The sequence below is a fragment of the Ursus maritimus genome, unplaced genomic scaffold (assembly GCF_017311325.1).
Source record: "Ursus maritimus isolate PB19 unplaced genomic scaffold, ASM1731132v1 scaffold_3, whole genome shotgun sequence".
Lineage (NCBI taxonomy): Eukaryota > Metazoa > Chordata > Mammalia > Carnivora > Ursidae > Ursus > Ursus maritimus.
Genome location: NW_024425563.1, coordinates 32,039,970 through 32,112,058, shown reverse-complemented (window position 1 = coordinate 32,112,058; position 72,089 = coordinate 32,039,970). Strand labels below are relative to the sequence as shown.

Genomic DNA, 72,089 nt, shown 5'->3' with positions numbered 1-72,089 from the left:
CTCCACCCTTCACAGGATGCACAGTGTTTGCTCAAAATGGGCTCGGTGCATCCAAGCAGCCCGGGGTAGTGTGACTAGAAAAGTGGAGATTTGGAAAGGTGATTTTTGGCTAATTTGTGGAGGGGCAAGGGATTTGGGCCTTTTAGGCAATGGGAACCAGTGAAAATTTTGGAATACAGCAGTGAAATGGTGGAAACTTATTTTAGAGAGATTTATTTGGATTGAGCAAGATGATTTGAAGAGAGAGGAATCTGGGCCAGTGAGGCTCATGATGAATTACAGTAATTTAGAAAGGAGGTGATAGGGGCCTCGGTTTGGGTGGTGGCAATGAGAAAGAAAAGGCAGAACTATGTGGAAGGAAGAATGAACGGGAATGGAGAGACACAGATATTGCACAAAAAGTAGAACTCAAAGATAATTCTGAAGTTTTGGGGTGTAGATAACTAGCAGAATAATAATACTGCCTTTCGAAACAAATTCTGGGGATTCTGGAATGCCTTTCCTTTAAGAATGTGGCCTCTGCCTGGGCGCACTGCCCCATCCCCCAACAACCGTGACAGCATGGCGCCCCAGTGCTCTGCTGCCTCATCCTGGATTCTCATCAGCAAAGTCGATAATTTCGAATTGAGAGGTAACTACTTACTGCGTAGTCAGGGAAAATATTTGACTGGAGATGAGGAACTGGATTCTGTCAGCCTGTTATTGCTGTGGATTTTACTTTTTTTTTTTTGTATATGGAACGCTTCACGAATTTGCATGTGATCCTTGTGCAGGGACCGTGCTAATCTTCTCTGTCTGGTTCCAGCTTTAGTACATGTGCTGCCAAAGTGAGCACGCTGTGCATTTTACTTTGTCCAACTTGTGGCTAAGAGAGTTTATTAGGATAATGGATATCAGTGGTTCTCTAACTCTTACTCATCATAATCACCGGTGGAAATTTTAAATAATACAACACCTGGACCCATCTTCAGAGTATCTGATTTCAATTCATCTAGGACGGGACTTATTATTTTTTTATAGAGGGTGGGTCCCCTGTGGGGTGGGCCCAGCAAAAAGGGGGGGTCCTGGAAGAGGGGTGGGGCATGGTGGAAGGTGTGGTCAGGACCTAGTCTTTTTTTTTTTTTTAATTAGCATCTCTGATTATCTATTTGAATGCCTCTTCACATGCATTCTCTACGGACCTCAGGGTTTCACTAATGCAAGCCCCAGGCCCAAGGGTTGTCAGTGCAAGAGAACTCACCCAGAACAGTTGACCCCATTAAGGAAGGTGGTGAGCATTTTGCAAGATAAAGTGGCCAGAGAAGAAAATATCTCTGTTTACCAGAAAAGGCACAGCCTAGTAAGCATTTTAGATTTGCATGGCCTCAACCAATAAAAACTCATTTAATATTTTTAATCGAATGTGGGTACCGTGGGGATCTCTGAGAGGGATAGATTTTGCATATGACTGCAATTTTTAGATGAGCAGCACGTGATCCCCCAATTCACCAAAGGGTAGGTACTAAAGTCAGTACTTAAGGCAAAAGATAACCAACACTACCCTTGAAATTCCCATAAGGATATGAAGGTGGTAGAGCTCGTTCCCAGTTCAATACAGTTTTCCCTCTAGTGTTAAAACAGATTGCTTCTTCTCTGGACCCTTAAGAGATGGTTGGTTTGTGTTTAAAAAGGACTATTTGTACCTAAAAACAATATCTTTAATACAAACTTCACACCCAGAGGGCTGAGAAGCTTAAGTTGAGAGAGGCTCTGGCTTAGTAGCAAGGAGGGTATGTGAAGGAAATTTTCAAGTTGTCACAGTGGGAGGGTTGGCCTGCTCCAAGCTACTCTATCTTACCTGAGGGCAGAGGGCCCGGACAAGCTGTCTAGGCCGCTGTATCGGGGTACCATAACTAGTGGGTACAGGAATGAAGACACAAGTCCGTCTGGAGCAGACTCCTTCCGTTATGAGAGCAATCATTTGTGTGGCTAGTCTTAGTTATGTGAATGTAAAGGCACTAGACTCTCCTTGCCTAGGAAAAAGATGTAACAGAATTTTATAAAACGTTCTGTGGCTCATCAGTTTGCAAAAAGAGCCCTGGAGGCTTCTGTAAGGGAGTGGATGCAAGACCTCATGCTCTTCTTCCTGAGTTGAAATTAGAGAAACCAGCTTTTAAGAGTGTGGCCCTAACCATCTGCTGGCAAGGGAGGCTTCCAGATGCCCCAGAGGGGAATTCCTCATGACAGAATCTGCTGGTGATACAGGATGTACAAAGAAGAGTTCTCGAAAAACATATAGGTGAGACTGAGGAACCTCCAGACCTAGCCGCTAAGATGTGTTGTCACTCTTCGAGAGCAATGGCTGACTATGTGAGTGAACACGGAGAGCTTTAAACTTGGAGCCCAAGCATGAGCTTTGGGTTGGGCAGGGATCTGGCCCAGCAGGGTATCACCTGATACTTGAGCCAGAGTCCTTGTAACTCCACAGGATTCGTGTTCAGTGATGACACGATACTTTTAAAAGTCACAGAAGCAAGAATGCCCATAGGCCGAGGAGACTCTCCAGTTATGCCGTTTGGAAGTATCGCCCCACCTGGGCTCAGGGAGTCCCTGGGATTCTTGGGCAATTTGAAGTAGGAATCCCAAGAGAGCCCCTGGATTTCTGTAAATTAGGAATGATTAAGCAATAACCAGGGGAAATGTATAAAGCTGATAAAGATTTGGGGAAATACAATTCTTAGTAACATGTTGATATTTATGTGTTTCGAGACAACCAGCTATCAGGGACCATTCGGCATTTGAGATCTTTTTGATCATTTATAGGAAATTGATCAGAATGTGAATTTCTGATGCTTTCATGAGTGGGTCATTTTATATATATAAATTGAAGGTATTATATATATATATATAAATTGAAGATACTTCTTGAGCCACAAGAAGTATAGAGCTATAGGGAGCTATAGATTATTATAGGAAATCAGAGTTTTGTTGACTTTAAGAAGTATTTAGAAAGTAATGAGTAATGGTCTTCTACTCTTATATTTTAGTTAATATGGGTTATTTTCATTAGATTAACACTAAGAAGTCAATATTGTCATCTATTTGTGTCTCTCAGGAGCACTTCTAATTTTCCAATTGTAATCAACTCACAAAGTGTCCTTTGCAAAGGGTTGGCTCACATACTTATGCAGAGATTCAAAGCTAGGTATTATCTTGATATGTACTGTGTATCATGCTTGATGGGACTTTTTTTTTGAGGATGTAAATCAGAAATTGCTTGCAGAACAGTTGAATTATTCACTTATTCTTTTATTTTAAAAAAATCCTAATTTATTGAATATTTGCTACGTGCCTGGTGCTCTATAGTAGAATCAAAAGTGAGAAGTAAAAGGGGAATTGGTGCAGGGAAAGGGAGGGAAGGAGGGAAAGGAAACAATCATAATCATCCGTGGCTGGTTTTGTACTAGAATTGTAGCTTTATAGATTAATTTTAGTAAAAAGTTGACAGTTTACAGTATTAGGTCTTTCTATTGTAATCTCTCCATTCAAAGTATCTCTTATTTCCATTACTAAAGGTTTTAAGTTTTTTCTTATAATTCTGCACAATCATTGTTGTTTATATCCAGATATTTATATTGCTATTATGAGCAATAGAATCCTAAGCCGTTTCCCTACTTTTAATCTAAGTCCTCCTGCATCCACAACTACAAACCTATCCTCCTTTTAGATTGATTGAAGAGTTTTAAAATTATTTTTATTTCCTTAAAATAGGAAATTACACATTTTTGTCTTAATGGTTATCCTTAAAATTGAGACATGCTTACCTAACAATGCCTAAAGTTTATATTTCTTCCCTCCTCCCCAACAATATAAACAAGTTTAAAATGCTTAATTTTGGTCACTTCCTTTCCATCTTGATATTGTTACCAACACTTGATTTCACCTTTTTCTGTTACCAGAAATGAGTAATTCCTAGTTATTTTTATAAGTTCATTATTGTAAATTTCGCTGCATGTATACAAATTTATTTGCTCAGCTTTTCCTCTTGCATTTCTTTTGGAAAATATTTGTTCTGAAGTTCCTATAGATAGGATCTGTTCTTGGTAGATTTGTTTGTCTGAAATTTCTTTATTTTACTCTTGTTCTTTAATGATCGTTCAGCTGGATATAAAGTTATAGATTGATTTTTTTTCAGGGTTTTGAAAATATGATTCCAGCGCCTTCTTGTTTTCCCATCACAGTTCTGGAAAAGTCTACTTTTGGTCTGATTTTCTTTTCTAGGTAACTTGTCTTTTCTCTTTTGTAGCTTCTGAAATCTCTTTTTCTTCTACTCCCTGCACTTTTGCAACAATATATTTTTGTGTGGATTTATTTTGTTTTGGAACTACTTGGAACTTTGCTTCTTGACATTGAAGATTTATATCTTTCATCCATTCTGGAAATTGTTCATCTTTCTCACTTTCTCTCTTCTTCTTTTTTCAAAAGATTTTATTTATTTATTTATTTATTAAAAAGAGAGAGAGAGAGCATGCGCAAGCGGGGGGGGGGCAGAGGAAGAGGGAAAAGCAGACTCCCCACTGAGCAGGGAGCCCAACTCGGAGCTTGATCCCAGGAACCCAAGATCACGACCTGAGCCATAGGCAGATGCTTAACCAACTAAGCCGCCCAGGTGGTCCATCTCTCTTCTTTCTTTCCGGAATTCCTGTTATAAGACATATGATGGACCTATTAATTCTACTTTTCCTGTCCCTCAACTCCTTTCATATGTCCCATTTTTTTTAGTATCTTGGGCAGAATTCTAGGTAATTTCCTTAATTTCCTTAGATCTATCTTCCGCTTCACTAACTCTCTCTTTAGCTGTATCTACTTTTCTGTTTACCAGTGAATTTTTTTAAGGTACATTTAATCAGCATCATGATCAGCTATTACAGTTATCAATTAACAACATGTGAACAACAACAACAAAAAACTGCATTAAAACCTTCTGTTGGAATGCTTTTCACTTTTCAGAGAACAGAAACTAAATTATATGATTAGTCACAAATACCATCCTTATTTTTTTTTTCTTGTAGCAGTTAGGCTCTGCCACTGTGATTGACTGAGTTCACAAACCTATTGTAACCCATAGCTTTTCTGTCACTTCTCTGGCTCTCCTTTTCTGCAAACTTTTTTCTTGGCAGTAATTAAAATCTCTGCCACTGCTATAACTACTGGTGTTGCTTAGACACCCATAATGACCTTGGTTTTGTGGTTTGGCAAAGTACTGGCCTTCACCACCAAAAGAACCAGAAAAGTTTCCTTTCTTCATGGGTCCAGAATCTGAAGATTGATTGTTGTAATTGCCAAAGTTACTGTGGCTTCTACCACCTCCAAAACTTCTGTTATTACCAAATCAATTACTGCCATCATATCCACCACCACCAAAGCCATAACAACCCTGGAAGTTTCCTCCATGACCAAAGTTGTCATTCCCTCTAAAATAACCTCCACAACCCCTGCCAACATTTTAAGAACTACTTTGACCTACATGAGACACTGGCCATCTCTTGCTTAAGCAGGACTCTCATTACTTCACAGTTCTTGCTATTCATAGGATGGTATATCTGAATGACAGTCTTATCCATGGAGTTATGGTCGTAAAAGGTTATAAAAGCAAAACTTCTCTTCTTGTCACCATCCTCATCAGTAATGATTTCAATCACCTCAGTCTTCCCATGTTGCTCAAAATAATCTCTTACATGATGTTCTTCAGTGTCTTCTTTAATGCCACTAATGAAGGTCTTTTTCATAAGTAACTGTGCACCTGGTCTTGAAAAACCTTCTCTTGTGACACCTTCTTTGGTTCTATGACACTTCCTTCCATCTTGTGTGGCCTTGCATTCATGACTCCATATGCTTGCTCCACAATGGCTTATGTGACAAGCCCAAAGCTTCTAGAGTGCTTGGTGTTTAGATCTTTCATTGCTATGCAGTCTGTGAGTGTTACTCATATTTTTCAGTCTGCCACTGGTTATTTTGAAGTTCAAACCTTTAATGAAGAGCTTCTACAGTTCTTTGGGCTCTTTGAGAGATTCTGAATTATATATGGTAGTGGCCGTGGGAAAGAGTTTAACAGTGCTTCCTCAGTGGTGGCCGTAGGCAGAAAAAATCACTGTTTTAATAACAGTGGTTATATTTTTAATTACTGGATGTTCTTTTTAATTATTTTTCAAATATATTTTAGCTTTCTCTTTTTTCCTTTAAGTATTATGTACTATATTCATATGTATTATTCATTTTGCTTTTTAAAATCATTCCTAAACAGATTTGTTTTATAGTCTGTATATAGTAATTTTATTATCTGATATTCTTGGGAGTCTAAGTGTATGTTTTGTTTTTTATTTTCTGTGACTCTCAATCATGGTGGCTTATTTTGTAGTGTGTTTTGTAATTTTAAATTATCAACTCAGATTTGGTGAAGTATTACATGTGAGAATCCTCTGCGGCCTGGTTGAAAATGTCACCCTCAAAGAGGTTTGTTCTTGTCTCTGCTAGGCACCTCAATCTAGAACTATTTTGTTTTTTTTTTGTTTTGGGATGATACGTTGGCTAGACAATTTCTGAAGTGTGCAAGTTATGTTCGTTCTAATATCAACCTAAACAAAGAGAGGCTGGTAGCTGTAAATGGTCCAGGCTATATATTTATTTTAATTAATTTTTTCCTACCCTAATGCCATTTCAGAGCAAACTAGTTCCCAGTTGATTCCCTGTGCTGGTAGTCAGAGTTTTTCTAATTGAACTTATTGTCCTCTGAAGGTTCTGACTTCATGTGGGAAGAGATGGGATGCTGTATCCTAATTCCAACTCCTCACTTCAAGAAAGCCCAAAACCCTGTTTCCTGCCCTGCCCTGGTCTTTAATTTAAAACCCAATCTGCTAGGGGCACCTGAGTGGCTCAGTCAGTTAAGTGTCTGACTCTTGGTTTCAGTTCAGGTCATGACTTCCAGGTCATGAGATTGAGCCCCACTTTGGGCTCTGTGCTTATTATAGAGTCTGCTTGAGATTCTTCCTCTCCCTCTGCCCTTTCCCCACTGCTCACACACTTTCTTGCTCTCATCAGTCAATCAATAAATAAATACCCAATCTTCAAGAGAGGCAGATTAAGAAGCCTGCACTGGGGGCACTAAGGCTTGAGTTTTCAGCATCCTCTTCATATTTAACCTTTGGAGCTTTCCTATATTTGAAGGTGGGAATGGGGAGAGTTTACTTATGTATTTTAAAGGATGCTTATTTTACCTATGTCAAATTTCTGAGCATTTTGCGTCAGAAGGCTTCTTTTTAGGGTATTTAGTCTGCCATGTTACCAGAAATAGAAGTCTCATTTATATCATTTTCTTTATTCAGTGCTGTTTCCCCAACACTGGGGAAAATATTTGGTAGATGTAAATTGTGCCAGATATTTGTTGAATAAATAATTGTTAAATTAAGGAAGAGACTTGAATAACTTTTATACATTTTAAGAGAAAAATTTTGAAAGATAAGTTCTTAACCTCCAGGCAGCATTGGTAAGGGTGAGAATTTTAGGCCCAATTTAAGATCGATGAAAGGAAAATGGCATTTGGGGATGAGTTGATTCCCCTCATGGTTGTCAATATAATCTACACAGGGAACTGATTCTGCTATAGTTGTTATAAGGAAAATGCTTACATGTCCAAGAAATAGGGAAATTGCTTTTGGACATCATCTCACTCTATTTATTGGTCCAAAAGAATGAATCACATTCTAGGCGGGATTACACTCTCTGGATTTTATTTATTTATTTTAAGGACCACCTTCTCCATGATCTCACATTTCTTAGCAGCCTTCTCACAAATTAAAATGCATATCTGGGGACTTTTTTTTTCACCATGAATAAACATGTGTTTAAATCTATTCCAAACAGTTCTAGAATAATTGTGATAAATGCTCCACCCTTTCCCCTGACCCATCATTTAAGATTCCATTTAGACAAAGATTCTTTCTCACTCTCCTACACTCCTCAGATATTCATATAAGGTCTTGTCATTGGTTCCCTTACACTCTGAAGAGACTTACTTTTGCTAATTTGACCACCATCAGAAAAAATCCCCAACTACAAGATTGGATTAAGTGAAGTGTTGATTCAAGATCAATTAGAGGTCAGGGCCAGCAACATGTATTATTCCAGCCCTGCTGGATTGTTTTCACATTAGAAGGTAGAGGAAAGGTCACCTGTTGTTTCTAGGGACAATATCTAATAATCTAGGATTATACAAACCTCCCCAACTTGCTTTGTGGAGAGAAAGACCACCTATCCTTTATGTTAAATGAAGTGAAAATATTATTAACCCTAATAGATGCTAATATCATATTTATATGCACTTTGTACCTCTAAAACTATTTTAAAATACATTGTTACATTTGATTCAATTCTGAAAATTTTTTTCTTGGGCTTTGTTGCTAAGGAAATTTTAACTGTCTCTCTTCCTCAGTGTAAGTGGACAAGACTATTATGAAAACTATTTTTAAAAATTATTGACATGTTAATTCAACCTGAATAAAAGCATTAGGTAGGGGTTTGAGGAAAACTTAAATAAATCATGATTTATACCATGTTTGAGTTGGTTCATGATATTTTTAACCATCTTCAAATGTGGGTTGTATCTCCATCTGACAAGGAAAGTAGATTTCTTATGACCAGAAATCCCAGATTTTCTAGGAGGATTTAGAAGCCATTTTATTTTAAATAAAAGTGCTTTGTTAAATGAATAACTAAAAGTCACGTTCTGGTAGAACTTGGTTAAATGTGTATCTAACATGATTTTTTTTTCTCTGGATTGCATATAAATTTAATCAGAAATCATAGAAATATTTTGACAGTCTACACATTCTAATTTTTGTTTGGAAAATGTGGTCATTGAACCAACCAAGTCATTTTCAAGCTCATTGGACAGAATACTTCTGACTAAGTTTTAATCAGAGGATGCTCTGATATACTGGAAAGGACACTGGAGTGAGAGTTGGAAGACAAATATTTGAGTCCAGACCCTGCCTCTTATAAGTCTTTTTATCATCTTGGGCCAATTACCAAATCTCTCTGAAATTTGTCTCGTCTTAAAAAAAGAGGATAATCGTGTCTATATCTAAGGGTAGTTGTAAGGCCTAAATCCAAGCGTGCACGAGAAACTGCTTGTCAGGTAAGAAGCAAAGGACACGTGTTCTGTGTTAGCCCTCCCCGAAGGTTCTGAGCAAGGGCACGTTTGTCTTAGTCCCTGCTGCGTTTCCAGTACTGTATGTAGCACAGCAGCTGACTCACAGGAGATGCTCAATACAGACTGATGGAATGAATGATAACTGTTCTTCCCTGAAGGTGATTCAGCGTGTTGTTTATATCACCGTCTGAACCATGAAATTTCTTTTGTTTTCCCATGAACAAGATATGGAGGTTAGAATAAATTATGTGCATTGTTCCTTCCAAATGTGACGTTCTATGATTCTATGAATCCTCACTCTCAGACTCTTGGAAGTGTCATGTAACCTCATTGATCTGTTGAAGTCTCGTATCCATATGACAGAACAACACAATTCTCAGACACCATTTAATTGTATGTCTACAATATACAAACCAGAAGGATAATCCTGACCCAATCACTTAGTCAGTTCAGAAAAAGTGAAAGAAAATCACCAGTGAATGAATGGTTAATAGCTAGAAGCATTCAAATTCATTTGTCTGTATAGTATACTGAGTAATATTCTTACTCCAGTTCCTAAGCCCTGTAGAAGAGGGAAATTTCTCATCTGTGAATCATGATCCTAATAAAATCTCCAAGGGCTGGTGTAAATACCCACAAAACACTGGTGCTTGTTATTTCCTGAGAGTTGCTGAGAAGATAAGCCATTGTTTATAGTTACAGCAATATGTAAGAAAATTAAACCCGTACTCCCTTCTTCTCCTCGTCCTCTTAGGCTGGGAATATTTGTCTTGATTAAGCATGATTCCACAATGACAACTCAGAGTTCAAGGCCTTTCATGAAGTCTTCATTACTATTGGAGAATAATGATCAAGGGACAGATGTCAAAGTTTATTTGGGTGGGTAGACTTTTGGAGACTCCAATTCAGTTTTCGTTTTCTATGTTTCCTGCTATTTGTTCGGCTGGTGTGTCACCTCCACCTGTCACATGAAGCCCCGAAACATTCACAGATGGGTTTGCCATGCTCCCCAGCCTCTGCTGAAGTAACCAGGGTGAGCAATCTGGCTGACTGGACACTGGATGCATCTTCGTCATTTAATTATTTGAATTGGGTTTACGGGCAGTAATATGATTCCTCTCATCCGTGCAACTTAGGAAGGACTGCGGTGCTATTAAAATAGGATTGGGTGGACTGCCTGGGGAAATCCAGAGCCTATGATTCAATTACAGGGGCTTTCACAGGGTCAGTCACTACTCGGAAATTACAAAATCAAGTCAAGATCCAAAAATAGTCTAAATGGTAAACTGATCATGTTGATCAGATTTTAATCATGCTCTATTACCTAGAACTAGATCATAACATGAGGGAACAGATGAAGAGTTATTTGTTCATCGAAATGGTTTTGTCCAGTCTGTATCTCCATGGGCAGCCAAAAACATAAATTCGTTTGGGTCCATGAAAAATTGTCAGGTGGAAGAAGACTGGCTTTCCAATTCCTTCTTTTGGCCGGTTGTCATTGCCCCCAGTCTCTATCCAGTTTGGGTTATCCTTTGTTTAGTCTGCCATCCAGGCTTGTTTCTTTCTCCTCTCTGCCCGTGTTGCACCCAGCTTGTGCTCTCCCCTTCCCGCTCTTCGCTGACACACATTGGACAGCACTTGGGTTGCTTCGCTCTCCTAAAATTCCACCCGTACAAGGCTAGGGTTACCTGCAGTAGGGATAACTGGCAGTGGGGGGGGGGGTAGGGGGGTGTTCAAGGATCAACCTGCAAATGATACCCATCCTAGTCTTAAACTGGAGGTTCTATTTTTTTTTTTTTTTTTTGCCTGAAACTCAGTCTTTCTCCATGTTTTGGTGCCCTTTCTTTCTTATTGCCCTCCTCTCTGTCCTGAGAAACTCAAAATTACCCAACTATTTAATGCAGAGCTATAACAGTCTTACTCTTCCACCTTCCAGGCCTTATCTTGGGGCTTCTCTTTCCCAGTGAGCGTTGCGAAACTGAGGAGTTCCTAGGAAGACTTTTGCCTTCAGCTTCTGAAACCACACTAGTGTTTTTCCTTGCTAAGCTTCCATCCTTCCTTTGATTCCCTACAGTTAATGCCCATCCATGGAACCCAGGAGCCTGGTGCTTTCCCACCCTCCCAGGACACATTGTGAACTTCAAGTGTCAGCCTGTCTTGTTCTGGCCCACACTGCTGAGGGGTTCTATGATACACCCATTCCAAAAGATTCCTTCCCAGTTAGTCTTATGCATTAATACCAAGATTTAATCCCATTAAACTATCACTCCCAGTGAAGTGTACCTACCTGAAAATGGCAAAAATGTATATGGATTGCATTTCAATAGAGGACTTGACCCAAAGTGTTACGTCAGTGGTTCTCAACTGGGAACAGTTTTGTCTCACACCTTGCTTCCTCCTCCCCTCACCGGGAACATCTGGCAATGTCTGGGGACACTTTTGGTTATCACAGCTGGAAAGCAGGAGCGTACCTCTGGCATCTAGTGTGTAGAGACAGGATTGCTTTTGAAGATTGTACAACGTGTAAGACAGTCCTCTCACCCAAAGGGTTAGTGAATAGGGAATTTTCATTGATAATGTTTGGGCAAAAATATTTGGTGAAATGTTCTTTGAAAAACATATGTAGACACATGTATCAACACATCTTCTGCAAGTCATCCAAGCATGGGAGTTTCCGAAAGGGACAAAGGAATCCTAGAGGGACAGCAAGCAGCCTGACAGTCGGGCCACCTTGGAGTACTTGATGTGCAGAGTCAGCTCCTTGCTTAGGCAGGTCACCCCAAAACAGTTCCTCAGGGAAGGGCAAATGTTGGGTGGATTTCCTTTGCTGCGGGAGAGTTTCTTTCCATTTTCCGAGCTTTCCCTACTTGTGTGTAAACAGCACCCACAATCAGGATACACAGATCTCAGCAAAGGGGCAAGGGATCTTGTATGTTTCTAATCAAGCTGAAAAAATACCATTTCAGCCAAAAGCAAGCACTTACATGGAGTGTAATAATTCAGAGAGGTCAACGAGGGTGGGTCTAGCTGCTGTGGAGACACACTGAATTTAAAAACAGAGCCAAAGCGTGCTGGCACCTAGAGAGGGTAGGCACTTAAATGGCAACACAGGGTGAAAATGCAGAATGATTTCTCAATCAGGAATATAAGCCTTACCCGTGAGCTCACAAGAGTATTTATCAGTAAGGGAAGCCAACTGGCTTCCCTGAAAATCTTCACAAACTTGAAAGCCACCTCTTGATGAGGTTGTGTAGGAAGCATATTCCTGAGGAAGACAAGGGAATAATTCCCATAACCTGCAGGGATTTCTTTCCACCAGAAGTTTGGCAAGACTATCACAAGTTTAAAATAACAAAGTCAACACTGAAAATTCACTTTATTATGTTTTGATTTCGCGAAAGATGTAGACTTGTAAATAACAATAGTTCTTTGTAACAATCTGCGTGACACTTTTATTAGCTCGTGGAAGTGGGAGGTTTGGTTAAACAGGAATCATGTGAATATCAGGGGAAGAAAAACTACAGTTGGAACAACTATGATTTAGAAAAATAATAATCATGTTGGGCTTTGCAAACCACCTGTCACCTTGCTGATCCCCTGAAAAATGTAAAGAACATTCTCATGGATGAGTGAAAATTTTCTCTGCCTAGGTAAGGAGAAGGTCAAAATAAGCACGCCCTTGTGAGCTTATACCGGTGGATTGTTTTTCAGAAGGTCAGCACAGACCTAACAAGAGCAATTTACCAGCTTTGGAATTGGCGAGGTTTATTTGTTAAGAGTATGCTTCTTACTCTTAAGATAAGGAAACCCAGGTTGAAGTACAGTAAATAGACACAAAAGAATGGTTCTGGTCGATTGGACACCTCTCTGAGCCTTTATTTGGAGAGCAGGCAAGACGGGGAGATGAATGTTCTTCAGCTGAGCGAGACACCACCAGCCCCAGGCTAGCCTTTAATAAATGAGCAGTAATAACAATATCTTGGCCTGAAAACGCCAGCGAGGACAAGTGCATGTACGGTCGTGTTGGGTGCCTCCGAGGGAGCCCTGCTTTAGGTTTTGTAGAGCTGATGTGAGATCCCTTAATAGATTAATCAGGCTGAGAAATGTCAATGTGAAGCTAGATTTTCTGACTTTAAAGCTACTTTCTTTGAAAAAGAAATGTGATACCTAACGTTTTCGAGCTTCTTGATAACTCCAATGGAAAGGAATATGGTTATGACAATCGAGAACATCTCTTGACATCAACCTTGGAAGCCTCGTGCAGAGCTACATGACAGGTACGACAGGTTCGGGGAACGTGAGCGATGGCCTGAGGCCCTGCCCCTCTAGGTCTCCTGGTGTCTTGGGAAGTAGGTGCTGGGAAGGGACAGGGAAGCAACAGTGGAAGGCAGGGCAGAGGTTACCCGCGGGAGCTGAAAAAGCCGCTTTGCGCTGTCACCAAGCTCAGCCAGTCACATGGCAACAGCCACCTGGCTCTTCCCCTTCCCATCACCCGACCCCATACAGAATATATTGCCATTTGGTAGATCCTTCAGGGATGTTCCTTTCAGTCTGGCAATATCCAGATTATGTTGGGGCCTCCCACCCGGAGGGGCAAAGAGCCCTGGCTGAGTGTGGTCATGGCACTTAGGGCTTTTATGTGGGAGCCTGTGTGTGAGAGGCTGTCCGAGGTGTAACCGGGATGCACCCTGACCAAGCATGCTCACAGAGCACAAAGATCAGTCCAGTCCAGTCTTCCAAACTGCAGGCCAGTGTAGGGAGGCACGTTTATTTTGAAGAAGACAACTCATTTGTTAAGAGTCAGAGTCGGGTGCAGATGATATCTTTATTGTAGAAAACTCCGCTGAGATGGTCAAGCTCTATTGTGTTGGAACTTTTTCAGCGATTGCAGAACATTAATGGGCAACCCCTGGGGCCTAGAAATCTTTCTTTTATCATAAGATTTTCATTGAGAGGGAATTTGTAAGGGATCTGAACTAAATGGATTCTTTCATTTTGTTTTGGGTAATGGGTGCCGTACATTCCCTTAAGAGCCTCAGATAATCAAGAGCTCAGTATACCCTAGAATCAAGGCCTATTGATCCTCAACCAAACCCTAAAGAAAAGGAGTTGGAATTTATCTTCAGCTCTTTTTAAATTTGTTTTCCCCAAGAGTGGAGATTTCCTCTTTCAGAAGTAAAAGCAGATAAAAATACTTCATTCTCTTATCACGCCCTCCATGATGACCACACCCACTGCCACTTGCGATGGCTGCCGTAGTCTCCCTTACAGATCAGAAAAGTTAACTCAGGTTTCTATATGGATATGCCCTGTGCCCTTGCTCCTTATCAAGAACGATGTATCTCAGCATGAAATGAAAGTCAGATCAAAACATCCCAACAATTAAAAGAAATCATGACCATCCCCTTTGGATGCTAAAATGACTTAGAATCCACTTGGGTTAATTTTGAGACAAACTAGATAAAGTGCTTGGCTTTCCTGATTCCTCTGTTTGCAATGGAGATTGGGGGCAATTGCAGTAAGTGCACACAGGCTTTCACCCCTCTTGGTCTCAGCTGCCCCAGATACAAACTGGAGGGAGCTGAGATGTCCTCTTAGATCCTTTCCATTTCTAAATACACTCGTGGATTTATGATTTCATAGTTCATCCAGCAGGCTAATGGCTGTGGGACCACTGTGCAAGTCCCCTCACCACCACCCCCAGAAAGGCATTCACAGGCAGCTGCAGTGTAACTAAGACAGCCCACCTGCCCAGCCTTCCCACTCGCCCCCAAAGGCCCACACTGAGCTCAGAGCAACTGTCCCGCTCCACTCTTCCCACCTTCTGAATCCATAGGATAAAAAGAGGAAAGAGCTACTTTGGAAAAATCAGATGACAAATTTTGGGGTTTGGGAGTGAAAGAAAGGAGATGAATTCTGTCATTTTGATGAGGGCTAGGAGGCAAGCAATAATTCTGACAAAGTACTCCGGCAGGCTATTGTCCGTGAGCTTCAGTCTAGATGTCCTGCTGCAGAGCAAGGACGGAGAAACTGAAGACCAGGCTCTCAATGAGTGAGCGAGTATCAGTCACTGGACACCAGATGCATAGAATAGAACATCATCTTAGTAAATGTGAAGAGACCACATTGAGAACCAGAACCTAATTGTACCGACGGGATGAGACATAACTTCAGATATTTCGCCTTTCTTTCATTTAATATACGAAATGGGGCGGCAGCGTCTGTATTTTCCTTGGATGTCATCTTTTGGCTCATGGCCAAAGCCAGCCATAATTTGCATGTTGATGTTCCCATAATTACAGCTGGGTCCATAAAATATAATCTCCAAATGATGATTTGTTTGCAATATAATATACTAGGGTTGCCAACTTTATAAACAAGGCTCTGTGTCATTTGCTCTAAGCTATGGTGTCTTGTCATCTTGTCAGCCTCAGATGAACACAATTCAATATGACAGCTCTTTCAAACGTGCTTGAAGGGTGATGGGTACAGCTGATGCGCTTGGCACATGTGGCCAACTCGTTCTGGGCATCTGTTCATGGTGAAGGCTGTCCAGGCGTGACTTAGCTCTGGAAACCTCTCTGTCAGCATGCTGGTTCCCTGATCTTGTCATCCTCAAAGTTTTCTTTCTCAAAGCCATTTCAACTACAAAATTCCAGGGGTCACATGCATCATACCAGATAGGAATTTTATTCCCCCTTTTCTTCCTTATCTGTACAGACATGTTTTCTGATATTCCACTCACTAAGTTATTTTTCTCCATCTTCCCCCAATAGATACAGAATACTGCCAGATCATCAATCTTCTTTTAAATTCCTTTCAGATCCTAAGAAGGAAGTCTCCTTCCCTAAAGCTTCTTTATATCAAGCAGACAGTAATGCAAAGCAAGTCCTTTCTGAGGCTCTTGCTATTGTAAAGATTCCAAACTGTACCGAAGGACACCGGTCCTGTCTGGTCACACCAAACTTTAATATGGCAATAAATGCCTTGAAAAATATGCATTTAAACCAAAAGTTCATTGAAAGCCATCGTTCTCCAGGCAATTACCAATCAGCCCTGGAGGGGGTGGCTGTGAAAATCACTTGATCAGGCAAAAGCCTTGCTTGGTCTTTTCAAGATTTAAAGTTAATTCAATGGCAGTTGGTCCTGCTGTCTTTACCCTCCAGAGAGAAGTATAGAGTTTGGTAACTGTGAGCATTTATTGTGAGACACAGAAAAAGCTCCTTTGGGACACTCTTTTCCCCTCTGGCCAAGTGCTCCAGAAAGAGGAAACGTCTAGGTGGGTGGAGACGGGGATCGGCCCCCCGTCCCCCCCTTTCCCTCCGAGCTGTCTGTCCTGACAAGGAAGAGGTGTGCCCCCAGAATGCTGGCAGTCGGGGAGGATAAGGCATGCTTTATGTGCGGCATGTGGCCCCCGTCCTGTGGCCCCCGCGGCGGGAGAAGGAGCTTCTGTTGAGACAAAGGTCACATGCCTTAGGAAATAGCTCCCCGAGAAAACCCCGAGGCCCAGTGTCCTTGCAGACCGGCCAGAGTCCTTGCAGGAGGGCAGGTGGGCGGGGCCTTCCGCCGGCGTCATGTGGGAGCCGCCCAGTCAGCGCTCTTGGGGGCCTTGCACGTGTGCACGTCCAGGGCCTCCAGACAGTCCTGACAGCGCACGGCACAGCACCAGTGGAACTTACACTCGCACTTGGTCATCCGGGTGACGCGGGAGGTGTCATAGCCTCTCCCGCAGCACATGACTTCGCAGCTGTCCATGCCACGGGAAGTCAGGTTGCACACGCGGCCTGCTGTCCCCGGGGAGCCTGGAAGACAATTGGGGGAGGAGTCACTGAGAAAGCGTGGGCGGAATACAATACGCCTCAGGAGGGGGAGAATCCCTCCTCCAAGATGGCGCCCGGCGGCCCAGGCCGGGTCTGTGTTCCCTGGCACCGGCCGCAGCGAGTGTAGCCGTGCCCACGGGGCCAAGTCCGGGAAAGACGGATGCGGAACTTTGGACCTGCCTTGGGCAACTTAACTCTAGTGCTCCCACTTTTGAGCTGGATAAACGTTTCAGTTAACACCTACCCAGCCTTGGATTGGCGGACCGCTGAATGGGCAAGGCCAGATCAGAACGGAAGAAGGATCTATCCTAGCTCCCTCTCACCTGCCCTCAAACCACATCAAAGGAGCAGTGACCCAGCTTAGTGCTCTCAGAATTCATCAGGGTGTGGAACCCTCAAAGGGAGGGGATTCTGTCTCCGCAGACCTGACGACGCTGCCTTATTAGAAGGAGGCGAGAACTCTGGCACTGAAGGGGAGGTGTGTAAGACCCCGAGGAGGAGGCAACACCAGCTGCTTTACCTCGAGCGCGGCTGTCCAGTGGGCCATCTGGATGTGCGTGAGGCTCCTGGTCGAAGCCAGGATGCTAAGCCTTCAGTGAACGGAACTGGCATAAAAACCTGCTAGGAGCTACCAGCAGAACATTGTCTTAGTTATGTAAGGTAAGGTTTCCTAAATGGCAATTCATTTTTATGTATTTGTTTTTGAAAAAGCCTGTCAAAGGTACGATGCCTCTTCACATGTTCTATTCCCAGGGAAGCATCCAGAATTCTTGTACAAGAGCATTATCAGACAACAGAACAAAGTGTAGTGGGCCTTTGTGGAGCGTTAGCTCAGCCCACAGGATCCTTTCTGCTGCTTTCTCTGGCACAGAAACGGGCACTTGGCAGCCATGTTGAACAACATCAGCTGCTCTGCTGGTGGCAGGTGATTGGACAGGTGTGGGGACCTGGCTCGTGCTGGCCAATCAGGTAGATTTCCCTGGGGATTGGTGGTTTTGCTGGAGCTAGGCGTTCTCGCCAAATAGACATTGAGTAACCACTGGCAGCCATGCGGTGTGTAGGCAAGTGGTCTACAGAGAGAGAAGAATGAGGCAGATGTGCAGAGACAGCGAAGAGAGAACATGGAGAGAGGATGCTGCCCAGATCCTGGACTGTCTTCCTGAAGCTGCTTCCATATCTCCCCTAGGCCTGGCTGCGTTCCAAACTTTGGGTTCCTAGAGATTCTGTATCCTTACTATAAATTTCCCCTTTCAGCTTAAACCACTTCGGTTTCTATTACTTGCAATCAGCAATCCTAAATAATTGACAAACTGAGAGAAGCTAAGCTCTGTATTTAAAAAAAAAAAAAAATGTCAGGATGAAAAAGACAGTGACTTTATTCATTTTTAGTTCCTCTATCATTTAACAAGGAATTTCTCCTGCTTCATAACTCCTGTCCTGCCTCGTGACTCTCTGTTTATCACAATCCAAACTGTGTTCCAATTATCTACATAAATGTCATGTTGCCCTGCCTGTCAAGAATGACCCGGGAAGCAGCCAGGTTCCAGCAGGGCGTGGGGTGGAGAGGAGGAGAGGGGTGGGCAGAACTCATTCTGCGTGATCAGGCCCCTGACAGCAGGAAGACAGGCAGGGGATTTCATGATGACAGGAAGGATGACAAAGGGCTGGGGTCAGGGTGGAGGGGGGGGTCAGCCAGGGATGGCCGGGAGCCTCTATGGTGCTGAAGAAGCACACAGTTAGAAGAGGCAGCAGCTGGGGCTGGACTCGGGTCGATGGTCAGGACAGGGCTCAAAATTACTGACTGGACAAGAAGGACTGACCACCAAATACCGCCTTTTAACAGCATGCCCATTATTTCATTCAGCAAACATTTAATGAACACAAATTTGTAAGACACTGTGCCGGCTGTTTAGAGTTTTGGGTAGTGGTGGTGGAGAAATAAAATAATTAGAATTCACTTCCTAGTCTCTGAGAACTCATACTATGATGAAGAGATTAATATGTAAAGAGATACCTCCAGTACTTCAAGATAACCATTCCATTTGCTGAAGACCAGATTCTCTAACCTCCAGGAGAGTTTTGTGCAAAGCACCACTGCAGACAAAGCTCACGATCGTAGGATGAGGTCATTTAGAGCTTGGACACATCAGGGTTCAAGCCCTAGCTTTTGCCATCTAACAGCTACGTGACCTTGGGCAAGCTATTTAATGTCATTAGGTGTCAGTTTCTCCCCTTGCCAAACTGGGATGGAAATGGAGTTCCTTCCTCACAGGGCTGCGGTGAGGCGGGAATGAGATCCTGCATGAAAAGCACCTGGCAAATAAGGGCTCAATTAATGTCACCCTTCCATTCATTTAGCTGGTGTTTATTGAGTGACTACTATGTGCTATCACAGTTGTGGGAGCCTGGGATGTAGCAGAACAAAATAAAGATGCTGCCCTGAGGAGCTTGAGTTCTAGAGGGAGTGAGCCAAACCTATTATAATAATGATGAGTGCTATTAATATCGGTAGCAGCAAACAGGATCAGAAAAGGAGCTGTTAACAGCACAGTTTTACAGAGGCGGCATCAGAGATAGGATGGAGGGGAGAAGTAGAGGATCTGAGGGGAGAAGGGGGCGAAGGGCATCCCAGGTAGGAGAGAAGCTGTCAGCAGACCCCCCGGGGCGTGTCTTCGGGCCCGCAGAGTGGACGGTGGCACAGGCGCAGGGCAGGCAAAGGGCCCGGAAAGGGAGCCGGGCCCCGGTCTAGGGCCTTCCTGCCTTGCTACAGTTTGGGTTTTATTCCATGATGAGTGGCAAGCCTGTCCAGATTTGTAATCAGAGGAAACCGCGTCGGAATGACAAGTCTGAAACGGCTTCTTGGGACAGGGAGGTATCCTTGAGGCAGCTGGATTCGTCCAGGAGATAATGAGCGTAGGACAAATACGTGATGGGGGAAAGGGGGAGGATCACTAGGACTTGGGGACTCACTGAATTGGGGGGAGGGGGTCAAGTAGGAAAAGACTGAAAACCATTCACTTGGCTCAACACGAAGGAGGTAAGCGGTGCCCTCCGACGAGAGCGGCTCCAGCAGAAGCACACGATGCGGCAGCGATCGCGGAGTGGATGGGGGCGAGGGTAGGCGGACACGGAGTGTGGCCAGTTTCCAAGAAGCTTGGTGGCAAAGCGGATGAAAGAGCATGGCAGCAAGGCGTGATTAATGAGACCGAGGTGGGACTTGAAGGTTATTTTAGGCTGTGAAGTTTCTGGGTGGTTTGTTATGCAGTAGTACACATCTGACACAGTTCAGCAGGTTCTAATTAGATAAAGTACAAAGGTGGAGAAAACCAGTCCGTGCTATTAGAAGTCCGAGTAGTGATTTCCCTTGGGGAATAGTGAAAAGGGGCATGAAGGAGGCTTCTGGAATGCCAGTCCTCTTCAGGTCTTGGTCTGGGCATAGATTATATGGGTGTGTTCACTTGCGACCATTCCCTGAGCTATACATGTGGTGTGCACTTTTCTGTATGTGTTTTATGTTCCAGTAATGAGAAGAAGAGAGAGGAGTCCACATAGGCAAAACCAGGAAACCAGCAAAACTCTGATATGTGAGGAGCGGAAAGGTGTTTAACCTGGCTGGAAGGCAGCATTCAAAGGGGAGCGTGGCAAGAGGTGAGGCAGGAGAGGCGGGCAGACGCCAAGACATGGAAGGCCTTGTGGGACAGGTGAGGGCATTGACACTTTAACCCCAGGACAACGGAGTGCTACCGAGAGTTTTTACTCAAAGGGGGCTACGGTGGATTTACATTCAGAAGACTCGCTGTGGGTGCCGGGGTCGGATGGATCGAAGGGGGCCAGGGTAAACTCAAGGAGCCAACTTAGAGAGTGGTAAAGTGCCCTGGGCAGGGCACAGGGTGACCAGGACAAGGACAGTGGCAGTGGGGGGAGGGTAAAAGAGGTTAAAGGGCTTGGGGGATGTGGAGGAGGCAGGACGGGAAGGACACGGAGGGTGAGGGTCAGGAAGCACTCCCAGGCTTCTGGCGCGAGTGACTGGGTTTATGCTGGTGACCTTCCTTGGGGTGGGACACCGGGGAGAGGCAGGCTTTGAGCCGAGATACTGAGTTTTGTTTTCAGCACATTGGCTTTGTTGTTGACAGTGGGTCCTCCAGGTAGAAACCTTCACTGAAAATACTCTTTGGGACTCAGGAGAGAGGTCAGCACGGAGGTGCAGAGTGGGAAATCTTTACCTCAGAGGTGGCCACTGAAGCCAAGGTGCAAATTCGACCCCCAGCGGGTGTGAAAAGCACTGTCACCTGCCACCCCAGAGGCCACCCTGAATTTTCACCTTTTTGGGGTTTTTCCATAAACCCTGCACACCCATAAGCATTCTTCACTTCCACCAATATGCATTCATTAAAATATGAATACACGCAATTGGAATTTTCTCTCCCCCTTGGTGTTGGGGGTGGGGAATGAAGCTAGGACAGGGAGGTGAAGAGTATCATTACCAAATCACCCTGTGGGCTTTTTACCGACATCAAACTTGGTGACCTTTCCCCAGTGGCCTGAAGCCTAAGGAGGTCCCGAGCTGGTGGTCTGACTCAGCCGCAGCGATGGTTGGGGTGTTTTTTTCCGTCAGATGCAAAAAATTGAACCGGACTCTGTTTGAACAGCAGGAGGGCTCGGTGAAGTGACCTCAGCACCATCAAAACTCTGAGAGAAGTGGGCAAAGTGTGGCCATTGACAAGAGCTTAACTCAGAAGTGGTTTCAGTCAAGGAAACAAAGCCTCCGGCTTTGAGATCTCAGTGGCTCAGCGTTCTGTTACAGAATGCCGGAGAACACCACTCTTCTGAACATACCACTCTCCACTGGCCGCCCAAACGGGGAGTAATGAGGGCCCAGAAGAAGGAAGATGAGAGGGGTTTTTGAAGATTGAGAGCCAGTGATGTGAGAATAGTGGTGAGGTCACAGTTTGGAGGGGGAATGGCCCCCCTCTGAGGACCCCAGGCTCCCAGGAATGTGCCAGCCGAGAGGTTCAGGGCAGGCTCTGTCATCTGGGGAGAGGACAAGGCTACAGGACGTTGGACTACAAATTGGCCCTTCCTTTGGGGTTTGGATCTAATTAGATTTAATGACAGACTGTAGGGCAGGAGGGCAATTTTGACACCTGCTGTCATTTGAGCAGAATATAGACCCATTTCTTCAAAACCCTGAAAAGAACATTTCTAGTTCAAGGATGCAGAATCTATACAAAATTTGCTGGCATTGCTTTCCTTTACTGGAGTTATAATAAAGCCCCATTATTAATGACAGCAGAAGGGCTCTACTGTCTTAGGGACCTCCCACTATCCTTTCCAAAGCAGAAGGCATCACTATTATTCTTAAAGTAAGGAGATAAGAATCAAGACTATAAATGTGTGTGTGTGTGAGAGAGAGAGAGAGAGCACGTTGTGAAAGGGACCCTCTGAGTTTTATGATCTTCCTGCTTATTTAGTTCTAAATATTTGAGACATACACTTTTAGATCTTTTTTTTTTTTCCCCAAATACTATACCTGTTCATTAACTAATGAGTCACTCATTCCTGCCTGGGCCACAGCAGGAACGACCAGGTTAATAAAGCCAGCTCCACCTGTCAGCCCAAAGCCCATGCCTCCTTGCCTTTTTCCTCTCTTCCCCTGATTCTTCTTGCTTCCTTCCACTCTGCCTTCTTTTCCATCCTCTTTCTCTTCTTTTTGTTCATAATTGGAGATAATATTTATGGGGCACCGACATGTGCTAGGCCCCATGAGAAGCATTTTGCCTGTATTATCTCATTTAATTCTTGCAAGCTTAGAAAGTAGGTAGTGTTGTCCCCAGTTTGGAACTGAGGGAATGGAGGAGGGTAAGTAACTTGCTTGTGATCACACAGCTAGCAGCTGGCAGGTCAGGATTTGAAGCCAGGCTTTCGTGAGTCCAGAGCTGAAGCTCCTGACCACTGTGGCATGTGTCAGGGAGCTCCGTCCCGCAGCCCAGCCAGATGCCAGGAAACCGAGCCTTAGCACCCTTCCTGCTCTCTCCCGTCATTATTTTATCAAATGAAGAACTTGCAAAGGTCCTGACATGCGGTCTTTTTGGAAGCGACCTTTTCCTCCAGCATATGCTACACCATAGACAGTGAAGACCCCTGCAGTTACCTGAGAATGAGGAAGGCTAGTTAGCGTGGTGTTAGTGGCTTACACTGTATTGTCCCTGTACTGATATGCCCATCGAACTCCTGTCCCCTTTTTGAGGGACGAGACTAATTTCTTTGCAATACCAACATGCACACCTCCAAAACAGTTACGTGTCCTCAAGGCAGTTTTAATTTATGTCACTGGTGGGGCCATGGCTGAAAACGTTGGGAAGAACTCTTGCTAAGCAGCACTTTCTGGTTCAGGAAAGCCAACAGCACCAATTTGCATCTCACCGAAAATAGCATGTCTTAGCCTGATCACTCACTTAATTCTACCCTGGACTTGACTTTAAGATTTGCTGAGACATTTCCAAAACCCAATCTTTCTAGGTCAAATATTTGCAACATACAGTATCTACAAGAGCATGTGTAGGCTGGCTTTACAAATACTTCAAAGGAAATTTTAAAAATATTTAGAGTAATGGCCCTATCACTCTTTTCCCAAAGCAGTATGGTAAGAGGATAAACACATATTTAGATGCTTCACATTTATTTATTTTAAAAATCCTTCATGGTTATTTATAATGTTATCTCCTACTGTACTTTGATTTACTCAGTTTACTTAAGATAAGTTGCAAGTCAGAAGCTCTTTTCCCTGACTTCCCTTAGGTTTAGCTTTGTGAAATGTGCCCTGATGTGTGGCCTGTCTGGGTGCAGATCCCAGTTCCCAGAGTGTGGCAGACTCAGGCTCCGTGAACCCAACTTGCTTCTGTCACCGTCACACCGCACTCTTACGAGATTATCTGCGGAGACTCCGTGTCCGGAAGACCCAGGCAGTCTGTGATGTCTATGCCGTGGGAAGGTGTGAGTTCCAGCCAGATCCTCCTTTCTCCTCCCCACAAGTGTTGTCCTCACCCTTCACAGAGATCAAATTTGCATGGGGAAGAAGGAGGATGAAGAATTGGTGTTTCTAAGTCACATAAGTTGGGACCATTGAACACACTTTTGGTGGGGCAGTGCCACGGGAACTTTACAGAATCGAGCATCCCTTCCCTAGAGCTATAAAATTAATAATGGAGTCAGGGTTCCCAGTGCAAAAACATTTCTGTCTCCACCGACATGCATCTTCCTGACAGCAGAGGAGGACGGAGAGCTTTTGCTAATAGTTCCCAGACTCACACCTCTGGGACCTTGGAGGAAGGGCGCTCTCTCGAGCACTCTTTCTCTGTGGATGGGCCTGTGTCTTTGGAAATTCCTGCCACTCCAGGCTGACAGAAGCCCATATGTTGACCATTAGGACATAAAACAAGATTCACTTAAGCCCGTCATCCAATCGGCTGTTTCTCCTCTGGTTGACTTACATGTTGTCATTAACGACACAGATTTATCGAGGGAAGAAAAGAATGTTAGAGCAAATGTTAGAGACCGCACATTCATCTATCTACACACATGGCTTGCCCCTCGCGCAGTAAGGACTGCAAACCTAAAACTAGGAAAGACAGTATCTCCACTTCTCTCAGATAATCTTATTCAACGTTTTTATAATAACCAGGAAAAGCTTGACTGGCACCAGAAAGCATGTTCCATTAAATTAACAAATCCTATCGTGGAATTAAAGTTAAGGTCAGGCTCTTCAAGGCTTTCCATGTCTGGCACACCTAGTCCACCCAAGTTTATTTCCCACTGCCCCCTACTTGTGCCCCTTATGAGCAGGCCAACTCCTCACTGTCCCACTGAAGTGACTGGCTGTGTAGACTGTTTCCTCACAAGAGCTACTCTCATCTGCTGTCCTGGCCTGTCCTCACTCCATTAGATCAGAGGTCTTTTCATTCCTCGAATTTCGGGCCTACTTCAGCACCTGCCTTAGAGCCCTCCCTGTTTCTGCTCCTCACCCACCTGACCCCCTTCCAAAGTCCTATAATGCGTGTCACGCAATAGAGCTCATACACTGTTTCAAAATGTTTGATGATTTCTCATGCATCTTGTCTCCCCAAGGACAGAGGTTAGATCTTGTATTTCTTCTATACACTGCGTTGTGCTCAGCTGTCAACATATAAATTCCTGATTCATTAAATATTAAATTAAAAACAACTTAAAAATGAAGATCAGCTTTTCCTTGCCAAGGGAGGGCACGCTTCCCCAGGGAGTGGTCACTGAGTCCTCAGGCACTATGGTCATAGTAAATTGGCTAACAGCCTGGTTTCTACTCAAATGATCTCACTTGAAATATAGAGAACAGATGCAGAAATTTCAGCACATTTTAAAAAGATAAAGATTGAAAATAAAAACCTAAGGGAGTCTGTGGCATTAAGTTCATGTTCATGTTCTGTAATGGCAAACTTAGAGTGAAATTAATTAACAATTCACTCATTCATTTATGGAATCATAGAAACCTAGGGAATTTCTGGGTAAAACACATATCTTAAGAGACCCAGAGAAGCTAATTTGTCCACGGCTACCCAATCAGTAATCACTAAAAATAGTAATAGGTAGCAACAGGTAGCATCAAAGTCTCTGCTGATCCATAGGCCAGGAATTATTAGGAATACAGGATTTGCATAGGGTTAAGGAAGAGATTCACCACACCAACACAAAATAGGTTTCATGGGGAAAGCCTACATGAAGTAAGAAAATACATTATTTTAAAATACGTTAACATCATTCTTTTGTTTGTAACATATTAATTTTTTCTATTACAAAAAAGAAGGACATCAATTTGACAAATTTTTTGTTGGTGCAAATTATGTCAAAGACTTCAAAAATAGGAAAATGAAAATTTTGTTTCCTTTTTTTCTGAAAAAAGTGTCTTTTTTCAGTTTTCACAAATTCAATCTGATCGCCACTGTCAATTCAAATTAGGGCCCTTTTCAGTGTATCCTAAAAATTTAATAATTCTAGTACATGTACATTCTGAAAGGAAAGGCAGACTTACAGACCACGCCTATAACATAAAGTAGCATTAGAAGTATTTTGCTTGCATTAACAGCAAAACCAGATGAACTAACAAGTAGTCCCACTGATAGTCGTAAATGAAAAAGGTCCCACACAGAGTAAAAGAACTGAGTGTTTGGTGGCAACTAAAAGCCGTTGATATAGTCTACTGCTGTATATGAGACTTTTATCTCTTCCAGGGAAATGGGCAGCCAGCAACATCCTAAGCTCTCTAAATGGTCCACTAATGCATTTGAACATGAGGAAAAATTCCATTTAACATTTCAGTTTAAATGGGAATTTTCATAGGCCGTGTGTTATCATCAGTGATGAGCAAAGACGTGCTTAATAGTCACCTGTCAAAGCAACCAAGTTATCTTTAAGTTATGACGTTGCACCAGCATAACTAAGAATTCAGCTCCTATGATGAGCATATTTAATATGGTTGATAACTTGCCTTTCAACTCAATTCAGCACATTTATATGCTAAGTGAACATAGTTCCTGCCATCATGGAATCAGAGTCCAGTGGGACAGACCGAGACCAAACAAACATGTAAATAAACCAGTGCTGTGAGTCAGGGAACAAGGAAGGCTCTCTGAGCTAGACCCTGATGCATTTCCGGAGTACCTGGTGATGGGTCGATGCGCAAGCGAGAAAGAGGGCAGCACATGACCTGCGGGTTTATGGCTGCCAGTGGAGCGGATGGCTCTGCTGTTTTCTGAGAAGAGGAAGCTTGAGGAAAACAGGTTTCGGGAGTGGGACAAGTCAAGAGTTCCGTTTTAACAGAATCAGGCTGACAATGATGTGAGCAACTGAGAGGAGCTGTTAAGCAGGGGTAGGACCCAAATGAGGCCCCAGAAGCAGTTAAAGGCATTGTGAAGAAGGCCCCCAGGGCAGAAGGTCCAGAAACAGAAGGGAAGAGGGCCCAGCCGGGCCCTGAAGATCTTCAAGATTTACAAGGAGAAACTAGCAACTGGAACTGGGGAAGACCAGCTAGTAGGGCAGGAGGAAAGTCGGAAGACTGTGTTGCAGGAAGGTGGGGCTGGCTAATTGCATTAGCTGCCACTCAGAGTTTGAAGAGAGGGTCCTCTGGATAGTAACTAACCGTAATTATACAATGTAATCAACAATTGCCTATGAAAACAGCGACTTACAGGCCTCCCCAGTACATTTTTCATTTCATCCTCGTCTAGCTGTCTTGTCACTTTTCAGGTATCAATTCATGAATTTCTAAAATAAATCTCAATGCAGAAAGGGATGAATAACCTATTTTTTAATTTTCCAAATGACACATGTACGGTAAAACCCTATAATAGAGCGTCAGAGTGAGGACCGAAACCCAGAAAGCACCCCCTTCCTGTCCGGGCTTGAGGACCCCCAGCACCTGGCCTGAGTCCCACTGCCTGCTCGGCACCCAGCTCATCTACAGAGACAGGGAGGCCTTGTGAAGGCTCAGGGCAAGGACGGGTCTGGCTTCCTCATCTTTGCATTCCAGAGGCTTATCGTATGGTCTGACAAACAGAAGGGGCTCAATAAACATTTGACCCATGGAGCAATGAGGGACCTCGGAGGTACTGTGGGAATTGTGCATTAGTTATCAAAATAAGGTCCATCCATTCCTATTGGCTGACACGCCGTTCCCTTGCTTTCAGTTGGGTCGCAATCACAGAGCGTCAGCAAACCAGGCCACGCCATGGAGCGTGTCTAGATTGGTGAATCTCTGTAAACCGTGGTTGGAATCGCGTTCCCAAGGTTCCAAACTGTTTGCCAAGTACGATTTGTGTAGAGAAAACCTTGATACCTTAGTGCTTCCCCCACTCACAGCCCGCAGCCTTCGGCCACGTGGCGGGCGTACAGCAAACAACAGGTTAAGCAACTGTGGAACTCTGTTTTTTGAACTTGACTGGAGAAGACGTGCAGGGTCGCCTGTTTCCTACAGTTGGAGAGGAGACCTCAGGGTGACCTCTGGCCCAGGTCAGGGTTTTACATCATAACGGGGGAAAGTGGCCCGTGATGAGGTGCATTCGCATCTCTGGAGAGGACAGCGGCATTCCTTGGAGATGGACTATCTCTAACTGGAGGGCTTCTTTGATTTACAGACGCCTGGGGCAATAACCGGCGTAGATAACCACACGAGCGCGAGAATATCCGCCTCAGAGAGCCCGGCTTCCCAGATGCAGCCTTCAGAGTGGCCTGCATCATGTCACATGCACGGCGTCCCGCTGCCGCACGGACTTGCGGAATCTGAGGGGAGTCTTTATCGTTGAACATCAGAGTACTCACTTTCCTCAACTGAAGGCTGGTGGACAGTGTCTGTTGTTGTTGTTGTTGCCATAGAATAGCTTCCTTAATCATTTGAGCTTGTGATTTTTTTTTTAGGAACAGTTAAGGACATTTATACTCTCGAAAACTTGAAGGGCTTGTCCTTGGAAGGGGCCTCAAGGCAACGTGAGCCAAACAGGAGGGAAGCTTGGGTCTGACCACTTTCCACCTCCCTGTGGGCCCCTCCGCGCACTCTGTTCCCGTGTCCTCATGCTGCCTCTTTAGGACACAGGTTTCCCCTCCCCAAATTTCAGGAAGTTAAGTGATAGAGCGAGAAAAGTATGGACTTTTGATTTTTATTTATTGTTTTATTTACCACCTACAGGCCACACAGTCTCGGGCAAGTTAAGAAGCTTTTCTGAGCCTCAATTCCCTTCTCTATAAATGGGGGTAACTGCTGTGCAGATTCAGAGAAAATGCCCAGGAGGTGTATAGCAGGGGCCAGACTCTCAGGGGAACTCACCCAATGTTCCCACCACCCTTCTCCCCCCTGGGGTCTGGGTCTGTCCTCGCCTGGGCATACCCCAGGGTCTTGACTCAGCCTTCTGCATTTCTCATCGAAATTTGCTATGCCTGGTATTATTCTCTTAGGACTTCACTAAAGGCTGGCTTGATCATCTCTGTCAAGCTAATTCCAGTGAAAGCTTGGATGGCTGAGATCATTTTAATGCACTGACAGTGCAAGAGGGTTCCTGAAAATTCAGGGCCTCTACGTGGAAGAAGATCCTTTATACTGGGCAAGCCAGGGTGGGGAATATTTTTGGGTGCTACTTGTCTAGAACTCCTTAAGTAAAGATTTCTTTTTTCCTTTGTAAGGTATCAGGTATTCCAAAGAATATAATGTCTCCCGGGATTTCTTCTTACCTAATACTTATGAAAAAATACTTATGAAAACAGTGTTAGGCCAGGGACTGCCTAAAACATCGATTTTCCACTTTAATGCGCTGAAGTTTGAAATGCAGACAGAATCTCACCAACAATCCCCTGAGATTCTGATTTAAGAGTTTTCCGAAGAGGCCCTCACTTTGGAAAATAGTGGACTAGACCTGTAGCCTTCGTCCGTTCCACAGACCGGATTGACAAAACAAGCAGGCTCACTCCGGTCACATAATGAGTTTCTTGGAAAGGGAAACAAGTGTTGGCCAGCGAGAGTAAAGTCAGTCAGCTGCAGGTATCTCTTACTTGGCAAGACTCAAGCTGCTCACCACCATTGCTTTTCCAGTGCTGACAAGTAGAAGGTACCCAATCAGTTAAACAGGAAATGTGTAGGATATTTTAAGAAAGCGAAATAGAACAATATGGCCACAATTAAGCACACTGGGTGGTGTGAGATGTCATCTAGGGAAAGATTAGTGCCAATTTGAATAGAGAAAATGAAAGAAAAATTAATTTGCTTTAAATTTTACTGCCCCATTCGGACCTATTTTAGAGCCTGGATACCTGTGAAGGTAACCCATTCCAAACACGTGGGCGTTCCATTTAGCCCTTCCTAGAAAACAGGCCCTTCCTAAGGCAGTATGGTGCTACTGAAGGGAAGAGAGTCCCTCCGTGACATGCTCACTCAGTAACGCGCACATGCTGGGGGCTTCTTTAATACAGATTGACAGGACGCTAGCCTTGGAACCCCCAGCACCTTCCTTTCAGGACAAGGGTGCAGAGCTCAGAGAACGAATGTCGCTGTGAGTTATGAGCAAGAATCTCCCCCTTCCTGAAGGACTCAGATTTTGTCACATCTCCCTGCCTCCGCAGAGGTTAGGGGCTACTCCAGAATGATTGGGAACCACACCCTTCCATGACTGTTGTGACCAACTTTCTAGAGTGCATGCTACAGGATTTCTAGTAGAAAATGGCCAGGATAAGTCTTCATCTTTAGAAGGCCATCGGTTACACGGCAAGCGGAAGGCTCTAGGCTGCTGTGTGAGTTGACGCAGGCTTTCTCAGGGAAAATCCGCATCTCACACGTGTGGCTATGTATATGTGAATTCGAGTATGAACAATGAAAACTCTACTCTTTCAATAATTGGAACTTTTGCCTACATGATAGCAAACACCCTGAATCATATTTTCACTTAAGTAGTCACCTGATGGTCAATAGAATTAAAAAGAAAAGTTTATACGGAGGACTTTGGCATTTTGTTCGGCTCAGCTATAAAAAGACGTGAAGGATAGCTCAAACGGGTTATGAATAATCTAGGGGTCCTAATGGAAATCTGGTCCAATACACTGAAAATGGCTACTTAAAAAAAAAAAGAATAACAGGGTGGCTCCTGGTTAATCAACACCACCAACAACCAAGTTCACATCTTTTTAAGCTAAAAATGAGACAGGCTAAAATGAGCCTAAAATAGAACAGAATAAATTGAGAGTGACTAAATGATAAAACTTCCCTCCGAAAGTCAGCATCTGCCACAGGGTGCCTTGCGGCTGGTGCATCGAGAGACAGAGTGAAATGCTTAAAAGGACGGACGGTTCAAGTCTCTGCTCTGTGTCTTAACCAACCGGGAGTTTTTGAGCAAATTCCGTAACCTGTTTGTCAGAGCCTCATTCTCCCTCCCATAAAATGGGATGATAACATACCCCTTTACAGATTCTCTGTGGAGTCACTGACAGAATGCAGATCAAGTGCTCATGAACGAGAGGTACTGCAGATGTGTTCGCTATTTTAGGATCAAGGCACAGAACCGTGTTCTAATTCCGGGAGGAGCAAAAGCAAAGTGTGGAAGAACAACTTAGTATCCTGAAGACGAGTCAGGGGATAGATTCAGAATCTCCTCTGGGGGGAAGACAAGGTAAGGTCTTTATTTCATTGGACACCCATGAGGCAGTTCAGTGGTCATCACGCATCATAACCATTTGTTTCACTGTGTGAACTGCTTCAATTCAAAAAGCCAGAGAAGATGTCTTGGGGAAGCAGGTCCTCTGACATTTGAAATGAGGGTTTGGCTTCACGCTGTCTTTTCAGAGCTAGCTAGTGACAAGTTGCGTCAGGGTCAGGTGTGCGGGCCATGGGATCAGATAGCCAGACATCCATCCCCTCCAAGACCAGGGAGATCTTGAGCTAGTCATTCACTTTTCTCATCTTGGGATGATGATATCATCCAGGGCTGCTTATCTGATCTCAAAAGCTAAGATGGGAATTTGGTTCGTGCTTGGTGTTGATCAACCAGGAGCCACCCTCTCCCCACTCCCAACCCCCGAACTGGTTCCAATGTGCTGATGTCATTGGGTGGCTCTGAGGATTAAATAAGACCATGTGTGCAATGATCTGAGCCCATTACCTGGCACACAGGAGTCAATCCACTGTAATTCCTAAAGGGATCACAATGTCGTCATCCCCATGTCCTGTCGGAGGAGCCTAAGCTTAGATGGCTAGTTAATGGCAGAGGGGAGCCAGACCTCTGGGACAATCCTGGATCGAAGTATAGGTTTCATGGTGATTTGGCTGAAACTTTGGGCTGAGAGTAGGATGACTTGTTAGAGGTCCCAGAGCAGGTCAGGAATGCAGCAGGGCACAGATCTGCTCCTTGCGCTCGGCCCTTGTTAATCCGTAGGCTGCATGTACAAACCTGCCCAAAGGCTGTAAAGAACGTGCTCATCAAACAGGAAGGAAATTCGGCTGCTCACGGACAAAGGAGAGGCTCTGGACTTCTTGTGACATTCCCTGGTAATAGTCCCTTTTGGTCAATCTAGTGTTAGGAGCTGGCTGCTGTCTGCACTGTTTTACTGGTTTCTTTGCAATTACTTTAGAACCAAAAACAAATTTAGAATTTAAATTCAAGGATGTTTTTCCTGATAATGAATTCCCTTGCTTTCTACTAAGTCTGGGAAGTTGGCTCGAGCCAGAGTTTGCCTTGGGCTCTCCATCTCCTCCTATCCACTGAGACTTGGGCTCATTCTTATTTTGGATGAGGCTTTGCAAAGACTGTGCTAAGCCTGGAGCTCACTGCTGCCAGGGAGAGGTGAGAGGTAGAGAAGAGCAGGTGCCTTAAACCACACTGGTGGAAACAGCTACGTTGAGGCTGATGGAGCTGCTCTTTGAGTGAGTTCAAGACAGACGAAGTGCTGTCTGGAGGAAAGGGTGTGGCTTTAATAAACAAAATGCCTCTTACACAGCTCTCATCCACTGCCCACCAACGGCCAAGCCAGTGGGGATGAATTTTTGCTTTCTAGTATTTGGCAACTTCTCCGCATATTGGAAAGAACGAAGGAGTGAGAAGTATGGCAGATCTCAAAACTGGCTAACTTTAAAGCCCTGGGCCCCTCTTCCACAGTCACAGAGGTGGGATTTGTAAGGGAGAAGGTGCATGGCCTAGCTCTACTCTCTCGGCTTCGGGATCACAGCAGAGACACCGGTTGCTGTTCAGAGCGAGTGGGCATTAGAGTTTCGTCCAGGCTGAAGAATTTGGCTAATCTGCATATTCTGACTCTTTGCCATGTACCTTCTTGGGTTCACCTTTCTCCAGAACCTGCACATTATGAACCCATTTCTCCAGTTGCCTAGGAAAGCTCTCCACACGCTCACATGACTGAGCAGAACACGACGTTGAACGTGAAGGCAGCTGGCTGCACTTACGGAACTGTCAGGCTGCACACCCAGGACTGCACTGAAGTTGTGGAGTATGGATCGGTGACAGAATTAGGTACTGCGAGTAGAGGGTTTTGAACTTACCTGCATCTCGGTCCCTGATACAATAGTCTGGAGAATTCTCAAAATACACGAGGTCATTTTTTGTTGGCTTCTTAAACCTCTTGTTAGCCACAGTGAAACCAGTGCCGTCCTGGTTCATGACGACCTGGATGGCCCCGTTGTACTTCCTCCAGAGGTAATCGCCCGTTTTTCTGAAGTCGGCCATGGCCAGCCAGCACGTCCTCAGAGTACACGAGCCGCTCACGCCGTGACACTTGCATTCCTGTTTCAAGAACCGCTTTACCGCCTGCCGGGAGAGACGGGCAAGTTCAGTGCAGGTGGACGCGAGCCCCTGACGGGTGCTGCAACTCCCCTTCCCGCCGAGCGATCGAGAAGTGACCCTGATGACAGAGGATCCTGGGGCTTAGGACTGGGAGATGTTGGAGGGCACCTCTGCCACACCTCACTGACCACCGGAGGTGGGGTTCCCGGGGAGACTCGGGGTGGGGGCAGTGCCTGACCGTGAACACCATTTGGCTATTGGTATAACAAAAACCTCACTAATTTGAACTGAACAGGGCACAGGGCCAGTGTGAAGAGTGAGAGAATGAATTAGAGGGGTTTTTTGTATATAAATATGGCTTTATTATCTTAAAACTGTACAGTACTACTCAGGAATTGCTAAGCCTGCTTTCGATACGCCGATAGTGATTGTTACTATTTCCATGTTCCAGGCATTGTGCTGATGCTTCCTACACTCTATCTCAATGACCTTAATCTTCACAACGATCCTGTGCTACCATATTTATTTTGCAGATGATGGGGGAGCAAGTCTGAGGGAGGTTAAAGCACTTGTCCCAAGGGACACGGCTGGTACAGGACAGAGCCAGGGTACGCTGGAAGTCAGCTGATGACCTCAGAACGCCAGTCATTTGGGAGATTATCACTCGACTTTGGCCAAATTATTCAGCTTAGATGACAGGGCTGAGCTTGCTCTGTCTGTTTGCAGAGAGGAAACAAAGGGAAATGGGACCAGCCCATCTCAGCTGGCTCCCAGCACGGGCACCCCCTTTGTGTAGGCTGTGGGTCTGTGGACAGGGAAGGGCTCTGGTGGGCCCTGGAACTGTCCAGGGATATTTCTGCTTTGGTCTTGATTAGCCAGCAGACCTGGGCCAGCCCCAACACAATTTTGTGTGTTACACAGGCCTGGCCCATTCTCCCAGACTCAGCTAAGGGAAGAGAGTCTTCAGGACCCATGGTCCCCAGAGCCTTCCTGAGCTACTGTTCTTCCCACTTTCTAAGTGAGGAGACTAGGCATCAGGGAAGTAAGATGACGGGCCCAAACTCCTAGGCCAGGATGTGGGATGGCAGATGCAAACTCAGACTCTGGAGTCTTTCCAGCTCATAGGAGGGACAAATAAATGGATTTCCTCAAAGTATTTTCTAAGAGCATGTGTTCTGATTACAAACCTTCCTGTGCTCCCTTTTTCATATGATTCACTAATTTAACAATTGTCATCCCCCCCGAACAGTTAGAACTAATTTCTTGTTCAATCAATCAGTTTTCCAAATTATTATAATATTGAAAGAGCTTTTTGTTGCTCATGGGAGATCACGACTGTCGATTAAGGACTTCCTCCATCAGATACCCAGAGTGACACACAGAAGGGCAGTGGGGGCGAGCAGCCTTGGGGGGCTCACCAAAACAACGCCTTTGATCCTTGGCTCAGGCACAGAGCAGAGGAGGAGAAACCTGCCTGCCGAGGGCTCCCACCTCTCTGCTTGTATCCCCAAGACAGCACCTATCTGGGTTGGAAGGCATAGGCAGAAGGGACAGTGAACCCCATTGATGACATTATCTAAGGTGGTACTATGAACAAAATTCTTGGCGTAACACATTGAGAGAATGATTTCTAAGACCTCGGATGTGGTAGATTCAACCTTGCCCTGCCTATTTCCTGAGAGTCTGGTATAATTGCTCTGGGGGTGGGACGTGGGTGGGTGTCTCCAGCGCTCATCTCAGGGGGAGCTCCCTGCAATACAATTGCTTACCCTTCCCCACGCTCCCCCAAACCCACACGCATGCAGATGCCAGTCTTCCAGGCTGCCTTGCCAGGGCCTCACCAAGGTAACTTTGCCCAAACCTGGTTTTGCCTCCTCTACAGATTCAATTTCTTTTCTAACCAGGTGTGCAGAAAGGTTCTTCATTCCAGAAAGTCAGTCCCAAACAAGCATTTTAGAGCCGAAGGATCCAAGACATCGTGGTGGCTCTCCAGTTGCAAATTCAATAACACCCTTCCCAGGTTGGGCCTCAGCACCCTACATGTCCTGCTTTGCCCCTCATGGTGGACCATGCCCTGTTAGCATTTGAAATCTGTGCTCTTCAACATAAGCCAGGCTTGAAGGGCAAGGACAGAGAAGTGAGCTGGAGGAATGTCATTAGTTTGGTCCTCCAGGTCACAGGGATCTGAGGATATTTAAGGGATGTCTTAGAATGAACTCCTTTTCTAGAACTATACTCTCCCATGTGCCTTCCTCCCCCCCCATATCTTTATATTCCAGGTGTTTGGTATGAGGTTCCCTGGGTGACCTGGATGGCAGGCCTCACCACAGACATGGCCCTAGAAGGGCCACCTTGGCTCCCTGACTGCTGCATTTGGGTCCCACCTGCCCAGGAGTTTTCTATCCTAAGATCTCAAGAGAGCCACATAGAACTCATTCCATGCCGAGTGCTTGGGAACTGAATGCTCATTCTTCAAGCCTTAGTCCTTTTAAAGCTGGGCTATTTACTCATAAACAACACTCTTAGCTTCACAAATGACAGGAAATATTACTGCCCTCCCTTTATAATGCTAAGTTTCCAGGTTGCAAACTTCAAAGTTGGTAAATGTTTTAGATGACTAACTGAAGCATTTGCGTATTAATTTAAAATTCGATCTTAAACATGTATTTTACGAATCCTTCTAACGACACATGGCAGTGGTACACCCTGCCGATCATCATCACCACTGGCAACGGCCGTCCCCTCCCCCCTGCTAAGTTTTGCTCAGGTGTGGAAGCCCGTGCTTCAGAACGGGCCAGGCCTCTCTGACCCAGAGCAGCCCAGGTCAGTGATAGTAATTTCAGTGTCCCGCTACTGATTCAGCTGGGGCCCATACGATGCTCGGAGCACTCTGTAGGGGGACTTGTGAGAAAGATTTCTTCATGCTTTAAAAAAGACACACGAGAAGCTTTTTTTCCCTCTGTCTCTGGATGTGGTTTTCTGCAGCGGCTCCCCTGGGACATGAGGCAGCCAGCTCAGAACCAGCAACAAGCTGCTGCTGGCGGTATGGAAAGATGGCAAGGACCGGGCTCTGGAGCATGTTGCTGAACCGCTTGAATGAATCCACCTTGGCCTGGCCCTGCCTCCGTACTTCTTGTGATCCAAGATATGAAGTTTGTGCCCCCAGGGTCTATTACTTATAACAGCAAGTATTTCAACTGGAACCATGGTCAGTTCTTGATTGTGGATTAATCATAGGCTCTATCTGACAGTGAACCTTGGGGGAAAGGGAGACCTTCTCTGATGCTGGGTTTGCTCACAGCTCTAGGCCCCACTCTTAACACACAGCCTGTTCGGGGCTCCATCACAGCTCGGGGGACCCATCCGCCTCTGGGTTTGCAGACTTGACATTCAAACTCTTAACCATGAAGGGGACAACCCCTGCTCAATCAGAGAGGCAGAGGGAAGGGGACCTAAGCCGAGGTGGCATGATTTAGAGAGTAGCTAATGCTAACGTACGAATAAGGAAGGGGACTGGTGAGTTTAGGAACTTCCTAGTTTAGAAAAATTCCTATGATCCAATGTTATAATAACCACGTAACAATAACAACCACTTATCCAGTACTGCACTGTGTGACAGGCTCCATGACAGGTGGTTTACACGCATTATCTAATTACCACAATTAGGCAAAATAGGTTATTATTCCCATTCTATAATTATGAAAACCGGGGCTCAGTGAGGAAAGTAAAATCCCCAGTTACCCAGATAGACGGAGGCAGAACTAAGGTGTGAATCCAATTCTCACTCCCAGATGTGCGATCTTTCTAAAAACATTTAAAATCTTATATAAATTTCATTGTGCTTTTCTCAAATTTTGAATTATGCATACTGTTTCCCTCCATTCTTTTGAATAAGTCAAAAATTGACTAGATAAGATTGCCTGCATAATGGAATAAAAGAGGCAGAGAGATTGAGGAGGGGGGACTATATTGCATCGTCCAAACTAATAGTCATCAAAAAATCTATTCAACAGGCAATTCACAGAAAAAATATAAAGTCCTAACAAAAGTACAAAAAGATATTCAACTTCAGAAGTATCAAGAAATGCAAACTAAAAGAATGCAACATTGTTTTTTGCCTAGCAGATTCACAAATAGTAAAAATGCTGATAATACTAGGTGTTGGTTGGGAGTACCAATGAAGGAAGACTTTAACAAACTGTCGGTGGAAGAGTAAATTGATACACCATTAAAAAATGGAGAGCATTTTTGCAACACCTGTCAAAATTTTAAATATATGTATCCTTTGACCTCAGTGATTCCACTCTGGAAATATTTGCACAACTTTGAAGGCTACATGCCCACATGGATGTTCAATGCAGTGTACTCAGCAAGAGCGAAAATTAGGGGAAAAAGCCCAAATGACATCAATAGGAAAATAGTTAAGCAAATTATGGTATATGCTTAATAATGGAATATCATGTGGACTTTGAAAATTGAGGTAGATCAGTATGACAGAATGAAAGGAAGCCGAGTGGCAAAAACAAATTGCACAGCACTATATACGATATGGTCCACTTTTTAAAGGCCTGCGTATGGGTGTAGACACAGAGAAAGAAGGGAAAGCATGCTCTCCTACAATCTGGCTGCAGTCTGAGGGGTTGCATGGTCTGAGAAGAGAGGGAAAAACAGAGTCAAACTCTCTGATATTGATACGTTGTACACCTGACGCTAATAGAACATTGTATGTTAATTATACTTTCACTAAAAAATAAAAGAGTCAAGCTCTGTATGGAACAGAGTAAAACAACAGCGATTGGGGGATTGTCGCCTGGCATCTGGAGAGAGCAGAGCAGTGAGTCTCGTTCCGGCTACACATTAAAATCACCTGGGTCTGGCTTCCGGCCCCAGACCGGCCTCTCCCTCCCTCTGCGGAGTAAATCACAGCTGAGGCTGGCGGCGGCCTGGCCCTGACGCTACTACCCGTCTCAGGTGCTCCTAATAGGCGGCCAGGCGGAGAAGCCCAAATCCCAAATGGCGTCCAAAGCCAGGAGAAGGGGCTGCAGCCCCCAGGAGTCCCAGCCCACCGAGGGGCCGACGGGTTGGAGCAGGTGAGTTGCTGCGTGGCAGGGAACGGCATTACATTTCTAGGAACAGGGATAGCTGATTATTGAATTAGAACTTGTGCCCTACCCTATGTCTCCGAAACATACTCGTATCCAGGAAGAAACGGCTACAAGCAACGGTTTGTGCTCATGCTGTTTTGGAGGGACTCAAAGGCGGGGATGGAGTAAAAGCCAAGTGCTTTTAGAGGACCAGGCTGCCGTGGAGGGGCCTGCCCAAGGGGACGTGCCCCCGGAGGTCTGGGGAGGTGAGGGGAGAGGGGCTGCTGGGCTTCCCATGCAGGCCACAGGGCAGGGGGTGAGCAGCCGCAGACTTGCTGGCAGGTAAAGGAAGGGGTGAGCGAAGCGGAGGACCTGGGGACATCCCAGGGGCTGCCAGACAGTCTGGGATTATTGTGTTTGTTTGTTTTTAATGATTACTTTCAGAATTTTTAACGAAAGAAATATGTGCCCATGGTTTCAAAATATCAGATAGTCCAGGAAGGATCAGGGTGAAAAGCTGAAACCTTCTGTTGTACCCTTGTCTTCTCTCCCCCTTCTTCTGACCGCACAGCACAACCCCAGAGGTGGTCACTCAAAATGAATTCTGCTTGTAGCCTTTCTGGTGGTTACCTACGTGCCTGTAGGAAGAGTTCTGTGCCAGGGGACCCCTGACTTTGGGAATAGGAAAAGGCATCCCAAGAGCCCTCTGCCAGAAAACTGCCATAATAACTAAACAAATCCTTAGTAACCACAAGGTGAGTCGAGCCCCCTGGAGGGTGCGTTGCCAGGTTGGCCGAACGGGAGGTGGCAGCCCTGCCTGTCACTGTTGACCTAATCTACAGAGGGTATTTTCTAAGAGACTTCTTACAGTGGTTGAGAATTTATCCCAGCCCTTCCTTTCCTAACCCTGCCTCTCAACAATTCTGGTGATCTAGGCAACTTCAAGGCCCAAAGTTGAACAGTTCTTGTTCCAAAAGTTCCAAAAGTCACCGGTGCTGTCTCATATGAAGACACTGCAGTCCCTCCTCCCCTTCTGCTTCCCAGTCTCCATCAGTGGTGCTTGATCTTTTATAGGGACAAAGATGAGGGCATTCAAGTCCTATTCTGTGACTGTAGGTTCTCCCACAATATGTCTAGGCATTGACTCTAAAAATGGAAAACAACACAGAGGTAGTCTGTTAGCTGTGCAAGTAAGGACCATCCCAGGACTGCGGATCATAATCTCTGATCCAGCATCACAGCTTCTGTGACAAAGAAGAATGTGTTTGGAGTGAAGTTTGGGGTTTTCCCATTTTCCTTGCTACCAACTGCATTTACTATAACCCGATGTTTTGCACCCTCACCACCCTTCCATCTATCCCTGAGGCCTCCACGATCCTCCACTTTCCTCCAACCTGGACTGGCTACGCAGCTGAGAGCCAACATCATATCCTCCCAGTTTGGACACATTGCTCTGCTAGATGCCATGTTCGCTCTTTTTGGTTTATTCCTTCTCTTTGCAGCAACTTCTTAACTCCTTCAAGGTGCATGGGGGATATGTCATCTGAATTTTTGTGCATCTAAAATGTCTTTATTCAGCCTTCATACTTGACTAATAGTTTGGCTGGTTATAGAATTCTGGGTTGAAAATAATTTTTCCTCAAAACTGTGAAGGTGTTGCTCCATAGGCTTTGGCTTCTGGTGGTGCAGATGGGAAGTCTGATGTCCAGCTGATTCTTTGGCAAGTGACTTTTGTTTTCATTTCACTTTGTATTTTTTTCTACATGGAAGTCTCCAGAAACTTTCCTTTATCCTAGGTGTTCTGAAATATCAGCATGATATTTAGGATTTTAAGAAAAAAATTAAACCTCCTCAGCTCTCAGTGGACCCCTTCAATCTGGAGACTCTTTCAGCACAGAGACATTCTCTTAATTATTTTTCTCCCTTCGATTTTTTCAGTTTCTTCATGGCATTCTAATTAGTTGCTGAGCCTTCTCAATTGATCCTTTATGTCTTTTATATTTTCCCTCTTATATTTTTAATACTTTCTTTCTGGCTTCTTGAGAAAGAAATTCCATTAAAGTAACACTCCTAGCTCTCACCAGTCCCTTACTCATTTCTCTCCAGGGGAGGAGAAGTGACTTGTCCAACTGGTGAGTTTAGAGGAAGGACAGGGTTATGTGTCTGGGTTCCTTCTTGTCTGGCATCTGCCAGCCTGTGGAGAAGGTGAGCTATGATCAGTTCCTTCCCTCCAGCAAGGGGCTCCCTGCAGGGGCTCCAATGTGCAGCCTGTGACAGGGTGAGTAAGTCTGTCCAATTCAGGCGTGGAGTGCTAGCAAGTGCTTCGAAGCTTTGAATCTACATCCTCCAGGGCAGCTTTCTTTTCAATAGAGCAACAGACATTTTTATTCTATCCATCCATTTCCTTTATCAATTTTTCGGTTGGATTCAAATTCAAGTGGGAAAGATGGGTTTGTTTATGGATCTCCTTAAACTCCACTTGTCTTTTGGGCTTCTTCTTTTTCTTTTTTTCTATTTATTTGTTTGTTTGAAGCAAAATGGTATATAATATTATACAAGTTCCATTATAATTTGACATCTGTATACATTACAAAGTGATCACCACCAACAGTCTAGTTACCCTCCATTCTACAGTTGATCCCTTTTACCCATTTCACCCGCTGCTCCACCCCCTTCCCCTCTGGTAACCATCAACCTGTTCTCTATCTATGAGTTTGTTTTTGTATTGCTTTTCTTGTTCGTTTTGTTTTTTTAGATTCCACATATGAATGAAATCAAATGGTATTTGTCTTTCTCAGTCTGACTTATTTCATTTCGCATAATATCCTTAAGATCTGTGTTGTCACAAATGGCAAGATTTCATTCTTTATGGCTGAGTAGTATTCCACCGTGTATATCTACCACATACTTATTCATTCATCCACTGATGATCACTTCAGCTGCTCCTATATCTTGGCTTTTGTAAATAATACTGCAGTGAACATGGGATGCAGAAACTTTTCAAATTAGTCTTTTAGTATTCTTCAGATAAATACTCAGACGTGAAATAGCTAGAGCATATGGTAGATAGATCTATTCTTAGTTTCCTGAGGAATCTCCATAGCGTTTTTCTGGGCTTCTCGTTATGCAGAATTTCTGGGAGGTTTCTTGGCTTTCTCTTCCAAGCTCTTTCCTACTCTCTCAACGTCACTTTTTCAAAGCATCCATTCTTGTAGTTTATGGATGTTAATATCTTCTGAAATATCTGTGAGGAGATTAATTAGGCTTTTAAAAAATTCTCTTCTCATCCTTGAATTATTGTTTTTTCTTCTTGGGGTCATTTTTCCTACCATTTTTGGTCTTTTTCTCTCTTGCTGCTGAATTTAATTAAATATATGGTAATCCTTGGACAGTCTCTTTATATTTAAGAATGAAGTCATAAAATGGTATTTAGGAATGCTGGTTATATGGGTGGGGCTTGTGGGCCAGAGGGGTTTGCTTTCTGGTGAGTAGGTAGGACACTGGCTGTTATGCTGGAGACTCTAGCTCCAGAAAGCCTGGGAGGTTATGCCAGACTTCCAGGAGTTTCACTCATGGGGGGAGGGGAGTGGATGAGGGTTCCATCTCTGGGTTTTTCAGTTAGTCCCAGTTTTTAGGCCCATGCTTCTCTCCAATGCTCATTAGTAATTGAGCATCTTGGTTCCCACTGTAGCTATTGTCCCATCTGCTTTTTCCTTTCCTCTATCTGCTTTTACTCTCCTACTAGACTGTGGCTTCTTCATCCTTCTTTATCAGTACAATTTCTTCATTTACTTCCCACTTCCCAGAAATTTGTTGGGCTCTCTCATTTCTTTGACCATTCTCCTTATGGTTGATTTCAACCACTTTTAATCCCATTGCTATAATTTTAATGAGGTTTTGGGAGGAAGATGTGAAATACCATATATCCTGTCCACAGCCTTCAGTCTGTTTGCACTCAAATGTCTGGAAGGACCGTGGGGTGGGGATGGGGTGGGGAGTAACTTCCCCATCTTCCATAGACATTTCTGCACTGCTCAATTTGCTTTCGTTTGGGCAAGTCTTGTTTCACTGCAGGAAGAAAGAACACTAGAAAGAATTGTTGGCAGCGGCTTGCTGTCTCTTTTCAGTGTGTGATGCTGAAAGCTTCTTCCAAAAACAGACCCATGACATGGGTCCTGTTTTCTCTTTTGTCTCAAATCTTTCCTAAAGGGTCTCTTCTGTTTCCTTCTTTGATTCTTAATGGCTGCTGCTTCACGGTTGCTGTCAAGATTCCATTTCCAGCCTTCCCTGCCTCTTCTCTCACATTCTTATGGCCCTGTGGCTTTTCATATCACCAAACTGGCCAGTGCAGTTGGCATCAACCCTTCAGCCCTCACTGTTCACTTAATCCCCTCTCATTTTAATTCTGTGGCATCCAGTGAATAAATACTTACTTGCTCATTTGACATGACTACTTAAAAAATAATAATAAATATGATTCCTAAGGCCAGCAGTACTCTTTTGGTATTCAGCCTCATGGAAACCGTTTTTAGCTTACCAGATAACTTTTCTCAAAAAATCTTCTATAGGCTCATAATTGGTTCCGTGCTAAAATCGTACTTAGCAGATTCTTTATGTGGCCCTTAAATCTCTAATTTTGAGTATTTTAAGTCTTTGGTCTGCAGAGGCTATTTTCTAGACTTAGGATTTAAGAAACTTCTACATATTAGCATTCTATCCCAAAGAGACAAAAGTTTGAATGTTAAAAAAAGAAAAGGGGGCTATTAAAGAAGATAATGCATGCATTGAGGTAGAACAACTCTATTTTATATTTATCACCCAACTTACTGTCGGAGCATAATAATGAAGCATAACATTCATGAGGGTCTTACTATGCGTCAGGCCACACCAAGCACTTTATGTCACTCACTGAACCCACCCAAGCACGCCATGATCACTGTCTTATATAAGCCACACAGACACATAAGGTGTTTACTATTTTTATCCCCATTTCACAGATGAGGATATTGAGATACCTAGAAGCTGAGGGGCTTGCCCTAGGTCCCACAGGCAGTGTGGCTGAGACAGGATGTAACCCAAACGTGACTGGCAGCAAGGCTACACCTCAAATCACTCTACCAGCGTTTGTCATACTCCACCCCCCAGGGCTTCATACTCTCTGGGTTCAGTGAGTTTTATGAAAGTTCTTACATGTAGTGTTTGTGTATCTAATTATACTCTACAAGGAATTATTTGTCAGTTAGTAAAACTTCTCCCAAGGAGAACGAAATTTTGGTTTAAGTCAGCTTTGCTGAAAATGGAGTCCGAGCACCCCCAGGGTGTCTTTGTAAGACTTCTTTACAGGACAGCTCTTCCTATCAGAATAAGGGCAATCCACCTTATACTCTGTGAAATGGATGCCAACTTGACTATTGACCTTGCCTTAGAAATTCAGTTTAGAATTTATTTTAGGTCCCTATATGCTATGTTTTAACTAAATTACTTAATTGAATGTGGGCATTCAAAGGAGTGTTAGTACTTCACTTTTTAAGTTGAGTCTATGCCACAAAGCAACTAATATATTTCTGGTCTTATATCAGTTTTCCTGAGGGAAACACACATTAAAAACCTATTTAATTTTCAGATGCTGGCTTAAAGCCAAGTACATTTATTAACAATTGAGTCCTTTTGACAGGTCCACATCTCTAAGATAAGAGTTCCTGAATCAGACCAACTTCTGTTTTTCAAACATACAAGCTCTGGAACTAGGGAAACAAGGGACATTTATTAGCCACCTGTGCAGCTGATTTGCGGATACAATCATTTATTAACTTAAATGAGACATTGTGATTTCTCGAGCACTGTCATTCTTCAAAAACTGTGCCTGCGGGTGGGCTTAGCTAGGAAATACAAGGTGTGGAATTTATATTTGTGGAATTCAAGAACATTACCGTTGACTAACCATACATATAATAATTCTTATGACTAAGGAGGCCAGTCTAAAAACATTTTCTATGAATAATAGAATTTTACGGGGAACTGTAACAATTTTGTTAAAAGTTATTCTCTGTTTTGGGACTTTGATTCTGGTTAGTTTTTGATTCATATGCTCTATAAAGATCTATAGTACGAAGCACATACTATGTTTAGGTGCAAGACAGGGGTGAGGTTGGCAGAACCAATCTACCTTTGCAAAATGCGTTTAATTCTATGAACTAAGGAGACCAATTAGAAAACAGGTACCTATGAAGTGAGATTTGTGCCTCCTAAGGATGCTCAACATTATTTAAAGGAGGGGTAGATGAATAGGAGGTTAAAGCAACCTGGCTCTGTAGTTCAGTTCGATTTGATCATTTTCTATTGATACTCCTTACTTTTTGAGAATGTGATTTCTTTTTAATGATGCCCAGTTCTCTTGGTTCAGAACCATTAATAATTATTTATCTTAAGGGGCATCTTGGAAGTTTTTATTAGGTCCAAGATTCCTCGCCTGTAATAAGTCTGTGCTTATGTCTTGGGAAATATCCATTTCTGTTGGACTCTGGACACGTTTCCTATAGACAGAAGTATCTGCTTTGTCCCCCAGTGCCCCAGTGGGCCAAGCTCAGGGCAGGCTCCGGTGCTCCACGGCAGTGACCTTGAGTAGCCCTGGTTTGGGCAGGGCGTGGAACTAGAAACTCTGAATCCCTTGACCCTCCAAACTTCTCCCATATAAAATACAGGATGCCAAGTTAAGTCTGAATTTCAGATGATTTCAGCTAGCAAGTAAATTCAATTTGTTTGCTAATTCCAGCCACCCTATTAGACCTTAGTCTCTTCATATGCAAAATATGAACAGCAATGGTATCTGCCTTTTAGACCTGCTTAAAACCTGGTGTATACATTTTATTTAATGTGGCAATCCTCTTTGGGTAAGCTGTCTAAAGTCACGCTCAAGTATTAGAGCCAATATTCTGATCCTAGAGCCCCAGTCTCCATACTGCCTTGGTCAGGATGCCTTCAATAGCTAAGAACCCCTAATGAATGAGGTAGCTAATAGTAATGTAAGCATTATGTTAAAAATATAAATTTCAACACAGTTGCTATAAGCTAACTTTTTGTTAGTATACATCAGTAAGTGTAATATATACATCAGCCCTTGTCTGTATATTTAAGCCTGAAAATAAAACTCAGGGAAGTAAACATTTCTTATAATTTTCCTACTCTATTTGAGGCATTAATTCAAACACATTATAGAACACCTGAATTTTGAAATCTATCACTCTTTCAAGGGGGACTCCAGAGGAATGATGAATGCATAAGAATGGAACTTAAATATTTAATTTCTCCCCCATTGTTCAGCACCTTCCTGTTGCTCCCCAGCTACATCCAGATCTCTGCGCGCGCACTCGAGGCTGAGATCTGGCAGACTCCAGTTTGCAGCCTCAGCCCCTATTAAGTCTCAGTTATGAACTCCACCCTAGGGCCCTCGTCATTCCTCAACTTTGATGTTCTTTCTGCTCCAGTGTCTTTCTTGGCCTTGCAGTTTCTTCGTCCTGGAAAGAATGTTCCCTATCTCAATCATGGGAAATCTTTATCTCCAGCTCCAACACCCAGTTCTGTTGTGACACAACCTTTCTCTCCTCAGCGAGCTGGCCCTGTGGCGGATTTTTCTGTCAATACCGGCAGCCTAGAGCGTGCCAGGCGACTGTTTCTTGTGGTCAGGAGCCTCTTCGTCTTATGCTTTTCTACCTAAGACTTAGTGCCCCAAACTGTGCCTTTCCCCGAGTAACGCTTTAATTATCTGTCGACCTAAATTTAGTCCCGTCGCACACAGGACTGTCCAAGCAGCAGCAGCGCCATTAGCTGGAATTTTCTGAATCCACCAAATAGAGGTTAAGTTGCTTCAGGCACACTCACAGTGACCTGACCAGAAGTTAATGTTTCTGGCTTTTAAAACAACGGTCCCCCTGTTGTTAAAAAGTAATACAATTTCATCACAGGGTGCTTTGAAAGAAAGACCTACACAAAGGGGAAAACATCATCATTAAACTACCTTCTAAGGGCAACTGCTACTCTTTTTAAAGTACAGAAACACTGTGTTTTTCTCAGAAATGCTCAACAGAGACCCCATGGAAGGTCCACGAGCACAGAAGGGTGAGCACTGCTGGGTTTGCACCCTGAGCCCAGTGTGTCACGACTGTGTGACTCTTTAGTAAGCCGAGTCCTCAGCGTGCCATCGGAAAAGTAGCAATACTCATGCTGGTTTATAACCTCCAGGGTTTCTTGGAAGATCAAATTGCAAAATGTGGGATAGCGTTTTGTAAACTAGAAAATATTACATGCCTGTTTATTAGTGTGTCTAACTGCTCCAAGATGAGTCTGTGCATACCTGGGACCATCAGACTGAATCCTAAGTAATAGTTCCTACTGGGTTTGTGTCCAGCTCTGTTAGTAAAGTCACGGATGACCTGCGCTTCACTAAAGAGAAAGGAATGAACTTTCATTGAGCACCAGTGCATGTGAGGTTCTGTGCTATTTGCCTTATTCTTCTCTTCCCACAGCACCACGGAAAAAGCCTTTTACAGGAGAAAAACGGAATTTCAGTGAGCAAAGCCCCTGGTGTTGGAAGATTAAAACCAAGGTGGGTCTGATTTTAAATCCCATATTCTTTGTATTTTCACTATAGTAAGAGAACTTCAGGGGAAAGAGTGATTGGAGGGCAGTATTTGATTGAATACATAGATTATTTTGATTCTCTTAGAAAAGAGTCTCTTAGAAAAAGGTCGAAGAAGCTGTGATCATGTCAACCAATTGTGATTACTTGTGACTATTTCTAAAGAGAAGACTAATGTTAAAGCCATTTTCAAGCTTATGAAAGGGAACAAATGGTGGATATCTTGTAATTTGTATATCTTAAAATATAACGTAGAGCTTTTCATGGCATGGCATCTTTAGACTTAAAAAAAAACTGTTGAGAGAAACTGGAATTTCCTTCTTGATAGAATGTTGGTTTTGAAGAAGGTAGATTTATGTTTTTTGGAACTTAACAGTAATCTAATTTAGATGTGGAAAATTAGACTCAATCAAGGATGAATTTTCAAGTATACATGACGGAAAAAAACGATTATTACAAATTTCGAGGCTGTGATAAACAGCACAGAGGCTCTGAAATGATATTACAGTACAGAGACACATGAGGGTGCTCTAACCAGCTGCTGGAATAAAGAATTAAACTGTTCAAATATTAGGGGAAAATTAAGGCCCATTGTGAACGGTAGTGTTGAATTCACTTTGTAGTGTCAGCTAAACATGATCTTGGAATCCATGTTTTTCTTTTAAATAAAACGCATTGGTCCCCCAGCCCGCATTTTAAAAAGTAGAAGATGTTCATATTGGACAATCTGGGAAACACCGAAAAATACAAAGAAGAAAATAGGAAGAAACGGACAGTGCTCTCTGATCTGGGAGGCTGGGGCTTTCTAGAGCCAGGCCATTTGGAGGCTTAGCTCAAGAGGCCTGCCTTCAAACACAAGCCCAGCCTGTTCTCATTTTGATTCCACAGACCTTCTGCTGGTAGGAAGGGGGAGCAGAGACTGGGGGTCTAATGACCGCAAGAAGAGAATTAGAGACGCATGTTTATCTCAATACATTTACTCTCATTAAAGTTCATATTCACTGACATCATGCATCTCCTTGAAAAAGTCTGCCCACCCACCATTAATTAAAGCCACATTTTAAAAAGTCAGTGTGTGCACTTTTATTCCAATCAAAAGTAGCCTCCTAAGTTTTGCAGACTAGGCAGGAGAATATCTGAGGCCTGACAGCTGTTCACCTCTACACAGTGAAGAATCATGTGATTTATATTAAAAGTCATGTTAAATCAGGGCCTACAATATAAAAGCTAAGATCTATTGTCTTGAAGAGGTGAAACATTCAAAACCTAATGGCCTATTAAGCAAAATTAACATTTCTTTTGATAAATCGACATTCTTTTGGTTACAGCCTACGACCATATGCCTTCACCTTTACAAACAGCCTTCTAGATCTAACTAGACACCCTGCTTGAATAATTAAGCAGCACGCTCCTATCAAAGACAACACATTTTGTAACTTATACATGTAGTATCAATGTCAAAACAAAGGTCAATGTAGATTTTTAAAAATCTAAACCATTGCACAAACAGTAATTACCAATAGTTGTAGGATTACACAACCATAGTCTATATTCTTGGCAGTAGTCACTGTAGGTTCATAAATTCATGAAAATAAGGAATGCTGATTTTTAAAGTTCAAGAAAGGTACTATTTGTAAACAGCTCAGGTCACACTCATTTTATTCCATGTGTTAAGCAAGACTTTCCTTCCAACTTCCTTTAAATGAGATTTGTTCTTTCCATGAGCCTAGTAAACGGGTTTTCATCCAAACAGATCTGCATTCTTTTCAATTCTTTTTTTTATTAAAGCCCTCCTGGGGACCTTTCAATTTTATGCTGATCTTTCTTTATATATTAATGGCAAGCACATTTTTGTTTTTTGTGTTGATAAAGGACAAATTATGGTTATCTCTTCTCATTGGCAATTCGATTACTCTAGAACGGTTCTGACCAAATATTTGATTAGCCAGTTTATGTTTTTTACACAGAGATAATGTGCGGCGCTCAGATTCTCTAGTTATTCTGGTCCTGTCACTATGCAGAAAGAAATGGCATAACAACAGATCTGAATACTAGCTCTGAAATGGTTTAATCCTGGGCCAAAGCACCCCTGGGCTGCGAGTTGAACCTGACTGCTAGTACTGACTTTTCTACTGACTCTCCCTGTGACCTTGAGCACCTTAGGGCCTATTGCCTCATCCAACAAATGGGGGTGAGGAGGTGAATAATGGCTGGGTCCCCACGGCCCAGGAAGTTAGTCAGGACTAGTGAGTAAGGGGCCAGAGTACCCCTTTGGGGCATGTCTTCCCCTGGTCCCTTACTCATCCAGTCCCAGAAACTATAAGGTGTGTCTTTTATGCATGAGAGTTGGGTCTGGTTCTAAAAAATCTAGAAGTCAACAAGCCATGCCTGGTGGGTTGCTTTCCTGATGAGTTTGAGAGAAGACGCCCTGGGTCTTGATCATCTCAGATACAAGCACTCAGTTCCCATTGGTACGTGGGATAATTCCCTATCCTCACCCACAGATTGTATCTTCTGTCTAGATGATACAGTATCCAGAGGGACCATAAAACACTTGACTCTATGCCAAAAGCAATGGGTGGACTCCGGCTCAGCTGTGGGAAGGAAGGTGGAGTGTGGGTGGAGACATTTCAACCCAGTCCACGGTTTTCTTTAGAATCTATGGCTGGGGCGGGGGGGGGTTGAGTGGGGCAGGGCAGTGGGAAGTTGTGACTGTCTAGCATTTTATCAACTCTAGGAAAGGTAAAGATAAGCTTGGCTTAAGTGATTTATACAGTCATGCAGTCTGTAAAATGAGTACCACTGCGTCCATACCTTCCTGCCGGCTCTGTTGTTGTGAAGGTTCATCAGGGCTCTGGCATCCTTTCCCTTCCTCTCCTTGGCGTCCACAAAGGCTCGGGCAAATTTGATCCCATAGTCAATGTTATCACTGCAGCCACCCCAGTCGAAATTGCCCTTGCTGTCCTTGGCGGTTCCCTTCTTCTTTGGATCACAGGAACAGGATTTTAGTTCTCCTTGGCTACAGGCCCTGGTGATGGCAAACACAACTCCAGCTGAGGAGACGGCGTAAACAAAGGCAGATTCCCGACTACCTGCAACAGAAATGCTTTCCTTAAACGTGGTCTGGAATCACTAGCTCTGAACAGCTTTCACCCTAGAGCTGTTGACCGCTCGCTCCGCCCTTGGCGTACTTCGCCAAGGGGCAAGAAGGTTCTGGTGTTCTTGAAGGATTCTCTTCTAGAGCCAGGGCTTGCTTTTTAATAGGAATGGTTTCCATATCATAAAAGCTTTTGTCAGGTTAGGCATCTGTGTGACAACCATCCTTAAGTCAGTTAAACGTATAAAAGAAAATGCAGCAAAAGCCTGTCTCACCCACTCCTGGCTTTCTGTTAACCTCCCGTCCTAGAGGAGAGGAGTATGGCCTCTGAGGCCCTCCTTGCATTTGCAACAGAGTCTGAGTTCTACCATTCTGTCATTGCACAAAATAGTTTGGTATTTGTGCTACCGCAGCTCTCCTTGAAAAACCCTTCCAAGCTTGCAGGCCTCAGTGAGGACACTCTTGTCACATAAACAGCCGAGGCCGAAAGACTGAATTCAAAGACACCTAGGGGCTGAGGCGGGGAAGAGAACTCAGGCAGGAGCCAGCTCTGTGCGTTCACACCGGGGAGCTCTGGCTCGGCATCAACTTTCACGAGTAATTGAGAGATTGTTGAAGGCAATATGCAATATCCTTGAGTTACATACTACGTCTGACTATTAAGGTGAATTTACTTTCTTCTGGAACACCTGCACTAATCACTGGTATTGGGTAAAAGACAGTGAAAAGCTTTTCTTTGGTTTTTCTGGAAGGAAACAAATTTACCGCCTATAATTAGACTTGGGCAAGAACCCTTTGGGGTGCTTTCTTAGAATTGTTCTTTATTAGACCACAGGCTACTTTCCCTTACAGGCTGAAAGGTACATATTTCAGTGCAATAACTACATTAAATTATTTTAATAATCTGTAGTAACTCATAACACGGTGTTGTGGTATAGTGACAGATATAAGGCTCTTTAGGGTCTGTGTGCACCTCATTTTTCAAGTGGAGCTGTATTTCATTGTTATTAGCATGCCTTTTTATTAATGGGTGCTGCAGCAGATATATTAACAATCAAAATAGAAGCTCAACAATCTAATGCCAATGCAAGGCAGAGAATGGAGGGCCGTGCAGTGATTCAGTATGTCAAGACGAGTGTGACTTTTTGAACCACGCAGCTGGGAGAACAAACCACCTTCTCGCCTTGAAGCCCTGCTTGTTTCCGTTTGTCATTCAGTGCTAAAATTTATTATATGTCCCTTGCAATATTTGCTCTGCTAGTCTCATTATTAAAAATCAGGAAAACATATCTACACCATATTAAATGGCACTTACCTCAGCCTTCAAAAAATATCTCCCCTGAAACCTCTAACCATCAAAAAAGGAATCCATCATGCCCTGTATTTAGGTAAAATCAATTACATGAATATTTGCCATAGGTAGCAGGCAGCACTCTCCAGGGAGAAATGTGATGGTCACAGAGCTGTTCTAAAGAGTCCCAGGTTATATTACAAGGATCATAGATTTTCTAAGTGAATTGAGATGTTTTGTAAAAGAGGGTGATTAATAGATACTAATGTGGCTTAATCTCAGGTAGTGGCTTTCAGATATATAAAATTTTTATGACACCCATTTTATAGTTTAGGAAAATGCCTTGTCCATAGCTACCCCCTTGATCCGCTAATGCCTGGCTTTGTATTTGGAGTGTAGTGCCTACATTTAGAGATGCCACGGAGGGGGGAGATTCCAAATGCTTCATGTATTTAACACTAGTCTTATTTTTTAAGGAGAAAGAAGAGCAATTTTATGAGGTAGTCTTTTAGGGGAAAGGTACGGAAGGTGTGGATAACAGAATGTCAGTGACCAGATGGAATTTTGAAAGCAGTAGAGGAGTCAATTGCCTGGGTGCAGAACTCGTCCTGGCATAACTCGCAAACAATGACATTCGCTTGTTGGCTGAAAGAAGGAAGAAAAATCACTGGAAATCTGTGTTTCCGAAGTAATTACCAGAGCAAAAACATCACCTTTCTAAATATTCTCATTTATTATTCAAACACATTACTAAAGAACTAGATGTCTATATATTTAAATACAAAACTTAGCACATTGACTGACTTTTCATTTTACCTCCAGATGTTTTGGTATCATGTAGATACGGCCTTAAGATGTTTTCAGTTAAGTGTCTTAGATGAATCACTAAAATGCTATGTGTGAAATAGTAGCACATTTCAAGAGTTGGCTTTGTAACAAAACAAATTTTGATCTTGGGCCTCTTAGAAAAACTGATTCTTTTTAAAGCCATCACAATATGAAACAAAATCCAAATCTAAATGGTGGTACTTAACTTCCTGATGTGGTTGAAGTTTCACTGATTTGGGGTTGAGAGGGATGCCTGTGTGGCTCAGGCAGTTAAGCGTTTGCCTTCAGCTCAGGTCATGATCCCAGGACCCTGGGATTGAGCCCCGCATCGGGCTCCCTGCTCAGCAGGGATCCTGGTTCTCCCTTCTTGCTTCCTATACTTGTGCTCTCTCTCTCTCTGACAAATAAAAAAATAAAATCTTTAAAAAAATCATTTGGGGGTTGAGATAAGTCAAGAAATGTCTATTAAGTGCATAGACATCATTTGGGGGGGTGGGCGGGGGATGGTTACCTGGGAGGGCAAAACACTAGAAGCTCTACATTCTGGAAAGTTACGTGTCATTCAGCTCTCTCTTTAAATGCTGGCGCTTTTTTTTTTTTTTCCCTTTTTCTTTTAATACATTATAAGGATGAGACCTACTCACCTTTTTGTTTTTTAAGGCTTATTCTAGAATTCTGGAGGTGTATTCTTGCAGGAATACTTTTGGGCTTACTACTTTGTTCTTACTGCCTATGGCTAGTGACAGTCGGTGGAATGAATGAATTACAAATGTTTCCAGAAATTGTTCTGTCCTCCTCTAGCTCTCTGAAGCAAAAGAGGCAAGTAAATGTCCTTCTTTTCTCTATGACCATGGGATATGTTATAACTTTCATGTTCTCCCCATCAATGGTGTTGGCCTTTGCCTTTCCTATGCATCTATAAGGACATTTAGGTTTCTAAAAGAGACCTTCACAACTTAAGATGTGAATTTCCCTCCAAGCAATTAATTGTAAAAATCTTTGGATAGCTTCATTGGAATTTCTTGATTATATCCAGGATAAACTACTTTAGGCCAGATTCCACCCTCCCATAACCAACACAAAATCATCATTGACAGTCATAGGAGTTTATATAAATGTCTAGGAAGAAACCTGGCCTTCTGTGAAGAATGGAAAGAAATTGTGGAGCATGAGTCTTTTCAGTTTTGAGTACTTTGGCAAAGCTTTCAGCTTCATCTGAAAGAACTCCGAAGGAAGTATAGCTTAGACTCCCTTATTTACCTGAGGTCTGACACTAAGTCGAGCTAGTACCTCTTCCTCCAGTTCTAACCTCTTCCCTCTCAGCAACCCTACAGCCAAGATTAAGGGATTTTACAAATGAATTTCCAGCTTTGCTAGACATGCTATCTTTAGGTTCCATGGGCAACATTGCTTACTTTGATTGGTGATCTAAAGGTTTTTCTTCAATATGGAGACATCTGAATGGATTTTTACAGACAGAATTTGGAGGTGGACATTTTGTAAATGAGAAGGATATTGAATTTGTAGTGACTGAAAAATGATTGTGAGTACTTTGGAAAGGAAAGTCCTCATACAGCCTTAAATCCTGAGAGCCTGTCTACAACATGCCCAAAGATCACTTGTGTTAGATATTTGTAAACTGTCTCTGACAAGGTCCAGCACTTTAATTGATTCACTGGTGAGCTAATCTAGGTGAAGTCTTAAAATTCCATGTAGCTGAAATTTACTATTAACCTTTCAAAAATTTGCGATGTCATATTGAAACTCCAAAAGGAATGCGCGAGAATATAGTTCTTAAACTAGAGAATAAAATTGCAGAATATCGCAGTAAATTAACTTTAGGGATACACTGAGTGAGAGCACTACACCCTTGGGGGATTTTAGAGACATTCAGTTATGCATTTGGCCTCATAAAACCCTAGGGCTGTGATGATTACATGATAGAAACACCCTCTGTTAAGCATTACCAAGTGTACAGCCTGGACGATTTTCTTAGGAATTGGGGGGGGGGTGGGCAAAAACAAGTGTCGTTTCCTGTTTCTGGGGTTCACACATAAACTGTTGTGTTTTCACTCAGATTTCCTAATAGCAAATGGGCCATGCTACTTCTTGAAGAATGCTAATAATGCCAGGTTAAGGGATGGGTATTTTTGACAATGAAATCTGATTTTCAGTTAATTTGCTCTGATTGTATACCAGCTACTTCCCATATTCGGAACTTTTAAGAAATTTATTATGTAATTAGATAGTGTTTAATGCTCCTTCTAAGTAAAACAGAAACAAAACAAACATACATATTTGAAAACTATGCGTTCATGGTTCTCACCCAAATCCTCCATAAATATTCTTCTTCCTAAAATGTGCCTGAAAAGCAGCAGGTGCTCACTACGAGTTCATCCATTCATTCACCCTGTCGCTGAGTGAATGATGCCTGCCCCAGAAGGCACCACAAGAGTGCGAAGAAGAGAGGCTAGTCCCTACCTTGCAGAATTTACAATCTACTGGGGAAAGAAAATGTTGAATTTAGACACAGAGTGACCCAAGTAGCTGGGAGGTGAAAGGTGCTGAGCAGAGATTTGTCTCTGCTTCTTAATAAACACACAGTTTTTTGTTTTGTTTTTTAAATACTTTTTGGTCAGTAAAAGATTTGAGTATCCCATCCTGATCTGCTTAAATCTTCTGGAAGATTCAAGTCCCAGAAAGAATAAAAAAGTCAAGAGAGCCCTGTGACTGCTTCCTCCTTTCTCCTGAAGACAAACTCTGATCCTGGAGGGACAGGCAAGGTTGTGACAGGACATGGATGGACAGAGCACAGAGCCAGGAGACAGTGCTCCTATACCACGCCCGGCCTCCTTCAAAACTTGAGGCGAGTTCCTTGATCTCTCTAAGTTGTCATCTGCAAAACAGGGACAATGCCACCCAATAGAAGAAGCTTCTGACTAATACAGTGCAAGAGAAGATGAGCAGGGTCTCTGAAGACCAAGTCAGGGGACAGCCTGTGGAGCTCCACGGAGGCAGGGACTTACTTCGGAGCAGGACCCTGCCAAAGAGGCCGTGATCCCGGTCCAGCGTGTTGCAGTTCCAGCGGTGCTGGCGGAACTGGTGCTGGCACTCCGCTGTCCACTCGGCCACGCCCAGGCCAATGGCCCGCATCACGTCCGGGTGCCGGTGGCACAGCTGCCGCTGGCGGCTCACCAGGCCTGGCACGTTGTCACACATCACCCTGGAGGAGCCACCTGTGGCTCTCATGTACCTGAAAAGGATCAAAACGGAGGTGAAACACCATGAAGGGCTAGGGCTGGTGCTGTGTTCCCCGGGAAACTAAAGAACTCAGAGCAGGGTTCAAATTGGAATTCTTTATCCTTTTGCGGATATTGGAAAGCAAGAAGCAGCACAGCAGGCATGGGAATGATCTGGTAGAAGCCACCCCAAAATGAAGCAATGACTGTGTGTCTTGGACAGGAAGCCAGGGCCACCTGATGATGCTCTGGCTGGGGTGGAAGAGTCAAGGTCAAGAGTGAGGGAGAGGGGCAATGTGTTTGGGGAAGAAGGCTTCAAAGACTTTTCCCCAGAAGGCTCTGATCTCCAACACAGTATGTCTGGGCTTTGCTCTTGGGGGAAGTCAACCTTTAGAAGCAGCTTGCTCCCATTTATTTGACCTAATGTTTAAGTGTCTTTAGAAACTGTCTGTATCTGTCTAATCAACACCTGCTGGTGTTATCTCTGCACAGACATGCCCTTCTTTCCTTACCAAAAACTCCTTTAAATATTTCCATTTTTCCAGCTCTCTTTGGCTTTTATAGAGAAGCTTTGGGGAAAAAAAATTCTTTCTATTGTTATTAAGGACACTAAATGTTTGGAAGAATCAAACAGTGTTATAGCTCCATAAAGTACTTTTGAAAAGAAACTTTAACAAAAAATTACATCATCATCTCTACCCAGATGTTCTCTATTAGTTGTGAAATGTTTAGAAAGGTACCTTTTATATAACCCAAGCTGCCATAGGTGTCTTTTGAAGCGATCAAACAAGGAGAATGTCTTTTTCTTGTATTTTCATTATTTTATATGATCATAAAATCGTTACAGCTGTGACTTCCAAAAAATATATTTAAGTGACAGCTGAGAGACAATGTGACAAAAAGCCTGGGCAATAAATAATGTTTATACACCCATGGAAACAGAAATAGTCATTTTATTGAAAAATGGTCACTCTGATAAATCAATCTTTGATCCTGTGTCAGCAATGTCAAGGCTAAACGCCTTCCTGTTCAAAGCGCTTAGGAAGGAATTGAACCCTTCTTCCCATCATCGCTTTGCCTTGCTCCTTTGAAGAGCTCCAGGGTCTTCCTAAAGTTCCCTGTTCTAGTCTTTAATTTGGCTGAGACTCCTTACTTTTGCCAGATTCTTTTGTGTGTATATATATATATATATATAAAGAGCCCACCATAACTGGTCTTTCTGAATCAGTATTTTAGTATCTGTTCGGAAACTTGCAGGTTCAAGGACATTACAGAGCTTACAACTCCACCTCTTTTCAAGATCAGAAGGAAGGGAGACAGAGTGGAGAGAGAATCTCCCTTTGGAACTTTTAACCACGCTAAGACCTGTTACATTTCAACATTCTGCCACTCCTTCACTATGCAAAATAAATCGCAGACCAGCATACAAAGGACAGCGAAGTTACTCTTTGGGGTGATTGTGATTTGAACAGAGTAGCATCTTAGAGCCCCCTGGGGCTGGATCTTCTTGTTAAGGTGGTAATCTCTACCTGGAGGCAGCAAGAGGTCCTTCCGCTCCACGGGGTGAAGCATTAGGAATGTGGAAGGACGGGAAATAATGCAAAATCATACGCTTTGCGTTGTGAAGCTCTTAACTGCCAGAATTGGCCCGTCGGTTTATCTAGGCAGTTTGAGGGGCGGGGGACGGTTGTAGTTTTCAAGGTGAATTTTCATACACACACGCACGCACACACACGCCTGTGCTACAGAGCTAGAGACCGGCTATCATGTCTTTCAACGGGATAAGAAATTGGCTGATTTTGCTGTCGCTCGTCTGGATCCAAATCAACCAAACATCCGAGCTCTCATTTGAGGGAGACTGGGGGGGGGGGGGGGGGGGGGGAGGTTGGAGTTGTCAAAGCTGGAACGGTCTTCTGTGGAAAAGCAAAGGGGCTGAGGCTGAGGCGGTAGGAGAGGACAGCAGAGGAATTTCGATAGCCGTGGCCGCGGAGAAGCACCACCGGGAAGGTCTATGTGGCTAGTGCGTTCCCCACTCCCATCTCCAAAACCCCCCTGCACCCGTGCGCGTGGACTTACCACCATGAAGAGCTGACCTCAGGGGTGAGCCAGGTCAAGAGCAGAGGGAGCCAGAGCCAGATTCCACCGAGAGGGGCGTTCATATTAACCCCCTTGCGTCCGCATCAGGTCAGACTCCGTGTGCGGGCGCCATGCGTGCCCCGAGCAGAAGCGCTCAGCGCCGGGAGCGCCTCGTCACGGCGGCCGGCGCCTCGCCGCGCCCCCGCCCCCCGCTCGCGTCTGCGGCGAGTGGCGAGACTCGCTGATAAAGTTTCAAACCACCAGCGGGCCGAGCGATAAAGGCCAGCCTTGGCCGCCTCGCCCACAGCCCAATTCCCCAGGCGCGGCGAGCGCGGGCAGCCCGAGAGCTCTGCGCGCCTCCTGCGCGCCCCTGTCCGTTCAGCTCCTCGCCTGCGGGGAGCAGCCGAGGGAGGGGGTGCGGCGCCGGGTGGGGCGGGGGGCGCAGGTTTTATGCAAGAGTGGATGAAATGATGGCAAGAGATGTCTGGAGATGAGGTGAGGCGGGGACGGAGGAACACCGCCGCGTGGCCTCGAGCACCCGCGGAGGTAGGCACCTTTCGGGAAGCGTCTGATCAGAGAGCATCAGTGGGGCTCCTGCCACAGGACCGGTGTGGCAGAAAGACGAGGCTACCCTCCGGCAAACAGAAGTCTCCGAGCGTGCAGTGTGGGAAAATGAAGGAGAGGATGAAGAGATTACTGTGTACAGGATGCAAGAATCCAGAGATGATTTTCAACTCATTGCTCCGCTTCTCTCCCAACGCCAAGAGGAAGAGCGAGTGGAGATTTGGGGCTGCCGAGGCGAAGCCGGGCAAGGTTGGGGAGGGAGGGGCCAGGCCTCAGGGAAATGAAGACCTGTGGCCTTGATTCCTCGGAGCTGGGCTTATATACAGAGCTCGCAGGGTGGGGAGCCGGGAGTCCATGACCCTCCGGACCTCACCCAGGCACCCTCAGCCAAAGTGTCTGGGGAAGATGCGGTCTTTACGCACACTCAGCTCCTCCCCGGCGCTGTGGAGCGCAAAAGATCACATAGGGAGGAACCCAGGCAGTGCGGAGCTGCGGGGGTCTGTGCTCCAACACGGGTCACGCCTTTGCGCCTTGCGGGGGTAAAAGGACCCTGGGTCCTGGATCTGGGCCCCCGCATAGAGCCAAGAGAGGCTCAGGCTCACGGGTGGAGCATCTTAAGCAGCAACTGGCTTGTAGCCCCGCCGTTTATCACCGGAAAGGAAGGAAGACCAGGAACTCGTGGCGGCCGTGAACTGTTCCATTGCTCTTTTCCTGGGGTGGAGGGACCCGCCGCCCGCCAGGGGAGCGTGCCTTGGGGAATGGGGAATGTGTGTTCGTGTTGAGGGTGGGGGTGGGCGCCGCATTGTTCGCAGTGTGAGGAGGGGTGGCTGTCCAGATAGAAAGGCCAGGCTCTCCCCCCACCCACTCCCAGGGCCTGGACTAGCCGCAGCATCAGCCCTTGCTGGGCGCGAGCGCGGTGAGAGGCTGGACGGGGCCAAGCTCAGAAACGCCAAAAACCTGAAAGATGCTGTCATCGCCACCCCCATCCCCCCCGCCGATCCCTGGCAGGTCCAGCCCCTCCCAGGCTGACCCAGATACATCCCTGTTTGGGTCCGGAAAGGGAGGGGAGGGAAACAAGCACCGCGCCACCCACGACTCGGGAAGAGCAGGGCTCCGCGCCAGGGCCGCTCCATATCGCTGGGCCGCGACCCAAGGGAAGTTCTGGTCGGTCTGTGCCGGTCGTGAGGGAGGGGTGAGGAGGGCCCGGGGCAGGAGTGGGTGGGGGTTGCGTTTCTGCTCACAGTGTGTGCACACGCTGGTTGGCGTGTGAGGCCGGGTGAGCGATGTGATAGTCACCGAACAGCAAGAAATAATCTCATTTACCTCTTTGCTTATGCTCATAAACCTCTTTCCTGGATGAAGGAGAAGAGTAAGCTACAGTTTACTTCCACTCTATTTTGTCCAGTCTCTTGCAGTAAATCCAGACACTTGGGACATGTGGAAGAAACGAGTGGCCCCAGAGGAACCCTAAGTTGCCAAAATTTCACTTCTACCAGCAAATAATGTAGGGGTGTGTATGTGTATGTTGGGAAAGGTAGGCAGCTGTATGCTTCTCTTATGGAGTTTGAGACCTGAAACTACCTAAAAAACTCCTCAACTCCAAGTTCCACCCACCTCAGCACCTCCTGTCCTCCCAGCTAAGGGCAGTTAGAAATACAAGGACTGTGACCATCAGCTTAGAGGCCCTTCCTCTCTGCCCAGGGAATTATTGAGTGGCCAGGACATCTGCCCTTCAGTTGTTGGTGAGGCCAATGGAATGACCTAAACCTGAAACAGACCTTCTGGAAAAAGAACGGACCATCCCCAAAGCTAATTAAATCCACTCCAAAGGACTTCATCCTGGGGCAGAAGTACCACATGACTTGCAGAGAAGAAATCAGCCTTGGTAAAAGGCAAAAAGCTGAAAAGTTCAAGAGAAGCTAAATCCAGATGTGAAAATAGGTCCACCCAAACACCCCTTCCTGACCTGTCTAGAGGCAGTCTGGACCAGATGACTTGTCTCTTCCAGATCTGTGATTACGTTTCCCTTACTCTCCACCCCTATTCACTTATGACCCATTATGAGCCCTGTACAACTCCTCTTCTTGCGAAAAAGGTCTGACTTTCCTCCTTCCTCATCTGTACCTGTTCTTCAGATGGACCCTTCACTTTGAAGAAAGTGTGTTCACTACTAGAAGTTGGGAAATGCTCAAGAAAGTTTGGGGAAAAGGAAGTTATTATAATCCTTACTTCTGTTGCAATAAAAACTACCACCCTAAAGAAGAGTTAATAAATAATGAAGTAAATTGCATATGACGTCAGCTATGCTATAGCAGATGATGAGGTAAGGAAAGGCAGGGTTCAGAGTGCCATTAGATCTATAGATGTCTGATTTTTTTTTTAGTTCAGTGAGAAATCTCAGAATTGACTGTAAAACTCATTTACAGTACACAGAACCCGATTCCCTTTCTGGAGATTAATGTTAGTTTGCTTATAACTTCGGTATAGCATCATAGCCAAATGAGTCAGTCTATTTTCTTAGTTAGATCCATTGTTTGTCTAATCTCCCAGGGCAGAGAGGGAACTAATTTACTACCAAACCATCTCCACCCTTTAAAAATGGAGAGTTACTTCTTCAACCAAGTAGTCATTTGTGTTTCAGTCTGAACTGGCTTCTTCCTAAGGCAGTGACTCCTAATTTAGCTACTCACTAACCAATGATTCAAAGGTCTAGTATCTCCAACTTAGATTCAGTGACCTTAAGTGAGAACATTTTGTATTAACAGGATGGGCCAAAATAGGAAAGAAAAAAATGTATCTTTTTATTTTCTAAATCTATGAGTATCATATACATTACAATATAGGTTATGTATCAAATAACAACATAGAATATATATCCTTACAATTTTTTTACTTGCTAAGTCTAACCAACTAAGACTGTCACATACATAACATAGGTTAATTTTGAAATTTTAAGTTTGTTTTTAATGCCCTTATAAACATTGCCCCTTTCCCTCTTTAGTCACTCCAAAATTTTTATTAAGTGCACTCTCACCTATTCTTTGTCAAAAATTCCTCTTAGGAATTGTTAAAAGTATCAGTGATTTAAATCTCAGTGTGCATTTAAATGTGCACCAAAGACTTACTTCTAACCATGAGAGAGTAATAGGTACCTGACTTTTTCTCCTACTGGAGAAAAACCTCTAAAACTACATGCAACAAATCTTTTCAGGCATTGGGTAATAGGTAGCACACAGCTGTGATCTTTGAGAGAAGGAAAATACATGAGGGATGCTCCATGACTATCCCATAATTGTCCTGGTTTTTCTGCTGAAAGGCACCTTTTTTTGGGGGGGGGGTGCAAGAAAGTGGAATCCATACAGAGTAGTCTCGTTTATGGAGAACTTGGAGTCTTGGGCTATCGAAGCAGCTGAAATTGGCAGGGCAGCATTTTTGAAAGTAGGTAGCTGTGAAAAAGGGGGCCCTAAAAGTCTACATGGGGATTCACCATGATTCCTTGGCCAAGAGCTGAGATGAATATGGACATGAAAAGACTCTGCCGGGCCTAGTAGGGATTGCCTGCTGCATATTATGCAGTGGTGAGAGACAGAATTCCATCTCGGCGGGGGTGGAGAAACTTCATGAAGCACTTCAAGCATTCACTTTAGATGTTAGAAAGGCCATCCCTTTAAGGGGCACACTTTAGTGTAAAAAGCATGTTTTAGGTCAAAAATTCAAAATTTTGTCTCTCCATATCACATACTCAAAGAATAAAAACAAACCAAACAGGCCAAGGGAAATTTACAAGAATAAAACCAACCCTCATTAGAGGAAGACAACATAATCCAGCACCCTCTTACGGAAGACCATATTGTATAATTTAGTGTTGAACATACAATAACAAAAATTAATAGGCAAGTGAAAAACCAGAAAAATGTGACTCAGACTCAAGAAAAAGCAGTCAAAAGAAACTGACTCTGAGATGGCCCAGATGTAGGAACTGGTGGGAAAAATATGATCACAATGAACAAATAGATGAAGAATCTCAGTAGAGAAATGAAAGCTGTAAGAAACAAATGGAAATCTAGGATCAAAAAGTATAATGTCTGAAATGAAAAATTCAGTGACTGAGTATAACAATGGAATGGGGTTGGAAGGAGAAAAGGATGATAAACTTAAAGATAGAAATGATCTAATCTGAAGACCAGAGAGAAAAGATACTGAAAATTAAAGAAATGTAACCTCAGATATCTGTGGTTAAGTGCCATGTCGTCTAATATACGTGCAAATGGAATTCCAAAAACAAAGGAGAGAGAAAATGTGAGACTACATAGATGTATATGAAAAAACACAGCACCGTATTTGTCCAATATGCTAGAACACATTTATTTATAGACCCAAGAGGGTCAGAAAACCCTAAGCAGAATAAATACAAAGCATATCAAACTGTTTAAAACCAAAGATGAGAAAAATCTCTAAAGCAGCCAAAGGGAAGAGATACATTAAATACAGGTGAACAAGAATATGAATTACAGCTAACTTTTCATTAGCAATAATGAAAGTCAGGAGACAGCAAAGCAACTTTTTAAAAATGCTTAAAGAAAAAAAGTGGTCCCCACAGAAGTCTATAATAAGTGAAAAATATCCTTCAAAATTGAAAGAGGAGCTGTTCTTTGTTTCTTCTTCCCCTTACCTTGGGAATAAGGACTACACTACATGAGTATGGGCAAAACTGAAACAAAGCAACCCTAATAAAGTCTAAAACCAACTCCTGACAGGATCAAAGTGAGCCATAAGAAAACTTAACTCTCCCTGAAATAACATAATATCATCCAGGGTCTCTATAAACTTTCATCCATTATATCCAGCATCAAACCTAAAAATTAAACAACAACAACAACAAAACCCAGCAAGCAAATCAACAGAAAAGAGAGCCAGAAGTAATTTAGCGTTTTGATTTGAGTTACCAAAATGACTTTTAAAAGTTCAAAAAATAACAGATAATTTTAACAGAAAACTAGAACTCAGAAGATTTAATAAGAATCATAGAACTGAGGGAGGAGGAAGGCCAGCTGTGACTAAAATTAAGAATTAGATAGATGGTTTGAGGAACTATCTAGAATCAGAACAGTGGACTAATAAGAAGAGAGGTCAATAAAAAGTATCCAGGTAATGCACAGAATTAAAAGGATTTAAAAATATAGAAAGGAAAATAAGAGATCAAGTGAAAATGTCTAGAGGAGAGAGAATGGGACTAAAGAAATATTTCTGAGAATTTCCCAAAATGATGAAAGAAAGAAATCCACATGTTCAAGAAATCTACAAACCTGAAGCAGAACAAATACAGGGAAAACGATTCTTAGGCACATCACACTTAAATTGGTGACAAAGACAAGGAGAAAATATTAAAGCTGCATGAAAAGACAGGCACAGTACCTTTGTGGGAGATACTATAAGCTAGGGCTGGCTTTTCAATGGAAACCATTGAAATCAGAAGACAGTAGAATGACATCTTTAAAAAACAAAAAAAGAAGGGTGGTGGGTAGGACTACTAAACAGGAATTCTGTAACCATTATAAAGATCCTTCAAAAATGAAGACAAACCAAAGATGCTTTCAAACAAAAGCTAAGAAAGTAAATATTAAGATAGTTCTTTAGGCTGAAGGAAAATTATGCCAGATAGTGTTATGGAATTGCAGGAAAGAATGAACACTGGGAAGGGTGAATTTGTGGGAAGATATAAAATGATATTAATGTTAAAACAGTTATTAAGTGATTATAATATCTTGAGAGGTTTAAAACATGTAGAAGGAAAATGTATGACATCACTAGCACAAAAAACAGGAGGGTACTCTGATTCCAGGTTAGATGGAGTATGTAATACCTTGTCTCTCCCACTGAATGCAGAGATACAACTTGGAAAGAATGCATAGAGAAGCTATTTGAAGACTATGAAAGGGAAATAGTAGTGGGTGGATTAAAGAAAACCAAAATTTTAAGTACTAATAAGTTAGGACGAGTTTCTTATTTTGTACCTCCTCTGGTATCCTGCAGCCTGGACCCAAGGTAGACAAACCCTTGAAGTGGGTACCTTGTATGAATAGAGGGACTGAAGAGAGAAGTTTCCAGAGAAGCCCTCTGGTTTTGATTCAAGAAGCATGAAAGGGACTCCTAATATACCAGAGAGAGTGGGAGAAATCCCCTCAGTGCTATCCTCCCACCCCATATTTCTTACACCTGGGGCTCCTGAAAAGTCTTATGTTGGTGTTGGCAGTAGTGACAGTAACAAGAGTGAGAGCTCACATGTGCATAAAACTGTGACAGATGAGAAAATTCCTCTCCAAAAGAGGGGAGTTGTGGTCTCAAGAAAGAAGGACAAAATTCCATTGCCTTTCCCCCCTCTTTTCCTTTCTCTTCTGTTGTGTGGCTCCAGAAATGGATATAGTCAAGAAAGTAAATGGCAGAGTGGGATCACTAAAGCCACGGTTTCTGGCCAGAGGACCAAGAAGGGGAGTCCTTGAGAACCAGAAAATATCTGGGAAGTCAGAGAGAATGAGGAACTTGGAAAAGAGACCCCATAACACTGTATGTGAACACTTGTGCCTATTCCTGAGCTGTACACATGTGGATTTGACTCTAAATATCATATCAAAGACTTTGAGAGCAGAACTATGAGATAGACTAACTCCCAGGTCCCAGACAAATCACTGTGTCTTATACATGTGAGGCAGGCATGAATAGTATTGCAAAGGCTTTGAAAATTGAAATAACATCAGAACGTGAAGCCACAGAAAGCTGGTCAGAATTTTCAGCCTGAACCCAACTGGGTTGATTGTATGCTAAAACAAGACTATCAGCAATCTCCATAGGACTTAATCTAGATCTAATGATCTATTCAAAATATCCAGGATACAATAAAAATTACTTGGCATAAGAAGAACCAAAAAAAAAAAAAAATTCCAAATCATATAGGAAAAGAAAAGCTACAGACACTAATTCCTAGATAACACAGGTATTGAAGTTATCAAAGAATTTTAAAGCAATTATTATGAAAATGCACCAAGAAGTAAGGATGAATACTTTAAAAAAATTTATTTATTTATTTATTTGAAAGAGAGAGAGAGCGAGCATGAGCAGAGAGAGGGGCATAGGCAGATTCCCCACTGAGCAGGAAGCCTGGACATGGGGCTTGAAAGCAGGACCCTGAAATCATGACCTGAGCTGAAGGCAGACACTTAACCAACTGATCTACCCAGGTGCCCCAGGATGAATGACTTTTGAAACAAATGGATAATAGAAAATACCAGCAAAGAAACAGAAAACAGAAAGAGTAATACAGAAGTTTTAAAACTAAACATGTACACACTGTCTTTCACAGTGATGTAATGAAGTATCTATCTCACTAGCCAAGACCAAGAGCAAAATAGAGATGAAAGTGTGAGTGAACATGAAGACAGATCAGTAGAAATTATCCAGCCCTAAAAACAGAGATTGAAATGAAATGAACAAAGCCTCAGGGATCTGCGGAACAATTCTACAGGGTTTTAATATATCACAGAATCCCAGAAGGAGATGAGAAATACCCCATTGCAACAAAAAAATATTTGCAAAAATAGTGGCTAAAAACTTCCTAAATTTTGTTGAAGGTATAAACATAGAGATTCTAAAAGCTTAGCAAACCCCAAATAGGATAAACTCAAAGAGATCTGTGCCAAGACACATCAGAATAAAACTGCTGGAAGCTAAGGGCAAAGATAAAATTTTATAAGCTGACAGAAACAGATGATGCATTACCTGTGAAGAACAAAGGAAAATGATGATTTAAATGACTATAGATTTCTCATCCGAAATTATGAAAGAAGAAGGAAATTAAACAGTATTTTTATTTTTATTTATTTAGGAGAGGGAGGGTGAGTGTGCAGGCATGAGCAAGGCTTGGGGAGGGGCAGAGGGAGAGAGAGAATCCAAGCTGAGCAGGAAGCCCAACTCCTGGCTGGATCTCAGGACCCTGAGATCATGACCTAAGGCAAAATCAAGAGTCTGACGCTTAACTGACTGAGCCACCCAGGTGCCCTCAACAATATTTTTTAAAGCTATGAATGAAAAGAACACTCGGCCCAGAATTCTATATACAATGCATATATCCTTCATTAATGAAAGTGAAATAAATACTCTCAGATGAAGACCTGTTTAAAATAAATGCTAAGAGAATTTCCTAAGACAAAAGGGAAATGATATAAGAAGGGAACTTGAAAAACCTGGAATGAAAAAGGCAAGAGAAATGGTAAACACCTGGCTAAATATTATAACCTTCTACTCTCCAGCTATTTAAAATACGTTTGATGGTTGAAGGCAAAAAAGGGAACAGTCTGATAGTGTTTTCATTGTGTGTAGATATAATACATAAGAAACTACGGTATCAAGTGGGGAGGGTAAAGGCACTTATATGGTGATAACTTTCTACATCCCACCTGAAGTTGTAAAATGTTTATTTTAGAATCAACTGTAAAAAGTTACACATATATAATATAATCCCGATAACAATGACTATACAGAGATATAGCAAAGAACATATAAAATTAAAATGTTCAAATAATCCAAAAGAAGGTAAGAACGGGGAGCAGAGCAATGAAACACAAACCCAGGAGACAAATAATTAAATGGTAGCCACAAATCAAGACATATCAATAATTATATAAAATATATATGGTCCCAACACAAAAAGTTAAAAATAAATATTGAATAAATGAAAAGACCCAACTATATGCTGTCTAAAAGAAACTCACTTTAAATTTAATAATACAGGTAGATAAAAAGGAGAGAAGATATATAATGCAAACACTAATTAAAAGAAAGATGAAGTAGATATGTCAATATCAAAGTAGGTATTCTGAGCAAAAACATTTACCTGGGATAATGAGGGACATGACACAATAATAAAAGGGCCAATTTACCAAGAAGAAATTCAGTACTAAATGTGTATGCACTGAATAATAGGCTTGCAAAACATATGAAGCAAAAATTGACTAAACTGAAAGAAGAAGCAAACATATTAACAATCATAGTTGATATCAACATTCTACTCTCAGTAGTTAGCAGAATGAGCAGGCAGAAAGTTAGCAAGAGATAGAACTCAACAACACCGTCAACCAAATGAATTTACTTATTTATAGAATGTCACTCTAAAACAGCAGAATACACATTCTTTTCTAGTGAACATTAGACATTCACTAAAATAGATGATATGCTGGGTAATAAACATTTTTTTAACAAATTAAAAGAAGTGAAATTATACAAAATATGTTCCCTGATTGAAATGGAATGAAATGGAAAATCAGTGAGGGAAAGAAGTCAAGAAAATCTCCAAACTTTTGGAAACTAAGCAACATATATCTAAATAATCTATGGGTCAAAGAAGTCTCAGAGGATATTAGAAAATACTTGAACTGAATAAAAATGCATGATTATGAAACTGTGTTTTATATTCTAAATTAAGAGTAAATATTGTAATCTCTAGGTTAACCAATAAAGAAATAATACAATGAATAACTTTTCCAGTTATCTATTGCTACACAACAAACTGCCTGCCCCCCAAATTACTGCTTTTTAAAAAATGTTGTCTATTTTTTAAAATAAATTCAAGTATAATTAACATAGTGTTTTATTAGTTCCAGGTGTTCAATATAAAGATTCAACAATTCTACACATTACTCAGTGCTCATCATGATGTGTACTCTTAATTCCCTTCACCCATCCCCAACCCACCTCCCTTCTGGCAACCACCAGTTTGTTCTCTATATTTGTCTGGGTTTTTGTTATTGTGGTTGTGGTGGTTGTTGTTCTTTTTTCTTTGTTGTTTCTTAAATTCCATGGATGAGTGAAATAATATGGTATTTGTCTTTCTCTGACTTATTTCACTTAGCATTATACCCTCTTGGTCCATCCAAGTTGTTTCAAATGGCAGGATTTCATTCTTTTTTATAACTAATAGTCCATCTAAATTCCTGCTTTAAAAAATTGAGATAGCATTAACATACAACTAATTTTAAGTGTACAACTTAATGATTTGATATATGTATATATTGTGAAATGATTACAATAAATTTAGGTAATGTCCATTATCACACGTAGTTAAAATGATTTTTTCCTTGTGATGAGAACATTTAAGTTTTACAGTATAACAACTTTCAAATATACAATACAATATGGTTCACTATAGTTTTCATGCTATATGCTACATCCCTAGGACTTATTTATCTTATAACTAGAAGTTTGTACCTTTTGACTGCCCTTATCCATTTTACCTGCTCCTCATCCCATCATTGGCAACCACCAGTCTGTTTGCTGTATGTGAGTCATTTAAAAAAAATGTTTAGATTCCACATATACATAAAGATACAGTATTTTCTTTAACTTATTTTACTTAGCATAAGGATCTCAAGGTCCATCCATGTTGTTGCTAAAGACTAGATTTCTTTATTTTTAATGGCAGAATAATATTCCATGATACACACATGCGTGCATGCACACATACACACACATACACACACACACACACATACACACACATTTTATTTATCTCTTAATGGACACGTAGGTTGTTTCCACGTCTTGGGTATTGTGAATAATGCTGCAATGAACACAGAAGTGCAGATATCTTTTTGAGATAGTGATTTAATTTCCTTCAGATAATCATCCAGAAGTGAAATTCCTGGATCATATGGTCATTCTAATTTTTTTGAGGAACATCCATACTGTTTTCCATAGTGGCTGTATCAGTTTATGTTCCCACAAATCGTGTGCAAGGGTCCCTTTTCTTTACATCCTCGTCAACACTTATTTCTTGTCATTTTTGATGTTATTATAATGTAAGGTAATATCTCACTGTGGTTTTGATTTGCATTTACCTGATTAATGAGTGATGTTGAACACCTTTTCCTGTACCTGTTGGCCATCTGTATGTCTTCTATGGAATAATGTCTATTAAGATATACTTTTCTCATTTATTGGATTTTTTTTCCTATTGAGGTGCATAAGTTCTTTATATATTTTAGGTATTAATCTGTTATAAGTCACGTGCAAATATTTTCTCTCATTCTGTAAGTTGTCTTTTCACTTTGTTGACATTTTCCTTTGCTGTACAAATCTTTTTAGTTTGATGTAGTCCCACTTACTTATTTTTGCTTTTGTTGTCAAATCCAGAAAATCATCAAGACTGTTGTCCAAGAGTTTATCACCTATGTTTTCTTCTAGTTTTATGGTTTCAGGTATTACATTCATGTCTTTAATCCATTTTGAGTTGATTTTTGTGAAAAATGCAAGATAGTGGTTCAATTTCATTCTTTTGTTCGTGGCTGTCCAGTTTTTCCAATACAATTTATTAAAGAGACCAACCTTTCCCCTTTGTATGTCCCTGGCTCCTTTGTTGTAAATTAATTGACCAAATATGTGTGGGTTTATTTCTGGCCCCTATATTTTGTTCCATTGGTCTATGTGCTTATTTTTATGCCAAAATCATTGTTTTGGTTACTGTAGCTTTGTAATATAGTTTAAAATCAGTAAATGTGATGCCTCCAGCTTTGTTCTTTCTCAGGATTCATTTGGCTATTTAGGGTCTTTGTAGTTCCATACAAATTGTAGGATTGTTCTATTTCTGTGAAAATGCTATTAGAATTTTGATAGGGATTGCACTGAATCTATAGATTGCTTTAGTTTGTATGGACATTTTAACAGTGTAAATTCTTCTAATCCATGAGCATGAAATAACTTTCCATTTACTATGCCTTCTTCATTTTCCTTCATCATTTTCTTAGTTTTTGGTGTACATATCTTTAAGTTCCTTGGTTAAATTTATTCCTAGGTATTTTATTCATTTTGTTGAGATTGTAAATGTGATTGTTTTCAGAGTCCTCTTCCTGGTAGTTCATTACTAGTGTATAGAAATGTTACTGACTTTTATCTATTGATTTTGTATCCTGTAATTTTACTAAATTTATTCTAACAGTTTTTGGGTGGCGTCTGTAGGGTATTCTATGTATAACATCAAGTCATCTGCAAAAAGAGACAGTTATACTTCTTTCTTTCTGATTTGGATGACTTTTTTACCCCTTGCCTAATTGCTCTAGCTAGGACTTCCAGAATAAAAATGGCAAAAGTGGGCATCTTTGTCTTTTCCTGGTCTTAGAAGAAAACCTTTTATTTTTTTCACTGTTGAGTACAGTGTTAGCTTGGGCTTGTTATATATGGTCTTTATTGTATTGAGGTACATTCCCTCTGTACCCACTTTGTTGAAAATTTTTATCAGGAATCGATGTTGAATTTTTTCAAATGCTTTTTCTCTGTTGAGATGATTATATGCTTTTTTTTTTATCCTTCATTTTGTTAATGTGGTGTATCACATTGATTTGTGCATGTTGAAACATCCTTGCATCCTGGAACGAATCCCAATTGATCATTGTATAAGATCCTTTTAGTGTATTATTATATTCAGTTAGCTACTATCTTGTTGAGGATTTTTACACTTTTGTTCATCACAGATATTGGCCTGTAATTTCTTTTCTTGTAGTGACCTTGTCCAGTTTTGGTATCAGGGTACTATTGGCCTCATAAGTTTACAAGTGTTCTCTTCTATTCTGTTTTTTGGAAGAGTTTGAGTAGGATTGGTATTAATTAATCTTTAAATGTTTGGTAGACTTCCCTGGTGAAGCCATATGGTCCTGACTTTTGTTTGTTGGGAAGTTTTTGAAAACTGATTCAATCTCCTACCTAGTAATAGGTCTAATCAGATTTTCTCTTTCTTCATGATTCAGTCTCAGTATGTTGTGTGTTTCTAGGAATTCATCAATTTCTTCTAGGTTTTCCAATTTTTTGGTGCATAATTATTCATGGGACTCTCATGATCCTTTGTATCTCTGTGGTATCAGTTATAACATCTCCTCTTTCATTTCTAATTTTGAGTACTCTCTTTTTTTCTTGGTGAGTCTAAAGGTTGGTCAATTTTGTTTATCTTTTCAAAGAACCAGCTCTTAGTTTAATTGATCTTTTCAACTGTCTTTTTAGTCTCTATTTCATTTATTTCCTGATCTTTGTAATTTCCTTCCTTTTACTAACTTTGGGCTTTGTTCTTCTTTTTCTAGTTCCTTGAGGTATAAAATTTCTTGTTTCTTAATGTAGGCATTATCACTATAAACTTCTCTTCATCTGCTTTTCCTGCATCCTGTAAGTTTTGTTATGTTCTATTTCCATTGTTATCTGTCTCAAGATTATTTTCTATTTTCTGATTTCTCTTTTGATTTCTTCTTTGACCTATCATTTTTTCAGTAGGATAATGTTTAATATCCATGTATTTATGGATTTTCTGGTTTTCTTATAGTAGTTGACTTCTTTTATACCATTTGTGGTTGGAAAAAATGCTTGATATGATTTCAGTCTTCTTAAATTTATGAAGACTTGTTTTGTGGACTAACATATGATCTATCCTGGAGAACGTTCCATGTGCACTGAAGAAGATTGTGTATTCTGCTGCATTTGGATAGAATATTCTGTAAATGTTGTTTAAGTCCATCACTAGTAATCAGAAAAATACAAGATAAAACAGAAACAATAAGCTTTATTGAATCCATCATATAGGAAGAAATGTAAGTCAGTTAATATTAAGTGTTGGTGTGGCTGTGGGGTAGGTAATGGACACTCATACACTGCTGATAGGTCTGTAAATTAATATAGGTCTGTAAATTGAAGAGCAGTATAGGATTGACACAGTAAGGCTCTCACCTGGAAACATGGTGGGATAATTCAAGGAGGTTTGATTTACAAAGAGATTATTTATGAAGGTATAGGCAGAGGAGCTGTTACCACCCTCAGACTGGAAGAAATGGGAGGTGAAGATTCCTGGAACCCAGAAGGAGTGAATCTTGTAGAGGTGCAGTCCCCTTCAGTTGAGGGTCACAGATAGCAGTCTTGCAGGGAGGAGAGCCTGGTGCATAAAAAGATGA

The 72,089-nt window shown here is 42.7% G+C and overlaps 1 protein-coding gene, 1 non-coding gene and 1 pseudogene across 2 annotated transcripts; all 3 read right to left on the bottom strand.

Moving 5' to 3' along the window:
- The window catches only part of LOC103676674, a 10,866-nt pseudogene extending 612 nt beyond the window's left edge, over positions 1-10,254 (bottom strand).
- Positions 729-835, bottom strand: LOC121105978. Its single transcript, XR_005838710.1, has one exon. It is a non-coding gene; the product is annotated as a U6 spliceosomal RNA (small nuclear RNA).
- Positions 10,255-12,546: 2,292 nt separating the features above from the next.
- On the bottom strand, positions 12,547-57,731 carry WNT2 (Wnt family member 2). The gene is made up of 5 exons (XM_040644072.1): positions 57,553-57,731; positions 55,264-55,490; positions 49,836-50,113; positions 33,062-33,326; positions 12,547-16,989 (listed from the first exon to the last, which is right to left on the bottom strand). Exons 1-5 carry the CDS (start codon positions 57,633-57,635, stop codon positions 16,760-16,762), a joined length of 1,083 nt encoding a protein of 360 aa, XP_040500006.1. The 5' UTR covers positions 57,636-57,731; the 3' UTR covers positions 12,547-16,759.
- Positions 57,732-72,089: the final 14,358 nt, after the last annotated feature.

Excerpts from the sequence above, each read along its gene's own strand:
- WNT2 (XM_040644072.1), bottom strand. The coding sequence starts at position 57,635 with ATGAACGCCCCTCTCGGTGGAATCTGGCTCTGGCTCCCTCTGCTCTTG. Across the intron at positions 55,491-57,552 it reads GAGGTCAGCTCTTCATGGTG|GTACATGAGAGCCACAGGTG; the intron begins GTAAGTCCACGC and ends GATCCTTTTCAG. Across the intron at positions 50,114-55,263 it reads TGGCAGGGTCCTGCTCCGAA|GTAGTCGGGAATCTGCCTTT; the intron begins GTAAGTCCCTGC and ends TTTCTGTTGCAG.